Source organism: Neomonachus schauinslandi, chromosome 8 (genome assembly GCF_002201575.2).
Source record: "Neomonachus schauinslandi chromosome 8, ASM220157v2, whole genome shotgun sequence".
Taxonomy (NCBI): Eukaryota; Metazoa; Chordata; class Mammalia; order Carnivora; family Phocidae; genus Neomonachus; species Neomonachus schauinslandi.
This window is the reverse complement of record NC_058410.1, coordinates 100,884,464-100,956,552: the sequence shown is the minus strand read 5'-3', so window position 1 is coordinate 100,956,552 and position 72,089 is coordinate 100,884,464. Positions and strand designations below refer to the sequence as shown.

The 72,089-nt window shown below is 36.6% G+C and overlaps 2 protein-coding genes across 2 annotated transcripts; both read right to left on the bottom strand.

Annotated features, from left to right (window-relative positions):
* Nucleotides 1-28,673: 28,673 nt before the first annotated feature.
* CRISP1 (cysteine rich secretory protein 1) lies at nucleotides 28,674-50,586 on the bottom strand. Its single transcript, XM_021692110.1, has 7 exons — nucleotides 50,521-50,586; nucleotides 45,252-45,389; nucleotides 40,940-41,030; nucleotides 39,654-39,802; nucleotides 36,560-36,657; nucleotides 34,231-34,319; nucleotides 28,674-28,801 (listed from the first exon to the last, which is right to left on the bottom strand). The coding sequence occupies exons 1-7, from the start codon at nucleotides 50,584-50,586 to the stop codon at nucleotides 28,674-28,676; spliced, it is 759 nt and encodes a 252-aa protein (XP_021547785.1).
* Nucleotides 50,587-60,884: 10,298 nt separating this feature from the next.
* Nucleotides 60,885-61,924, bottom strand: LOC110582104 (cyclin-I-like). Its single transcript, XM_044917466.1, is given in 2 exon segments — nucleotides 60,885-60,934; nucleotides 60,937-61,924. Coding segments are annotated over 2 exon segments (1,038 nt in total).
* Nucleotides 61,925-72,089: the final 10,165 nt, after the last annotated feature.

The window sequence follows — 72,089 nt, the reverse complement described above, 5'->3', positions numbered from 1 at the left end:
ACCTTTCACCACTGAGCAAAATGTTAGCTATGGGTTTGTCATATATCACCTTTATTATGTTAAGGTATGTTTCTTCTCTCCTAATTTGTTGTAATAATATCATATTATTTTTATCTTTCATTCTATTGGTGTCGATGTATCACATTTATTCATTTGTGTATGTTGACTCATGCTTGCATCACAGGGATGAATCCCACTTGACCACATGTATGATACTTTTAACGTGTTGCTAAATTTGGTTTGCTAGTGTTATATTGAAAACTTTTGCATGGTATCCATCAGGGATATTGACCTGCAGTTCTCTTTTCTTGTAGTGTCCACATCTGGCTTTGGGATCAGGGTAATGCTGGCCTGGTAAAATGAGTTTGGGAGTGTTCCTCCCTCTTAGGTTGTCTTCTGTTTTGTTTGTTTGTTTTTGCATAATTTAAGAAGGATTAGCATTAATTCTTCTTTAAGTATTTGTTAAATTCATCAGCAAATCCATATGGCCCTGGGCTTTTCTTTGTTGGGGGGTTTTTGCTTACCAAGTCAATTTCTTTACTAGCAATTAACCTGTTTAGATTTTCTATTTCTTCCTGATTCAGTCTTGATAGGTTGTATGTTTCTACGAATTTATCCATTTCTTCTAGATTGTCCAGTTTTTTGGCATGTAATTATCCATAGTAGTCTCATGATTCTTTTTTATTTCTGTGGTATTTCTGTGGTATCCCCTTTCGCTTATAATTTTGTTGACTGGGTTTGTCAATTTTGTTTATATTTTCAAAGAAACAACTATTAGTTTTTTTAATCTTTTCTCTTATTTTCCTGCTCACTCTTTCACTTATTTCTGCTCTAATCTTTATTATTTTCTTCCTTCTGCAAACTTTGGGCTTAGTTTTTTGTTTTTTTTTTCTGGTTCCTTGATGTGTAAAGTTAGATTTTACATAAATAATAAACTGTGTGTGTGTGTGTGTGTAGAGACTGAGTTTTACTGCTTCCCCTGAGATTCTTTAAGACTGTGTTGTGACTACATCATAACTCAACTTCTCTGCGTGGCCAGTTTTGCTTTTTTCTTTACCTACACAGGGAGGTGTAAATCTGGAGATCTTCCCCCCAAAAACATCCTGCATGCTAATTTCTATGTCAGAGTCTTTTATTTTATCAGGCAAACTAACTGCAACACTCATTATCTTTATTTGCAGTTCAGACAACTTGGAAGAAGCTCTATAGGACATTACCTCTTATTAATGTCCGTATGATACTCCTTTTTTTGTGGTTCATCACAAGTGAGTATTCATCGTTGTTGCAGTAAACCATGAAATCTGGCTTTAACAGGTGGTTCTATTTTCTCATTTTCTGATCCTGTGGATTTGACCTTTTTTTTTTTTTTTCATTTGAAGAACTCTGCCTGGCATTTGTGTTTCTCTCTTCAAACTTATTCTTGTTCCTTTAATTTGCTGCTGCTAATTTGATTACTTTGTATCCATGTCCTATATACCTTGTTTATGGACCAGCTCAACTCCCATATTCCCTTTGATATGTTACTTAGTTTTACCAGTACACAATGTATCATCTCATCCATCTCATTCCTTTGCAGTTTAGCATTTAATCAATTCATTTATTTATTTATTTATTTTGGTATTTGTCTTTAATCCCCAACATTCAAATTTTTGAAATCAGAAGCTATACTGTCCATTCACTCTTTTACTTGTTAAGCACCTCCTAGTCATACTTATTTGCTCATCTAGAAACCAAGGGGCTTGGGGCCTGTTTTTTCTAAGGGGGGTAAATAGTTAAGAGCAGGTACTGGGAATTGGCCCATTTGCATTTGTATGTGGTTTCCAGTACTTATAACTTCAAATAAGCTACCTAATTTCTCTGAGGTTCAGATTTTTTTTTAAAGATTTTATTTATTTATTTGAGAGAGAGAGAATGAGAGACAGAGAGCACGAGAAGGAAGAAGGTCAGAAGAAGAAGAGGGTCAGAGGGAGAAGCAGACCCCCCGCTGAGCAGGGAACCCGATGCGGGACTCGATCCTGGGACTCCAGGATCATGACCTGTGCCGAAGGCAGTCGCTTAACCAACTGAGCCACCCAGGTGCCCTGAGGTTCAGATTTATAATCTTTAAAATAAAGATGTTATTATCTACATTATAGGGTTATTGAAGAAGTTAAATGAGTTAATGTAAGAAGGTTCTAGAGAGTGTCGATAGTAAGCACCATATGTGTGTCAGCTACAACACTCGCAATGCAAGAAGGCCTATGATAGCTACTGAGTTTAAATGTTTTGTTCCAGTAACACTTTACACAGAGACGTTCAAGAGATAAATTTCAAAATCATTTTTCTGCTCACCTGCTCCCTCCTCTTCATCATTTGCATGAGGAGGCTGTCCCTTAGAATCACTCTCCAGAAGCCTGCACTATTTCTAACCCTTGTTACTCTAGGCCAATGCAGAGTTAAAGGAACCAGGATAAAGTTGCCCAAAAACCTGAGTGATACTTCTGGGAGATAATACACAGCTAATCACCTCGTACACTTGAGACTGCCCTAAATTTGTTTTGTTTTATAGCTCCTAGTGTGCACACACACCAGGTTTATAGTGGAGAGACAATTCTCTTTTTATGGGATGCAAGGGAACTGGGAAATAGGTTTGTCAATATTGGTTTATCTGGCAGCACCATCTGACTTAGAATCTGGACATCTTGATTCCCAGATGAGTGCCTAGCCTCTGGGCTGTTGCCCAATGAAGACAGTTATGAATTGCCTCTATAACTTAAAGCTCACTATGCTGACAATACTGGCCGGCAGCTTCAGCTTCAGCTGGGAGCTTGCAGGAGTCTCCACCCCAGACTTTCCAATCAGGTTCTCAGAGAGTGGGGCCCAGGAATCTGTGTTTTACCAAATTCTTCAAGCAATTCTTAGTACATTCGAGATTGAGAAGCACTGTCCTAGGGTACATTATGAATGCAGTTAGACTGTCTGATTTGGAATTGTTGCTCTGTCATTTAATAACTATGTGATTTGGGGAAAGTTGTTTACCACTTCTGTGCCTCCACGTCTTCTGCTACATTATAGGTTTGTTTACGAAAACCAAACTTTTGGTATATTAAAAGTGCTTACAACTTGAAAAGAGTTAGTAAACACTATTACTATTATTTGCATCATTGTTGCTGTTTAATTAAGATTACCATCCTCAGCATGTTGCTGGCTGATGGAACTATTTCTTTCTTGACAATATTATGTAGGGTAGCAATTTCTGCTTGGACAACTGGTGAATCAGTGGACAATGTATCATATAGGTCTCTGGTTATTTTGCCTGTTACCAGAAAATTGCTAATTAGTCTTCCTTCAGATAGAATTTATCACATTAAATATAGAATTTGGATTCCTATAAGCAATTTGGATTCATAGTTTAAAATGAACAAATAGTAATATATAGTTTTTCTTTTAAGATTTCATTTATTTATTTGACAGAGAGAGACACAGCGAGAGAAGGAACACAAACAGGGGGAGTGAGAAAGGGAAAAGCAGGCTCTCCGCTGAGCAGGGAGCCCAATGCAGGGCTTGATCCCAAGACCCTGGGATCATGACCTGAGCTGAAGGCAGACACTTAACGACTGAGCCACCCAGGCGCTCTTTTTTTTTTTTTAAGATTTTATTTATAGTATTTTCTCAGTATATTAGTTTTCATTTCTCCAGTACTAGTTTTGAGAATTTCTGAATCTGTCTGGCATTATACTGGTCCAAAGCATAATGCACTGGACATTCTGTGAACAGGGTTTTTAAACTAATGATTGGTTCTTTATAACTATGTGAGGTGATCGTTGCTAACTAAATTTATTGTGGTGAATATATATTTATAAATATACATATATATAAAATATGGTTTTACTCATATGTGGAATTTAAGAAACAAAACAGATGAACATAGGAGAAAAAAAGAGCTGCAAACCAGGAAACATACTCTTTAACTATAGAGAACAAACTGAGGGTTGATGGAAGGAAGTGGGTGGGCGGTGGGCTAAATGGGTGATGGGTATTAAGGAGGGCACATGTGATGAGCACTGGGTGTTGTATGTAAGTGATGAATCATTAAATTCTACTCCTGAAAAACAAACAAACAAACAAACAAACAAAAAATAAATAAATTCTACTCCTGAAACTAATATTTCACTGTATGTTAATGAACTGCAATTTAAATAAAAACTTGAAAAAGAAAAAATATGTATATGAAATATGCACATACACATCAACTAATTATGTTGTACACCTTAAAGTCATACAATGTTATATGTCAATTAAATCTCAATAAAACTGAGGGGTAGGAAGCATAGACATAGAAAATGTAAAGGTTAAACACCTACTGGCAGATAAAATGATCATCTATAAAAAAAATCCTATAAAGAGTGTATACAAAAGCAACTAAAATTAATAAGCGATTTTAGAGAGGTTACAAAATATATACCAATATACAAAATTTATGGTATTTCTACATATTTGCACCAACCCATCAGAAATTGAAATTTTATAATCCAAGTATTATAGCATAAAAATATGAAATTCTTATTAATAAATTTAACAAAAGACATTCAAGACCTGTACTCTGATAACAATAAGATATTGTTATGAGATACTGAAGTAGACCTAAATAAAGATGAGCTATCATGGAAGGTAAAACTCAATATTGCACTAATACATGCATATTTTCAATGCAACACCACCAATAATCCCAATGTTAGGAGAGCACTTCCTTTTTAGAAATTGGTAACCTGATTTTAAAATTTCTATTGAAAAACAAAGGATGAATAAGACAAGATAATTTTGACATAAAAGAATAAAGTTGGAGGTCTTATACTACTTGACTTCAAGACTTATTATAAAGATGTGTAAACAAGAAAGTGTGCTATTGGAATAAAAATAGTTGTATAGATAAATGAATCAAAATACAGAGTCCAGTAATAGATGAACACATATTTGGCAATTGATTTTCAAAACAGATATTAAGGAAATTCAATGAAGGAAGGACTATCTTTTCAACAAATGAAGCTGAAACAATTGGTTAGTCATACACCATCCCTTACTTTGCAAAGCATGAAAATAAACTTGAAAAAAAAAAGAAATTCATCATAGATCTAACTATAATACGTAAAGTTCACCAACTATAGGTAAAACTTAACAAAAACAAATTAGACTCTATAATACATGTATAGATATGTATAAATACATATAGATATGTGCATGTGTATATACATATATATTTATAAAACTATTGCTCAATGCAGTTGTGATATAATAATAATACTAATCTTGGATTTAAAATACTAGAGGTGGGCGCCTGGGTGGCTCAGTTGGTTAAGCGACTGCCTTCGGCTCAGGTCATGATCCTGGAGTCCGGGGATCGAGTCCCGCATCAGGCTCCCTGCTCAGCAGGGAGTCTGCTTCTCCTTCTGACCCTCCCCCCTCTCATGCTCTCTCTCTATCTCATTCTCTCTCTCAAATAAATAAATAAAATCTTTGGGGCGCCTGGGTGGCTCAGATGGTTAAGCATCTGCCTTCGGCTCAGGTCATGATCCTGGAGTCCCGGGATCGAGTCCCGCATCGGGCTCCCTGCTCCGCAGGGAGTCTGCTTCTCCTTCTGACCCTCCTCCCTCTCCTGCTCTCTGTCTCTTATTCTCTCTCTCTCAAATAAATAAATAAAAATCTTTAAAAAATAAATAAATAAATAAATAAATAAAATCTTAAAAAAATAAAAAATAAAATACTAGAGGTTTGGCTTGAGTTTTCTTATTATCTATGACACTGATAAGTCATAAGTTTTCTAGAAATCAACTTCCTCATATTTAGAATAAAGTATGAAATGTTCAAAATTAACTGATTTCAAAACTCTATGTCTGTTACAGTACCAAAGAACAAAAAGTACCTAAATGACTATCATTTACCAAGTAATATTTAAAAAAAAAAAACAATTGAAATGATTTCTACTTTATTACTATTATTATTAATTTGTACATTCTATGCTTTCAGAAAGAAATGCTAACAAGTCAAAAACAAAACAAAACCAAGCACCAAAAGAGGAAGAGTATTCATTTTCAAGATAGAAAAGATGTAAATATGCCTTTTATAATCTTTTTTGTTTCTGGGGAACCAAAGACTTTGAAGCTGAAGAAACTTGGGTAAGGAGAAGGAATTCTCAGGGGCATTCAATTCCTAGCCCTTACAAAGCACCCCTTCTGTGATGCCTCCAGAGCCCATCCCCTACCCAGAGCATCTTTTCACTCCCAGATCCCCCCAAGGTCAGTTAGCTCTTTTGTTCCATTTTCTCAACTTCTGTCAATACGGAAATTTCCAACTAACATACCATGATGTGGCCCACACAGGCATGGCCATATGCCCTTCTACGGTCTCTTTGACATTACAATCCCTGAATTCTTACCTGCACATGTGTCTGTTCTTCAGTGAAAAGGCTTTGGTGCTGGAGCCCCTGCCTGGCTCTGCCACACAGAATAGATATATAGGAGGAAACCACATTCCTGTCAATATCATTACACAAACTACTGTTTGATCAAAGACTGCAGCCAAGCAAAACAAACTGAAAGAGAAATTTGACAAGAAGTTGGGAAATATTTGCATTCAATCTAGATGGGCATTTTGACTTCTTCTGTTCACAAAATGTTTCTGCTCCCCACTTCCATTGAATGACAGGGAAAATTTAAAGGGCCACTCTTAAAAATATTTAGCCCCTGAAAATACTGCCATCAAGAGTCAGTCTGAGAAACTATCTTTCAACAATTCTCATTCTTCATGAGATGAAGAATCTGCTTTACCCTTTTGTAGTTGTTTCCCTCTTTTATATTCCCAAGTTGAAAATTTGTGGATGTGTTAATTTGGGATTTTTTGGATGACAGATTCAGTCTTAAAAGGGTTGAAGGTGTAGAGCCCATTTTAAGACAACAGGCTTGAACAATGGAATGTGGAGCAAAGCAAAAGGGCTCATAGCGTCCCCTGGCTGAATAGACAGGCTCAGCAGGCGACCCGCCTCAAAATATCCATAGGCTCTAACTGAGCGAAGGGCTACTTAACAACCAGTTACCAAGAAAGGGAAAGTTCCGTACACTGCCTCACCTTCCCCCTTAAAAACAGCCCCAGACCACTGACTCAAGACAGACAGCCTGTCCTCTGCTGTCCTGCCCACCCTCCCCTGCAGTGTATTCAATAAACTTCTATCTCCTTTGTTCTGCCTCAGGTGATTTTTTTTTTTTTTTTTTTTGCCGCCAGCGCCACTGGCTTCCACCCAATTGTATCCCCACATTTGGAGGCCCCCCATCTGATCAGGAGAGACCCACAGAAGGCACTATTAACTCTAGAGACTGTTAGCTACTGCTATTTTTCAGAAAGTTAATTTTCTCTTCTGTCACAAATATTTGAAAAGCCATTATTTAGGTTAAGAATATGCATAGAGCACTAGATAACATGACGGTGAATTGCTTATGTAGTTCCAGATTGATACTCCATGCAAGAACTTGAGAACAGACACTAGTAAATGTATCATCATTTTTATAACATAATTTTTCTTTCCCTACATCCTCAGAAAAAAGTAAATTTCTGGTTAAGACAATACTGTTTTCCTTTGGACCTATGAGATCAATATTTTAAAAACTAGGAAAATTGAAAGGTGTCAGGAAATGTAATCACAGATGGAATTATGTTTCATACATTTCATATAGTCACAAGGTGAAGTAAGACAACTGTGAGTATGTAAAATGTCTACAAATGTATGAAAATCAATCCTATATGAGTTTAATGAAATTGTTGTGCTGTCTTGTCAAATCTCTTCATACTCATTTCTTGCTTCTGCTGATATTTTATGAAAAATTTATTTGAACCACTCTCTTTTGATGGAGTATGTTATAATTATGCAGTGGTAAGCATGTTCATTTTTACTCTAATTGGTATTCTGCATACAAGCTTATTTTTTAGTGGGCTTCTCTTCATTTTGCTTCTCAAATATTATGTTTTTTACACATTGAAGGTTTGTGACAACTCTGTGTCGAGCAAGTCTTATCAGTGCCATTTTGCCAACAGCGTTGGCTCACTTTGTGTCTCTGTGTCACATTTTGATAATCATGCAATATTTCAAACTTTTTAATTATTATTATATTTGGCATGGTAATCTGTGATCAGTGATTATGACTTGCTGAAAGCTCAGATGATGGATAGCATTTTTAGCAATAAAATATTTTTAAATTAAGACCTGTACTTTTTTTTAGACATAATGCTATTGCACAGTTAATAGGCTAGCATGTAAACATAACTTTTATGTGCACTGGGAAACCAAATAAATCATTTGATTCACTTTGTTGCTATATTTACTTCATTGCAGTGGTCTGAAACCAAACCCACAGTATCCCGGAGGTGTACCTGGGTAGATAATCATGCTTGCTTTTTTGTTATTCACTTTCTATGTTGTACTCTTGGCGAGACTCATGGCCTTAGCTACATCGCTATTGTAACCCCAATTTTAATCCCAAACAGTAGCTCTGTAGTGAGTTTTGACAGGCTGGTGTTTTGTCCTTATCCTTGCTTCCAGTACAGTACTGGGTACCCAGTAATTTTTCAAATCCTTCTTCAATTAAACTAAAAGAAATCTCAAAACTCTAAAAATTTGTATTTTGTAGAAAATTTGAAGGCTCTTATTCACCTGTTGATAGACAGTTGAGTGATTTGTAGTTTTGGGCCAATAGAATAAAAATGCTATGAACATTCCTGTAAAAATCTTTGCATGGACTATGATTTCATTTCTCTTCATTAAATACATTAAGAGTGGAGTCAAGTCCTATGGCTGGTTAATTTTTAACTTCTAAGAAGCTGCCAAATTATTTTTGAAAGGGGTTGTACCATTTTTAACATTTCCATCAGCAGAGCATGGGAGTTCTAGTTACTCCACGTTCTCATGGGCATGTGGTCTTCTTAATTTGTCATTCTAATGGGTGTGTAGTTGTATCTTGTTTTGATTTTAATGTGGATGTCTCTAATGGTGAGTGTTGTAAAACATCTTTTCCTGTTTTTTTTTTTTTCACGTATATATCTTCTTTGGTGAATTGCCTGTTCAAAACTTTGCAAATTATAATATTTTTTTGTCTTCTTGTTGATGTGTTAGAATTTTTATATAAATCTGGATACAGTTCCAGTATTACACATCAATTTTGAATTAATTTATAACATTTTTGAATTGTGTTTCTGTTATTTAATACTGCCTTTCCAAAATCAAACACTTCTAATTTTGATAAAGAGTAAATTATCAATTTTTTAAAAATAAATCTTGTTCTTGGCATTGATTCTAAGAAATCTTTGCCTACCAAAGGTTACAAGTATTATTGTTGTTTCCTTCCAGACATTTTAGAGTTTCACATGTTACATTTATACCAAGCAATCATTTTGAGTTAATTTAATAATTTTCCATATATGGATCAAAGTTCAATTTTGTTATACAAGCGCATATCCTAAACTCCTCTGTTGAGGATCTGTGTTTTCCCCACTAAGGGCAATGAGGTTGAAAATAAATTGATTATTTATATCTACATCTATTTCTGGACTCTCTTCGGATTCATTGATTATCTCTTTATCTTGATGCAAATACCATACTGTCTTGATTACTTAGAAGTATAATTATAATAATTTCATCCTTTTCTTATGTAGGCATTTAATCTTATAAATGCCCACATAGGCTCTTCTTTAACTTTATCCTGCAGATATTTGAATGTTATATACATATTTTTATTTCATTAAAAATGCTTCCTAATTTTCTATTAGAATTCTCCTAGGCTCCATGAGTTTTTAGATGTGCATCCACCGCTTAGATTACAAAAATTTGAGAATGTTCCAGATATGTTTGTGTAATTGATTTTAATTTGTTTTATATTAGATATCAGTGTACTTTGTAAACTTTGAATTAGCTTTAAAACAAATTTCTTTTTTTTTTAAAGATTTTATTTATTTATTTGAGAGAGTGAGAGAGAGAGAGAGAGTACATGAGAGGGAGGAGGGTCAGAGGGGGAAGCAGACTCCCCGCTGAGCAGGGAGCCTGACGCGGGACTCGATCCCGGGACTCCAGGATCATGACCTGAGCTGAAGGCAGTCGCTTAACCAACTGAGCCACCCAGGCGCCCCTAAAACAAATTTCTTATAGGGACCAGAATTTGTTTCATCTTGATAAGTGTCTCTGTGTACAGTAGGATTATTTTGAGTTAAATATAAACAAAGCCCACCCAGTGCAGGAACATCTCTTTGCCTCCCCTCAACTGCCTAAATCAGAGACTCCTCTCTTTACTTAAGAAACTGCATAATAGGTCGACCTTTGATTTTCAAAACATCTTTCACTTTCTTGCCAATGAAACTTCTCCCCTTTGTATCCTTAGGCTCTACTCCTCTCCTTAGCTCCTATAAACTTCACATCCCTTCACTGTCTTTGGAATTCCATGTTTGTGTGGATTCCCTGTATGTACCCCTATTAAATTTGATTTTCTCCTGTTAGTCTGTCTCATGTCAATTTGATTCTAAGTCCAGCTAAAAGGGCCACAGGGGAGAAGAAGATCTTCCTCCCTGACAATACTGAAAAAAAGTGTGTACTATACCAGAGAGGGTTTTTTTTTTTTTTTTAAAGAGGCATATATGGATAGATTTGTTGCAGGTATTTGATCTTACACAATTATGGAAGATGACTAAGGTTTCAGCTGTAAGGTTGAATTTTAGCTGTAAGGTTCATTCTGTAAGGCTTATTCTTCAAAACTCCTGCTGGAGATTAAGGCCACTGGAGAGGCAGTTGGGAAGAACTATGGATTAAAGAGTGAGAGAGATCCAGGACAAACTGGAGCCAGCATCAGGATCTGAAAACCCACCAGGATGGACACAAAATCATGTCTGTTCTTGTTATCTCTCATATGGTGTTACAGATGCCTGGCAGAACTGAGACCCTTCATCTTGGAGTTAATTATGCCTACCCACCCCAGATACGGTAGAAGTTGAAGGAAGATCCAGTGGAAGATGGAGCATTTTGCCATCCACTTGCTGCTGCTGCTGCTTCTTCTTCTTCTTTTAAAGATTTTATTTATTTATTTGACACAGAGAGAGAGGGCACGCACAAGCAGGGGGAATGGGAGAAGCAGGCTCCCTGGGATCATGACCTGAGCCAAAGGCAGATGCTTAACCAACTAAGCCACCCAGGGACTCCACACTCCCTGCTTCTGACTAACAAGTTTACTCAGAGGATCAGCAACAACATCCCAGAGCTACAAAATCTCTCCCTCTTCACTTCTGCCTTCCAAATCTGGCACAGGAATCATCTTCATGTCCCCAAATAGCCAGAAATTCATAAGAATGACCACTATTGGAAGTGTATTTCAGTCTATTCAAGTTGGCATATGACAAAGCAGCATCATGTTTTCTGCTGATGTTGGTAAGAGATCTAACAAATGTCCAATGTGTTTGGACAACTGACAGTGTTATATACTTTGTACTGACACTATTTTCTCTATATATTATGTCAAGTTTTGAGTGAGGGGTGTTGAGTTCTCTATATTTGTGGGATATTGTTTTCTGTTTCCCCTTGCTGTATATACCAAATTTTTTCCAATAAAGTATATAAAATAACCACTTCATCATTGTTTGATATTTTAGTAGTAAACTTTTTTCTGTAAATGTATTCAATATTTAAATGGTGAAGGACGGAATTACCAGGAAAAATGTGAAAAAATAAAAACACCACGTATCAAGGCAACAGTTGTACAGCTTAAAAAATCATAGAATTTATAATAGTGTTTGTATAATCAGGCATGTAATTTTCTATAGATACACTTAATATCAGTTATAAACAGAGATATTTTGCATAGTTAAATATCCACACATGCAGTTTTAAAAAAACAGATGGATGAAAGGAAACACAGCCTGACCATTCCTGTTAACCACAAAGCAGGAAGTGGATTCAAGGTTTACTAAGGTTGAGTCCATTTTTATCCAGACTCTAGGCATTTTGCTTTGGAAAGGTTTGGAGTATCATATTTCTGCTGAAATTCTGGAGTGGTGAAATGTTGATAATGCTATGTCTTATTACTGTTACCCAGTGGGAAGGTTTAATAACCTGGTGCTTATAAAAACATCAATCTTCTGGCTTCTGCACATAATGCTACTTTCTAAAGTTCTGTAAGAGCTCTTTTTTTTTTTTCTGCTATGTATTTATAAGGTGGGTAAATGAGGGAGTGGGAAAGACATGCATGTCCTATATACAACAGTAAATTTTAAAGTAACACTTCACATGTGACCTATGATAAAGTATACAATATAAAAAATTCTTTTGTGCTTATCATTCACCTGTTCTTCCAGTCTGTCTTCAGGGGGAGGGGCCTACCATGAGAGACTCTGGACTCCAGGAAACAAACTGAGGGTTACAGAAGCCAGAGGGGTGGGGGGATGGGTAACAGGGTGATGGGTATTAAGGAGGGCACATGTGGTGCTGAGCCCTGGGTGTTATATGCAACTAATGAATCGTTGAACACTACATCAAAAACTGATGATGTGCAGCAAACACCTGTTTTTATATGATCTTCATGTTGCTATGAGCTGGACTCATTTTACAACACTGAAAGCTGTTCTTATAGCCAGCTTAGTATGGTTGCATATCACACAATTTCCAAAGCAAAAGAAATCCCTGCAGTGATATGGCAGGCAGCTGAGAACGTTACCTAGAGTGGAAACCTACCATCTATCTGTCATCAATCTTGTCATCATTGCATTACTCAAGTGTTCTACAACTTTCAGCTTTTTCTTTTAGATTCTTTTCTCTTGGTGATCGAGATCTGTAAGATTTAAATACCCAGATTTAAATAAAGGAAAAAAAAAAAACCACACTGAAACAGTGGTCACATTCACTGTCACATTCACCATCACGAATGGGTGCAAAGACAAATACAGGCTGGATGGCTGGCATCATCATTGCCATGTGACTCAATTCCTGTGATTTCTGAGCACAGACTTGGCTCAAACGACATATATACACCTACTAATAGTCTGCCACTCCTTTGTGTTGTTCTCTGTGACTCCACACTGCTTTGACAACATTCTGGAAGTTTGTGCATTTTCACTGGACTCTACAGTAAAAGAGTAAGAACCAAGCACACAGTCATATTAAAATTTCCAAAAGATTCTAGGGGCTCCCCCCCCAAAAAAATCCAGTGCTAGCAATACAGGTTTCCCCCAATTTCTGAAAGCAGAAAGTTTCTATGAAATTTTTCATAAGCCAAAATGGTGTAAAGGGAGGAAGCATTACTATTAATTTTGTGGAAAATTTTTGACCAGCCCCAGACCTAAAAAATAACCTCTCTTAGGATTTTCTGCTACCTTAGGATGCATCTGCTAATAGATGCACAAAATAAACAGAGATAAAGCCCAGATGCTCAGAGAACGGAGCTATGGGAGCTTGATGCTAAGATGCTGGGTTTCTTCCTGGGAAGGAGCTTGGAAGTGTTACTCTCACTGCTTGGGGTGGGCTCTGCGTCATAAAGGGTTAATACAAAATGAATACCGAATGCTATTTTTGCTTTTTTTCTGTAAAAGCAAAAATCTCCTGGATTTCTTTCAGTTAGTGAAAACAGGTACTAATGTAGGTCTTTTACACAAGTGAAATGGTGTAAAACTCAAAAAGAGTGGACATCTGTATCTTCAACTGTATCTTCAACTGTATATTCATCTAACAGAGTTTCATTATTTTCCTTGGTGGCAAATAAAAATAATATCAAATAATGATATTATTCTTAAATATTCTGGTTGGAAGAAGAAGGCCAGCATTTCAATTTAGTGTATCAGCGACTGACTCACAAAATCAAAATTTGGTAATTTATAACAGTTTTACCTCAAACATGTTAATATTTAGTCTCTTTGTATCTCAGTTTCTGCATCTATAAATGTGACCCATTTTTCACACCCCCAATTTTTTCCAAATATTTAATGAGATACCCTGTGTGATACAGTTCTGATATGCTAAATCTTGTACTACCTGCACAATTAATAAATAACAGTTTAGATTAAAATTAAGTGCAGTATCAGGCATCTCATTGGAAAATTGTGTGTAATAAAAAACTAATAGCTGATACAACATACCAGGATCTGTTACAGATTCGATATATATTTGCTTTTACTTTATCCTCACAGCTTCTCTACAAGGGAAGTACTAATATTATTATCCTCATTTGCAAAGGAGGAAACTGGGGCACATATGTTATCAGGTGAGTGTCAGCAGCAACTATTCTATAGGTAAGATGAAAGGTAGAACATCTCTATCAGAAGGTGTGAGACAAATAATCTCCCTAACACTCTTGTTCCCTCATTGTGTATGTCCCTTTGAAGGACTGCAACAGACTGCCAACAAAGTGTGGAGGTTGTTTTACTATAAGCTTTTTTGTAAGTCATCCATCTACTCTTTAGAATAAGTTTAGGATATTCATCTAACAGAGTTTCATTATTTTCCTTGGTGGCAAATAAAAATGTAGCTATCATATGTATATGCTGCCATCTTGTGCTCATTTCCAGGATTACCCTTCATGGTATTGAATATTCTAAATCATGAGATGAATTAATAACTCAATAGCCCTGCACAGAGTAATTACATGGTTTTGCAGCTTTTAATTATTTCATACAAAAAGACACATTTCTGTCGAGGCTATATGTAACTGAAAAGTAGAGATGACAGAACACACCCCATCCAGGGATAAGATCTCCTGGCAATAATTATACAAATGCACTCATTAGTAAAGAAATTTTGTCTGTTATGACCAGGTTATCAAGTGCTTAGATCTGAATTTCTGGCTAACTCAAGAATGATTGCATCCATGCATGCTGTGATGTATTACGCAAGTCCTTTTCTGCACTGAAAAATTTATTCCCCCAGTAACTGGGAGTCCTGACGACAGACAGCTCTCCTGTCTATTTTCTCTAAAAATTGCCCATATATATGATAGTAAACCTTTCTTTGGGAAAACCCACATTCACGATTGTTGCAAATCTGAACCTCAGATTTATAATCTGTAAAATGGAGACAATAATATTATCTACCCTACAGGATTATTGAAGAATAAGAGAGAGCGCCAGGGAGAGGGGCAGAGTGAGAGAGAGAGAGAGAGAGAGAGAAAATCTTAAGCCACACCCAGCATGGAGAGCCCAACACTGGGCTTGATCTCAAGACCCTGAGATCATGACCTGAGCTAAAAATCAAGAGTCAGATACTAGAGCGACTGAGCCACCCAGGTGCCCCTTAATAACATATTGGCTTTTAAGATAACCAAGAAACAAACTTTGAAATATTTTTCTATTTACTTGCTTTCTCCCCTTTGTCATTTGTGGGAGGAAGCTGTCTCTTACAGTCACCATCTAGAGCCTGCACTATTTTTAACCCTTCTTAGTTTAGGACAGTCTAGGGTTAAGGAACCAGCTTTAGGATACCCAAAACCTGAGTGATATTTCTAGGAGATAAATAAATGCAGTCTTATCAACCTCATGCACCTGAGGCTTCCTGAAGTGTTCTATTTTATAGCACCTATTCTGCTCACACAGCAGGTTTACAGTGAAAAGACCATTTCTCTCTCATTGTATGGGATACAAAGAAACTGGGATAGAGATTTGCCAATATTTATCTGCCCAATGAAGACAGCTATGAAACACCTCTATAACTTAAAGTTGGCTATATTGATGATACCAACTGGCAGCATCAGGATCAGCTGGGACCTTGGTGTGGTCTCCATCCCAGATCTCTTGAACCAGAACCTCAGAGGGTGGGGCCCAGGACCCTATGCTTTACAAAGTTCTTCAGCTGATTCTAAAACACACTCAAGCTTGAGAAACACTGTCCTAGGGTTCATCAAGAATATAGCTAGTCTGTCTGAGTTGGAATTAATGCTCTGTCTTTTACTTACTGTGTAATTTTGGGGAAGTCATTTACCTCCTCTGGGCCTCTGTTTCTTCTTTGGAAGCAAGATGCATAATCAAGGGCTCCTGTTCCAATTACTGTAAGATTTGGGGTATCGGCCAAGAATTCTACCAGCCACCTCTTTTAGGAATAGGGATGAATGATGGAATCCTTGAAATCTACCCGATGACCTAACACATGGTGGATTTCTTTCATTCAGAGAATTAAAGTACTTTCTACTTTATTCTTTTTTATTTGGCATTTGAAAATATGAATACCACCCATTTCTCTATTAAAACTACTGACTGCAGGGCACCTGGGTGGCTCAGTTGGTTAAGTGTCTGCCTTTGGCTCAGGTCATGATCCCAGGGTCCTGGGATCGAGCCCTGTATCAGGTTCCCTGCTCAGTGGGAGCCTGCTTCTCCACCTGCTTCTCTTCCTGCTTCTCCATCTGCCTCAGCCCCGCCCCCACTCATGCTCTCTCTCTGTCTCTCAAATAAATAAATAAATAAAGTCTTAAAAAAAACCCAAAAAACTATTGACTGCAGCTTCTCTTAAAAATATGTTTTGAGAGGGGAGGAGCAAGATGGCGGAGGAGTAGGAGACCTAAATTTTGTCTGGTCCCAGGAATTCAGCTAGATAGGGATCAAACCATCTTGAACACCTACAAACTCAACAGGAGATGGAAGAAAAGAATAGCAGCAACTCTCTGAACAGAAAAGTGACCACTTTCTAGAAGAGTCATATTCTATCCCTTCATAGTAGTTAACCTTATTTTTGGTATATATATAAGTTGTTCTCTCTTTAAAATTTTGGGATACAGTTTCTTCTAACAGACCAAAATATACCCTAAATCTCTAGTGTATGGCTTTGTTCTAGTCTCCTGCCTGATCACATTCTGCCCTCCCCCCCTTTTTTAAATTTCTCTTCTTTCTTTTTTCAACCAACTTCTTATCTTATCAATTCCTTTTATAAAATCTTTTATAATTTTCATCTTTACAGTCATATTCCATCCCTTCATTGTATTTATCCTTATTTTTTGTGCATATATAAGCTTTTCTTTCTTTAAAACTTTGGGAGGCAGTTTCTTCTAACAGACCAAAATATACCCAAAATCTAGTGTGTGGCACTGATATATTCACCAGCCTGATCATATTTGATCATATTCTTTTTTTTTTTTTTATCTTTTTCTTTTTCCTTTCTTTCCATTTCTTTTCCCCTGGTCTCAGGTCTCTTCTGATTGGTTTAGTGTATATTTTTCTGGGGTCGTTGTTACTCTGTTAGCATCTTGTTCTCTCATTCATCTATTCTCCTCTGGACAAAATGACAAGATGGAAAAAATGACCTCAAAAAAAAGAACAAGAGGCAGTACCAGCTGCCAGGGACCCAATCAATATGGACATTAGTAAGATGTCAGAACTAGAGTTCAGAATGACGATTATAAAGATCCTAGCTGGGCTTGAAAAAAGCATGGAAGATACTAGAGAAACCCTTCCTGGAGAAATAAAAGAACTAAAATTTAACCAAGTTGAAATCAAAAAGGTTATTAATGAGGTGCAATAAATAATGGAGGCTCTAACTTCTAGGATAAATGAGGCAGAAGAGAGAATTAGTGATATAGAAGACCAAATGATGGAGAATAAAGAAGCTGAGAAAAAGAGAGATAAATACCTACTGGATCACAAGGGGAGAATTCAAGAGATAAATGATAACATAAGACAAAACAATGTTAGAATAATTGGGATCCCAGAAGAAGAAGAAAGAGAGAGGGGCAGAAGGTTATTGGAGCAAATTATAGCAGAGAACTTCCCTAATTTGGGGAAGGAAAGAGGCATCAAAATCCAGGAGGCACAGAGAAACTCCCTCAAAATCAATAAAAATAGGTCAACACTCCAACATCTAATAGTAAAACTTATGAGTCTCAGAGACAAAGAGAAAATCCTGAAAGCAACTCAGGACAAAAGATCTGTAACCTACAATGGTAGAAACATTAGATTGGCAACAGACCTATCCACAGAGACCTGGCAGGCCAGAAAGGACTGGCATGATATATTCAGAGCACTAAATGGGAAAAATATGCAGCCAAGAATACTATATCCAGCTAGGCTGTCATTGAAAATAGAAGGAGAGTTAAAAGCTTCCCAGACAAACAAAAGCGAAAGGAATCTGCAAACATGAAACCAGCCCTACAAGAAATATTGAAAGGGGTCCTCTAAGCAAAAAGAGAGCTTAAAAGTAACATAGACCAGAAAGGAATAGAGACAATATACAGTAACAGTCACCTTACAGGCAATACAATGGTACTAAATTCATATCTTTCAATAGTTATCCTGAATGGAAATGGGTTAAATGCCGAATCAAAAGACACAGGTTACCAGATTGGATAAAAAAACAAGACCCATCAATATGCTGTCTGTAAGAGCCTCATTTTAGACCCAAAGACACCTCCAGATTGAAAGTGAGGGGGTGGAAAACCATTTAGCATGCTAATGGACACCAAAAGAAAGCTGGGGTGGCAATCTTTATACCAGACAAATTAGATTTTAAACCAAAGACTAGAATAGGAGATGAGGAAGGACACTATATCCAATTTAAAGGGTCTATCCAACAAGAAGATCTAACAATTGTAAATATCTATGCCCCTAACATGGGAGTAGCCAATTATACAAGCCAATTAATAACAAAATCAAAGAAACACATAAAAAACAATACAATAATAGTAGGAGACTTTAACACCACCCTCATTGAAATGGACAGATCATCTAAGCAAAAGATCAACAAAGAAATAAAAACTTTAAATGACACACTGGACCAAATGGACTTCACAGATATATTCAGAACATTCCATCCCAAAGCAACAGAATAGACATTCTTCTCTAGTGCGCATGGAACATTCTCCAGAATAGATCACATCCTAGGTCACAAATCAGGTCTCAACCGGTACCAAAAGATTGGGATCATTCCCTGCCTATTTTCAGACCACAATGCTTTGAAACTAGAACTGAATCACAAGAGGAAAGTCAGAAAGAACTCAACTACATGGAGGCTAAAGAGCATCCCACTAAGGAATGAATGGGTCAACCAGGAAATTAAAGAAGAATTTAAAAAATTCTTGGAAACCAATGAAAATGAAAACACAACTGTTCAAAATCTTTGGGATGCAGCAAAGGCAGTCCTAAGAGGAAAGTATATAGCAATACAAGCCTTTCTCAAGAAACAAGAAAGGTCTCGATACACAACCTAACCCTACACCTAAAGGAGCTGGAGAAAGAACAGCAAATAAAGCCTAAACCCAGCAGGAGAAGAGAAATAATAAAGATCAGAGCAGAAATAAATTTAAATAGAAACCAAAAGAACAGTAGAAAAGATCAACAAAACTAGGAGCTGGTTCTTTGAAAGAATTAACAAGACTGATAAACCCCTGGCCAGACTTATCAAAAAGAGAAGAGAAATGACCCAAATAAATAAAATCATGAATGAAAGAGGAGATCACAACCAACACCAAAGAAATACAATTATAAGAACATATTATGAGCAACTATATGCCAGCAAATTGGATAATCTGGAAGAAATGGATGCATTCCTAGAGATGTATAAACTGCCAAAACTGAATCAGGAACAAATAGAAAACCTGAACAGACCTATAACCACTAAGGAAATTCAAGCAGTAATCAAAAATCTCCCAACACACAAGAGCTCAGGGCCAGATGGTTTCCCAGGGGAATTCTACCAAACATTTAAAGAAGAATTAATACCTATTCTTCTGAAACTGTTCCAAAACATAGAAATGGAAGGAAAACTTCCAAACTCGTTCTATGAGGCTACCATTACCTTGATCCCAAAACCAGACAAAGACTCCATCAAAAAGGAGAATTACAGACCAATATCCCTGATGAACATGGATGCAAAAAATTCTCACCAAACTACTAGCCAATAAGATCCAACAGTACATTAAAAGGATTATTCACCATGACCAAGTGGGATTTATTCCTGGGCTGCAAGATTGGTTCAACAACCACAAATCAATCAATGTGATACAATACATTAATAAAAGAAAGAACAAGAACCATATGATCCTCTCAAGAGATGCAGAAAAAGCATTTGACAAAGTACAGCATCTTTCTTGATCAAAACTCTTCAGCGTGTAGGGAAAGAGGGAACATACCTCAATATCATAAAAGCCATCTATGAAAACCCCACAGCGAATATCATTCTCAATGGGGAAAAACTGAGAGCTTTTCCCCTAAGGTCAGGAACACGGCAGGGATGTCCACTATCACCACTGCTATTCAACATAGTACGAGAAGTCCTAGCCACAGCAATCAGACAACAAAAAGAAATAAAAAGCATCTGAATGGGCAAAGAAGAAGGCAAACTCTCACTCTTTGCAGATGATATGATACTTAATGTGGAAAACCCAAAAGACTCCACCCCAAAACTGCTAGAACTCATACAGGAATTCAGTAAAGTGGCAGGATATAAAATCAATGCACAGAAATCAGTGGCATTCCTATACACCAACAGCAAGACAGAAGAAAGAGAAATTAAGGAGTCGATCCCATTTACAATTGCACCGAAAACCATAAGATACCTAGGAATAAATCTAACCAAAGAGGCAAAGAATCTGGACTCAGAAAACTATAAAATACTCATGAAAGAAATTGAGGAAGACACAAAGAAATGGAAAAAACGTTCCATGCTCATGGATTGGAAGAACAAATATTGTGAAGATGTCAATGCTACCTAGAGCAATCTACACATTCAATGCAATCCCTATCAAAATACCATCAACTTTTTTCAAAGAATGGAACAAATAATCCTGAAATTGGTATGGAACCAGAAAAGACCCTGCATAGCCAGAGGAATGTTGAAAAAGAAAAGCAAAGCTGGCGGCATCACAATTCCGGACTTCCAGTTCTATGACAAAGCTGTCATCATCAAGACAGTATGGTACTGGCACAAAAACAGACACATAGATCAATGGAACAGAATAGAGAGCCCAGAAATGGACCCTCAACTCTATGGTCAACTCATCAATTCAATATGTGCCCTCTTTAATACCCATCACCAGGCTAACCCATTCCCCCACACCCCAGAACCCTCAGTTTGTTTCTCAGAGTCCATAGTCTCTCATGGTTCTTCTCCCCCTTCAATTTCCCCCTGTTCATTTTTCCATTCCTACTATCTTATTCTTTTTTTTTTTAACATATTATGTATTATTTGTTTCAGAGGTACAGGTTTGTGATTCAACAGTCTTACACAATTCACAGCACTCACCATTGCACATACCTTCCCCAATGTCTATACCCAGCCATCCCATCCCTCCCACCCCCACCACTCCAGCCTGGAACCAGCTTGCATTCCCACCAACAATGTAGGAGGGTTTTGTTGACTGTTTCCTTTGCTGTGCAAATGCTTTTTATCTTGATGAAGTCCCAATAGTTCATTTTTGCCCTTGCTTCCCTTGCCTTTGGTGATGTTTCTAGGAAGAAGTTGCTGTGGCTGAGGTCAAAGAGGTTGCTGCCTGTGTTCTCCTCTAGGATTTTGATGGACTCCTGTCTCACATTGAGGTCTTTCAACCATTTGGAGTCTATTTTTGTGTGTGGTGTAAGGAAATGGTCAAGTTTCATTCTTCTGCATGTGGCTGTCCAATTTTCCCAACAACATTTGTTGAAGAGACTGTCTTTTTTCCACTGGACATTCTTTCCTGCTTTGTCAAGATGAGTTGACCATAGAGTTGAGGGTCCATTTCTGGGCTCTCTATTCTGTTCCATTGATCTATGTGTCTGTTTTTGTGCCAGTACCATACTGTCTTGATGATGACAGCTTTGTCATAGAGCTGGAAGTCCGGAATTGTGATGCCGCCAGCTTTGCTTTTCTCTCTCAACATTCCTCTGGCTATTTGGGGTCTTTTCTGGTTCCATACCAATTTCAGGATTATTTGTTCCATTCTTTGAAAAAAGTGGATGGTACTTTGATGGGGATTGCATTGAATGTGTAGATTGCTCTAGGTAGCATTGCCAAGTAATATTTTTTTAAAAATCAATTGAAATGATTTCTACTTTATTACTATTATAGTAATTTGTACATTCTATGCTTTCAGAAAGAAATACTAACAAGTCAAAAGCAAAACAAAACCAAGCACCGAAAGAGGAAGAGTATTCGTTTTCAAGATAGAAAAGATATAAATATGCTGTTTTATAATCTTTTTTTGTTTCTGGGGTACCAAAGACTTTGAAGCTGAAGAAACTTGGGTAAGGAGAAGGAATTCTCAGGGGCATTCAATTCCTAGCCCTTGCAAAGCACCCCTTCTGTGATGCCTTCAGAGCCCATCCCCTACCCAGAGCATCTTTTCACTCCCAGATCCCCCCAAGGTCAGTTAGCTCTTTTTGTTTTATTTTCTCAGAATCTCTCAATACGGAAATTTCCAACTAGCATATCATGATGTAGCCCACACAGGCATGGCCATATGCCTTTCTAGAGTCTTTGACATTACAATCCCTGAGTTCTTACCTGCACATGTGTCAGTTCTTGAGTGAAAAGTCTTTGGTGTAGGAGCCCCTGCCTGACTCTGCCACACAGAATAGGTACATAGGAGGAAACCACATTCCTGTCAATATCATTACACAAACTACTGTTTGATCAAAGACTGCAGCCAAATGAAACAAATTGAAAGAAAAATTTGATGAGGAGTTGGGAAATATTTGCATTCAATCTAGATGGGCATGGCTCTTTTGACTTCTGTTCACAAAATGTTTCAGCTCCCCACTTCCATTGGAAGACAAGGAAAATTTAAAGGGAAACTACAGAGAGTTCCCAATTTATGATGGTTCAACTTACAGGTTTTTTTGACTCTTGGATGGTGCAAAACTAAAATGCATGAAGTAGAAACTGTACTTTTGATTTTGAATTTTGACCTTTCTGGAGCTAATGATATTGTCTATGATAATCTCTCCCGATGCTGGGCAGCCACAGTGGCTCCCAGTCAGCCATGTGATCACAAGGTTAAATAAATGATACATTTACTACCATTTTGTGCCCAAACATTCTGTTTCTTATTTTCAGTGCAGTATTCAATAAATAAGTCACCATATTTATTATAAAATAGACTTTGTGTTAGATGATTTTACCCAACTGTAGACTCCTAGTATTCTATTGATTTCTTCATCTATTTATCTTTACCTCTAACATAGCACTCCCACATAAAGATTAAGACAACTTAGTATTTTCACATTTTTATATTTCAAATATTGACTGTTGTTGTTTTGTTAGTGACTCCAAAGGATATCAGGTAGAGGGACAAAATAAAATGACTAAACCATCCAAACCACAAATACATATTTTCTTAGGGTCTTTCAATACTGAGTTCCTACTAAACTCTATTAATAGTTATTAACTTAGGTAAGCATGAAATAGGACAAGTCCATGATGTGAGAACTTGAATGGGAATGTTAATTTTATTAAATTGATGTAAACAAGAATCATTTAAAAATAAACAGGACAAATCATCTCCAGGTCCACCTAAACCCACGAGAGAATTGTTGGGTTGCTGAGATTACATTTGCACTTAGTATTCACTTAAAAGTCCAAATTGTAGCTGCAGAAAACATGAATAATGTTCTATTTGTTCTAAAAATATTTGTTTCAACGAAATATTTCAAAAGTGAGCCTTTAATTAAAATGTTAACAAAACAGTGATTAGAAGCTATAACGTTCAAATAAACAGTAAGTTATTTTTCTAATGATACTTCAAACACTAAGATTTTTCAAAATGTAGCTTTAAACATTTTTTTTTTATCATAAGACAAGGTAATAAATTGGTTAATCAAAACTTGAAATAAAGGTGCCTGCCTGGCTCAGTTGGAAGAGCCCGTAACTCTTGATCTCAGGGTTGTGGGTTCAAGCCCCACACTGGGTGTGGAGATTTTTTTAAAAAATAAGTAAACTTAAAAAAAAACTTGAAATCAAATTCAACATGCCTGTATAAATGTCTTGTAATATCCACACCCAGGAGTCTTATTTTCTTGCATAAATTTTTATTAATGAAGGGTTTACAACTTCCCATAGGAAACAGAAAAATGTCACTGAGGCAATTTCTCACTGAGTTTTCATAAAACACATCTTTCCATCACTATCATAGATATGCTTTATCCTCTAGAGGTCTGCATAGTGTAAAAAATGTTTTCTCATTAACTAGCTGTTTATTATTCTTTATTATAATAAATTTTATAATGTATAATAAGAAATTTATTCATTTATTATAAAAAATTATTTATGATAAACACATATTTGGTGTTCATCCTTGTTTCTGATTCACAGTTCCCAAAACCCTTGGAATTTCTAAGTGTTGGGAGTGATTAAAGTGTCTTTTGTTATGTTAATGAGGTTTCCTTTGGAAAGCACCCTCCAGAGGTCTGGCTGCCTGTAGGACCAACCCTGTGATTAGAAGGTTGGAACTTACAGTCCCACCCCCAGACCTCCAGGGAAGGGACAGGGACTAAAGGTTGAGTAAGCCAATGGCCACAATCATGACTCTTTCATGAAGCCTCCATAAAAACCCAAAAGGGAAAGCTTTTCAGTCTTTCTCTTTTGAAGTGCTTCCAGGCTTAGAGAACCTGAACACTCGTGTGTCACTGAGCCAAGGGCCCATGTTCCATGAGGACAGAAGCTACTTTGTCCAGGACCTTGCCCTATGTATCTCTTCATCTGGCTGTTGAAACATTAAGTGTTTTCCTAAGTTCTATGAGGCTCTGGCAAATTAATCAAACCTAAGGAGAAGGCATTGGAACCTCTAATCTGTTGCTTGTAGATCAGAAGCACAGGTAACAGACAAGGGCTTGCCTCTGGCAACTGAAGTTGGGGGTGAGGGGCAGGCTTCCAGGACTGAACCCTTAACCTGGGGAATCTGATACTAATTCAAATTGATAGTGGCAAAATTGAGTTGAGACAACATAGTTTCTTAGAATTGCTTGGTGTTGTATGTGAGGGAACCCCCTATCTGACATCAACAGTTGGTTCAGACATGAACTTATCTAAAAATAATTGTATCCAATTGACTGATTTTCCCACTGTGATATAAAATGTGGATTCATCCATTATAATATGTTGAATATAACACTGCCATAGAGGAGAGCTAAAGATGTGGGAGGAGAGAGTTGTGGTCTGTATAAGGTCTAGTGAAAGGAAAGACAAAGAATCAGACTGTGTGTCTTTGCATCTCCAGCATTAAGTAAGACTGAGAATTTTTAGATTAAGAAGGGGACAAGGAAAATTAACTCTAACAACCTTAACAGAAATACCCTCTAAGAATATATAGGCTGCAAAAAGTGGCCAGAGAACACAAAGTTTCTTATAAATTAGAAACTTAAACAATACATGCTTGTTCTCTGTCCCTCCTCTAGCCCTGGAGATGACAAAAACAAGGCAGGAATTTTGAGAGCCTGTTTTTGCAGTTATAAAACAGATGTAATGTTGATGGATCCTAAGATGTTTGGATCCTTTTGTTTTCTTAGGGGTCACAAAGACATGGCCTCAGTATTAGAAGTTGGAAGACCAAGGAGAAGAGATGGGTTTCTGAATAGAACTCTTACATTGTTTCTCCCTACCTCACGCCCTGTAAGATCAAGCCCATGACTGATTGGCTTAATTGGGGTAGCAGTTGGAAGGGGTGTGAACTTTGATGGAATCAGTACTAACCAAACCTGGAATTTAGGTCAGAGCAGTCAGCAAAATAAGGTGTCAAATGAAAGGAAATTGCAAAATTAAAGGAGAAAGAAGAAACCTGTACCCTAGCCATGAGTGTCCTAAAGATAGATTTTAAATATGTGTTGCTCTTCCTTTGCCAATTACAGAGTGATGTTGAGTGTTGAAACAATGCCTGGGGCAGGGACAGTGAACCTAGAACAACAAATATACTTAGTTCTGGCAGCCTCTGGTCCTTTTTAATTAAAAGTGTTGCAGCCAGGAAGAGAAGTTATGGAATAGAGCAGCAGAGATGTTATATTGAGGATGGAAAATGTCTATTTGGAGGGATGGCGGCGGGGGTGGGGTGGGTGGGCAGATGACCATTGACTGTAACATAAAGCCTCTCAGAATAAATGTCTTTTTCTAACTCTACCACAACACACCACGAAAAAATTGAGGACAAAACCCTATCTGATCTTTGCAGACTTAACAAGCTAAACTAACAAATATATTCATGGGGAAAATTTCAGTATATCTGAGTTATCTTCAGTACTGTGGGAGAAAGATAACAATGGAGCATTTGCTCAGAAAACTGAATTATTAAAAAGTCAGTACACATTTAAAACAAACACAACAAATATCATTAGAGAAAAAAACAAAATGAAAAGTGACTAATCAAGTGTTTATAAATCGTAACCACTTGGAGATAATGGAAATAAAAAAAATAGTTGAGATGAAAACTTGAAAGATTGCATAGTAAATGAGATACAAATGTAGGTAAAGTATAAATTATTAAAAAGAAACATTGATGGAGATATTGCCTGTGTATTAGAACACCTTTTTTGATTGCTGAATTTTTATCTGGCTTCCTTGCTGAACCACCTAATAAATTTAAATATAAATTTTAATAGAAAAACAAAAGTAACATGGCTGATCATATTTTTTTGAAAATTTAAAAAAATCAGTGTCACAGTCTTTATCTTTTAATTCTCTGTTTATTCTTTGTTAAGTACTTCCAGCCATAATGACAGGCATATTTTTATTTTTTTATACATATTTGTTATAAGTTTTTTATATTCTCTACCAGTTTATCAGATCTCTTAATTAGGTTTAATAATTTTCCTTCGATTTCTTAATATATTGGGAAAACTGAGAGAATTACAGGCTAATCTAAGAGGAGAAGACATACCACATCCCCCTATTATTCAAAGGTTCAGGGTATACGATCCCTGAACTGCCCTGGGATCTCTGTACGTTCACTGGTGAAGGAACAGTGACACCTTTCTACGCTAGGGGAAAAAAGATCACGACAATGCTGTCCCAACTGCTTACAGCTTGAGCACATTTTGAAAATTCACAATGACCCCTAATCTACGCCAGTTGTCAGTCTGCGCATCTTGGATCATTCTATCATCCATGCCCCCGTATAAATCTGCATAGAGCCTAGTTTTTATTATAGAGCTCTTATCACTGAGAATCAGGGGTGTGTTATCTTTGCTCTTGGTATCAAATAAAAGTTATTCAGTCTGGCTTTTCTTCACGTTTCCCTGTAATCTGGATCCATTTTTGTGCCCATTTGTTTTCCACTGTGAACCCTACAACTTAATCAGATCTGTCGTCAGAGCTGCTCTTTACTTACTGTCTTTGCTTCACAGGTCTTGTGGACATGTATTAGTATATGTACACACACACACACACACACTTTTAATGGAGCAGTGTGTTCCAGCTCTTGAGTCTAATCATGACACTTCCCCTGACAGTGACTCTGAACTTAGCATGAGATTTCTTTCTATGCTTGTGTTGCTGTGTGCACAAACTCTCCTGATAAGCTTTGGTCATGGGAGTAATGTTATGAAGCATTCAAAAAGTTGCATTATATTTTGTGTCACCTTTCCTTGGAGATACTTAGCATATGAAATTTTTGGGGGGGTTACACAAACAATTTTCATTCTTGAAGTAAAAACTTGGTTTCCCTTTCTTTCTTTCTTTCTTCCTTTCTTCCATCTTTCTGTCCTTCCTTCCTTTCTATTTTTTTAAGATTTATTTATTTATTTTAGAGAGAGAGAGAACATGAGTGGAAGGGGCAGAGGGAGAGGGACAGTGAATCTCAAGCAGACTCCCTGCTGAGTGTGGAACCTGACCTGGGCTCAATCCCACAGACCCAAGGTCACAACCTGAGCTGAAAACAAGGAGACCAATGCTCACCTGACTGTGGCATCCATGCACCCCTCCACTGCTTCTTTCTTATACATGATATGACAACTGATGAGAACCTAGAGAATTTTCTTTTACATAAACTTTTAGAAAGAAAGAGCACAGTTATGAGGGGAAAAAAAAAACCTGAAACTGAAAACAAAACAACAGGTACTGGGATCTCTGTGTCATCATACACTTCACCAGATTTCTTTAATATTCAGATTCACTAAATATTTACGTCTTCATTTGAAATACAGGAGACAATATCCTCTATTTACGCATTACATTTTGTATGTAATCAGTGCTGAGTACATATTTTGTTAAAGTAAGGAAACACAATTTCCCTCCCACTTTACAAATGTTTATAGATATAATAATGAAACAATGAGACATTTAAACCTCCTCCAACTAAGCACTTTGCCTTGCAAGTAATAATACTTGACTCTTCGTTTGCTTTGCGGATTATTTTAATGACCAATTTAAAATAGAAGTAAAGTTATGGAATAAAGAATTACAGTGCATGTTAGTTGGACAGGGAAGACAACATCAGGAAGGTTGGAGACATGGGAAAGCAGGGGAAGGAGTTAACAGGGAAAAAGACCCTCCTCTAGCAGAGGTTATTGTCAAAGTGGCCAGTTATACCGTCAGTTGAATTTTGTCAACCTGCTTCAGGAAGGATCAGGACAGGAGTGGGTAGCATTGATGTAAATCTACGGATGCCCATATATGATTAGTAAAATTTAGGATCTCAGGTGTAATTAAAACCAAATGAAACTTAGCAGAAGCTACTGAAACAAAGTAAGGTAAAAGATGTAATCCAGCAGACATTTCCCCAACAGCACATTATAGTTGCAAATAACAAAGATTATTTTATCTCCTTGTCACAGAGGCAACTGGCTTTGCAGAACTGTTGAACTGACTGGGATCTGCATCCAAAACTTCGTTTTTGTGTCTTACAGTTACTGTATTCATCATAGTAGAGGCAGGGGTTAGCTGGAAGGAAAAAACATGTTTACACAGTATTATCTCGAAAATTCACCATTACTGAAGAAAGAGATAATCTTTCCTTAAAGACATCAATGGAATTATCCCCTCCCCCCCCAAGTGACTCTGAAATTTACCAATCTGTTTTCTGTATCTGTGAGTTTGGTTTTTTTAGATTCCACATATAATTGACATCATATGGTGTTTGTCTATGTCTGACTTATTTCACTTAGAATACTACCTTCAAGAACCATCCATATTGTCATAAATGATATGATTTCCATTTGTTTTATAGCTGAACAGTGTACATTATATATATATATATATATATTCTTTCTTTATCCATTCATCCGTCAATGGACCCTTAGGTTGTTTCCATGCCTAAGCTATTGTAAGTATCTTCTTGAGTTAATGTTTTTGTTTTCTTCAGATAGCTATCCAGAAGAAAAATTGCTGGATCATATAACTGTTATATTTTTAATTTTTTGAGTAGCCTCCATACGGCTTCCTATAGTGACTGCACCCATTTACATTCCCATGAACATTGCATGAGGGTTTCCTTTTCACCACACCCTTGCCCCCACTTATGATCTCTTGTCTTTTTGATTATAGACATTCTAACAGGTATGTAGTATATCCCTGCATTTCCCTGATGATCAGTGATATTAAGCACCTTTTCATGTACCTGTTGGCTATATGGATATCTTCTTTGGAAAAATATCAGTTTAGTTCCTCTGCCAGGTTTCTAATTGGATTTTTTTTTATTCAGCTTTATAAGTTCTTTATGTATTTTGGAGATTAACACCTTATCAGACTTATGATTTGCAAATATTTTCCCTCATTTAATGGGTTGTCTTTTTATTTTGTTGATGGTTTTCCCTTCTGTGCAGCTTTTTAGTTAGATGCAGTCTCACTTGTTTATTTTTGCATTTGCTATTTTTGATTTTAGTGTCAAATCCAAAAAATCATTGCCAAGACTGATATAAGGAGTTTGCCCCATGTTTTCTTCTAGGAGTTTTATGGTTTCAGATTTTACGTTCAAGTCTTCAATCCATTTGAGGTGATTTTTGTGTGTGGTGTAATATATGATTCCTGTTTCGTTCTTTTGCATGTGGCTGTCTAGTTTTCCCAGCACCATTTACTGAAGAGACTGTCTTTTCCCTTTGTATGTATTTGGCATTTGGCTTCTTTGTTATAAATTAATTGACCCTATATGTATTGGTTTATTTCTGGGCTCTCCATTCTTTTTTAAAAATTATATATATATATATATTATATATATAATATATATATAATGTTCATTTAGCCATTCTGTTCCATTGATCTATGTGCCTGTTTTTATGCTAATACCATACTGTTTTGATTACTATATATAGCTTTGTATATAGTTTGAAATCAGGAAGCATGATACCACTAGCTTTATTCTTCTTTTTCAAGGTGGCTTTGGCTATCTTTTGTTATTCCAGACAAATTTTAGGATTATTTGTTCTAGTTCTGTGAAAAATGCCATTGGAATTTTGATAGTAATTGCACTGAATCTGTAGATATCTTTGGGTAGTATGGAAATTCAAAAAAATATTAATTCTTCCAATCCATGAGCATGGAATATATTTCCATTTATTTGTATCTTCAATATTTTTCACCAATATCTTATAATTTTCATTATATAGATCTTTCACTTCCTTGGTGAAATTTATTCTTAGGTATTTTATTCTTTTTTGATGCAATTATAAATAGGATTTAAAAAGATTTATTTTTCTGATAGTTTGTTGGTAGTATATATAAAAATAACTGATTTTTGTATATTGATTTTGTATCCTGCAATTTTATTGAATTCAGTTATTAATTCCAATAGTTTTCTGGTGGAGTCTTTATTTTTTTAATTTTTTTAAAGATTTTATTTATTTATTTGACAGAGAGAGAGACAGTGAGAGAGGGAACACAAACAAGGGGAGTAGGAGAGGGAGAAGCAGGCTTCCCGCTGAGCAGGGAGCCCAACGTGGGGCTCAATCCCAGGATCCTGGGATCATGACCTGAGCTGAAGGCAGACATTTAACTGACTGAGCCATCCAGGTGCCCCGATCTGATGGAGTCTTTATGGTATTTTATATATATTATCATGTCATTTGCAAGTAGATACTGTTTTACTTCTTCCTTTCTGATTTTAATTACTTGTATTTCTTTCTCTTGTCTAATTACTCTAAGACTTCCAGTACTATGTTGAATTAAAGTGGTAAAGGTAGGCATTCTTTTTTTTTATTTTATTATTTTAAGTTAATCACCATACATTACATCATTAGTTTTTGATGTAGTGTTCCATGATCCATTGTTTGCGTATAACACCCAGTACTCCATTCATTACATGCCCTCTTTAATACCCATCACCAGGCTAACCCATCCCCTCACCCCCCTCCCCTCTAGAACCCTCAGTTTGTTTCTCAGAGTCCATAGTCTCCCATGGTTCATCTGCCCCTCCGATTTCCTCCCCTTCATTTGTAAGACTGTTGAATCACAGACCTGTACCTCTGAAACAAATAATACATTGTATGTTAAAAAAAAAAAAAGATAGCAGGAAGGGGAAAAAAGGTAGGCATTCTTGTCTTGTTCATGGTCTTAGAGGAAAAGCTTTTCACTTTTTTTTTTTTAAATATTTTATTTATTTATTTGAGAGCGAGAATGAGAGAGAGAGCATGAGAGGGGGAGGGTCAGAGGGAGAAGCAGACTCCCTGCCGAGCAGGGAGCCCAATGCGGGACTCGATCCCGGGACTCCAGGATCATGACCTGAGCCGAAGGCAGTTGCTTAACCAACTGAGCCACCCAGGCGCCCAAAGCTTTTCACTTTTAACCACTGAATATGATGCTTGTTGTGGGCTTCTCATATCTGGCCTTTATAATGTTGAGGTAACATTATACCTGTGAACCCAATTTGAGATTTTTTATCATGAAAGAATGTCAGATATTGTCAAATGCTTTTTCTGTATCTATTTGGATGACTATATGATTTTTATTCTTCAAATTGTCTGATTTGTGGACGTTGAGCCATTCTTGCATCCCTAGCATTAATCCCACTTCATTGTGGTGTATGATCCTTTCAATGTATTGTTGCAGTTGGTTTGCTAACTTTCACTGAGATTTTTGCATCTATGTTCATCAGATATAATGGCCTGCAGTTTGTTTTTTTTTATTGCGGTGTCATCTGATATTAGTATCAGGGTAATGCTGGCCTCATAAAATGAGTTTGGAAGTGTTCACTTATCTTCTATTTTTTTGGCAGAGTTTTAGAAGTATTAGTATTAATTCTTTAAATGTTTGGTAGAATTCACCAGTGAAGCTATCTGGTCCTGGGTTTTTCTTAGTTGGGAGAGTTTTGATTATTGATGCAATCTCCTTACTAGTACTTAGTCTGTTCAGATTTTCCATTTATTCATGATTCAGTCTTGGTGAGCTAGCTGTATGTTTATTTCTTCATAATTTAGTCTTTGTAAGTTGTATGTTTTTTTTTAAGTTTAGTTTTGTAAGTTGTATGTATAAATAGGATAAATTCCTTCAATAATTTCTTCAAATTAGTTGTCCAATTTGTTGCTATACAATTATTCATAGCAGACTCTTATGCCCTTTTTTGTTTGTGGGTATCAGGTGTAATGTCTTCTCTTTAATTTCAAATTGTAATTATTTGAATCTTCTATTTTCTTTTCTTTCTTCTTCTTCTTCTTCTTCTTCTTCTTCTTCTTCTTCTTCTTCTTTTTCTTCTTCTTCTTTCTTCTTTTCTTCTTCTTCTCCTCCTCCTCCTCCTCTTCCTCCTTGTTCTTCTTCTTTTTCTTCTTCTTCTTCTGGTAAGTGTGGCTAAAGTTAAAGATTTTTCTATGTTCGTCTTTTAATGAAAGCTCTTCCTTTCATTGATCTTTTTCATCTTCTTCTCAGTCTTTATTTTATTTATTTTCACTTTGAATTTTGTTATGTTCCCCCTTCTACTAACTTGGCGCTTAGTTTGCTCATTTTGTAGTTGAAGAATAAAGTTAAGTTGTTTTGAACTCTTTTTTGTTGTTGTTGCTATTATAGGTATTTATTGCTATGAATTTCCCTCTTAGAAGTACTTTTACTGCTATTATAGTATATAAATTATATTAATATATATAATTTCCCTTATTTTATAATATGAATTTTATTTTTATAAGATTTATTTGAATTACACTAAACTGCTTATATCTGTATATCCAGGTCTTATATTTTAAGCATTGTTTCCATTCCAGTGTGGCCCAATCTTTCTTTAATATTTCTCATCTTCTCGTGCATTTATAGGTGAGCAAAGAGTTTAAGATAAGCATCTTTTATGGCATAAATTTAATCTTCTTGAGTAATACTTTCTCTTTCCTACTCTCATTTTACTTCAATTACATTTTTTATGCATTATAAACATTGCTTTTATATCTTGGATTAAAAAAACCTACCCCATCCACCCAGCATAGGTAATTAGTAGATATTTTATTTTTCTCCAACTACAATTTCTTTTCAGAAATAGTATGCACAAAGTGAGGTTGAAAGTAAGAGAAAAAGAGGAAAAAAAAGAGAAAGAATAAATGAGACTTAGAAAAAAGAATATCTATCTATTTCTCTACTTAGAAAGAGAGGGATTTTGAAAAAGAGAATCTATTTTCCTTACTTTAAGAGTAAACAGAGTGACTTGGTTAGGTGTAGGAAAATAAGTCTTCTGATCTTCCAAGTCTGAAGTTAAAGGGTATTTTTCCTGGGTTAGTTATTTCTCTAAAAACTTGTTGAAAATTATCTTATCAACATTACACTCAGGGATTAGGAGCTATGTTTTCAGGAGGCTCTAGGAAAAGGAACTTTTGCTATCTAAGGGAATGAACATGTAATTGGAACCCATTTGGTTAATACTACATTGTAGGTAAGGTTTATTTAAGAAATAAAAGGAAATGCTGTAAGGGGACAGTGTGACCATCAACTAATATCTTTTGATGTGTCAGTAGGAACATGGGAGAATAAGGATCACTCCGTAAGAAATTACATGCCCTAATAAGTGGTCAGACAGGTAAGAGAGTTATGGAGCAGCAAGAAGCCAAGAACACTAATTTCAAGGTTGCAGTAAGAGAGCCCAGAAACTTTTTTATAGAGCAGAGAAAAATGTATAGTTATGTTAACATCTTATCTGGGTTTTCCCTATTAGGTCATTAAACTTTAGGGCAGGGGGGAGGGGCTTGAGTTTAGGCCTAGACATTCTAATATCCGTTCCAATAGATTTAATCAATTATCTTCTTGGTCACTCAGGGAGGGGAAATAAGAAATAATGTTGATTTTTTTCTGGGTGATGATTCAGAAAAAAGTTATAGAAAAGTGCAATATTGTCAAATCCTTAATTTGAAGGACACATGGCTCCTGGGTCAATGGTCTACATTAAGCAAAATGAATGTAAAACTTACTGCAAAGTTTATTTTCACAGTCATTTGGACAGTCCCCACATGGACTTCCTGCATTATAAGGTTTATCCCTTTTGGCAGGATCATTTCCCCTTAAGAAAAAGAACAAAGGAAAAGGTGATGTAATAAAATTAATGCTTGGACAATGCATATAAAATTTTACTCACCATTTATAATCAATTTGAAAACAATTTTTGAAAACCACTTCTAGATAATGATGATAATCTTTTTTTATGTTATGTTAGTCACCATACAGTACATCATTAGTTTTTGATGTAGTGTTCCATGATTCATTGTTTGCATATAACACCCAGTGCTCCATGCAATATGTGCCCTCCTTAATACCCATCACCGTGCTATCTTTAAGATAGGTTTAAGATTTCTAGACTTGCAATGATCACAATTTATCAGGCAACTGTGGGGTCCTAAGAACATTTTGAAAGAATTTACCCTATTCAGACAGTTAAGTTCTAACAAGACTGGAACCTATGAACAGTCAAGTCTTAACAAGCAGAAGAGCTTTAGAGGGATTTATAATTTGTCATTTTTCTTTATTTATACCCATAAGGACTTGGTAAGCAGTCATGTAAAAGGATATGTTAAGAACATTTTAAGTGAGTCAAATTGGAGGTGTTCTATTCATCTTGCACAGTATCATGAGAAACTTGATGCATGTTACTCTTGTGTAGAAACACATGGAGCATTATAAAAGATGAAAATTCCTCAGTATGGCTAAATCTAAAGTGGTAGATTTGGGGAGAGAGAATAGATGAGAATTTCTAGTTCTAAGCTAATCCGAAATTCAAAGAAGACGGTTTTACCTGCAGATATCTAAGAAAACAATGTGGATTATAACTGATTCTTACTTCATATGCTTGAAAAATAAAGTAAATGTTCTGGTTAAAATAGCATTCTAATTGATATTTTTCCCTTTGATATGTGAATTGCTAGAATTTCATTTTATTTTTTTTTCCATTTCTTTTTTAAAGTAAGCTTTATGCCCAACGTGGGGCTTGAGCTCATGAACCGGAGATCAAGAGTCACCTGGTCTACCAACTGAGCCAGCCAGGTGCCCCAAAATTTCACTTTAAAGAAGAAACTTATTATTTAATTCAGTAAGGGCTTTTGTCAGACTCTTGGCCTAATCTTTGCTGCAGAATATTCTCTATCACAGCTCTATGTGTTTTACTTTTGTGTAATTGTCAGTTCACCAGAAACCACCACCAGCCCCTGAAAGATTTAGTACAATGGATGTGTTATAGATGCAAAGAGATCTTACTGTCTTCAGTACTAATTATATAGATAAAATCATAACAAATATTAACTACTGAAATCAAGTAATGATAAGATCAGAAAATAAGTCATATATAGAGCTCTTATATAAATATATCTATTAAATCTACACTGATATTGGAGGCCTCATTTAAAGTATAAATATTGTAGCTTATTAACAGATAAATAATTTTCACTAATTCATATTGAACATTGTTTATTTTGCAACACAAAATAATGGGGGATAGCAGTTAAACACCATGCTTGGAGCTCATAGTATGATGGAAAATTTGCATACTCAACTATTTAAGTATGGCTAGCTGAAGGAGACAAATGCAGACCACTCATTAACTTTCCTTAGCAGAGTATATTTAAACAGGCATTTGTAGTGAACTATTAGAGGACTATATCAAGCTTTGAACAATCTTTAATTTCTCATGATTACCACTGGAGCCAAACAGTGTGCTCCTGTGGGCTCCTACAATCATCTTTGTCTGAAATTGATCTTGCTTAAAGAGCAATTGCAGTTGGTAGGGCAAAGGAGTCCACCTGCCCTTCACTGAAGCAATCAGATTATCTCTTCTAGGAGTTGTTACTCACACCTTGATAACATGTAAATTTAATTTCTAAAGAAAAGGCATATACCAATAGTTAGACTAACAAGAACGCTTCAATTTTTCCATTTGTTTATTCTTGATACTCCACTATATTTCTGCCCTTGCATTCTAAATATACTCTAGATTGTTGAAGTAAATATCGTTGTTTTTTTGCTTATGCTAATCAATAACACAGAGCAAGACTACTGGTAATAGCTTTGAATTTGGACATTCTATTAATGAAATATAAATATAAATTTATTTTAAAAATATGATGTAAATAAAATTGTGTGTGTGTGTGTAATGTTTTTAGGTATTGGCTAAATGACATTTTATCCCTAAAGTTCTGCTTAACTGAAATGAAATATTTATTTGAGCTTTCTTTTATATTGTTTGAGAAACTGGATTATGTAAGAGGGATATATTTCTAAAGGCTTTGTGAAACCAAACTGTATAATACATACTCATGACAATAGTGACAAACATAGAGATACTGAGTTGACAATCTTTTGTCGCATGATGATATTCCACAGCCAATGAGGTAAGAAGTGGCCCAAACAATCTGTAATGATAAAGAGATTATTTTATTAATAATTTGACTTTTGCTAAATGATTACAATACAAATATTGTTATCCATGGTTGAAAATAAACATGTTTGCTTTTAGGATGCTTTGAGCATGGCTTATTAGGAAGTCATAGAAACAGAAAGATTTCCATGTGTCTGGATAGCACACATACATATGCACACTTATTGGCCATCCTTAATCCTGGCTCACTCTATTATCAAATCTATATGGAAAATCAGGTAACATGATGAAGGCTTGTTGGTGATTATATCAAAATCAAACCATGGGAGGAACTTTACTTAATCATCAGAGCAGAAGCATGGCATAGAGTAGAGTTGGCCTTTGAGACCAAACATCTTGGTTTCAAATTCTATCTCTACCACTTCCTGGTTGTATGGTATTTACCAGTTTACGTTTTGAAATTTTATTTTTTTATTTGTAAAATGGGATAAAATAATACTACCTTCTACCTTATAGGTGTATCATGGGAATTGGATAATAATTTTTTTAAGTGTTTGGAAGAGGAAATATTAAGTTACTATCTGAGTGTGATGGAACTAATGGTCTTGGATGTAAATAGTGGGTCTAGGCTACCTTTATCTGAAAGAAATATAAGGTTGGAATTGATACCACAAATTTGTCAGATTTTTAGCTCCATGGGTGATCATTCTATTTTTATCCTCTAATTGTTTGATAAGGCAAATTATATGAATAAATAGTCTGATGTTATAACATTCTTGGATTCCTAGAACATATCCTTTTTGTCCAAGGGTTTCAATTTTAAAATCAGAATGCTATTTGCTAGTCTTTTACTTAGAATATCTGCATTGCTATCCATAAATGATTAAGTCTATGATTTTTAAATAGGCAGTCTTGAAAAAGCAGACAGAAGTTGGAAGTCTTATGCTTTCTAATATCAAAACTTACCACAAAGCTACAGCAATTAAAACAGTGGTACTGGCATAACATTAGACATATAAACCTGAGAAATAAAATAGAGTCCAGAAATAAATCTTCACATATATGGTCAAATGATTTTCAACAAGGATGCCAAGATGATTCAGTGGGGACAGGACTGCCTTACCACAAGTAAAGTTGGAAAAACTAGATATCTACATGCAAATAAATGAAATTGGGTCCTACCTTCCACCATATAAAAAATTAACTCAAAATGGATTAAATACCTAAGTGTAAGAGCTAAAACCATAAAAAAACTCTTAGAAGGAAACATAAGGAAAAAACTTCATGATATTGAATTTGGCAGTGATTTCTTGGATACGACACCAAAAGCACAGACAGAAAAGGAAAAAAAAATAGATAAATTGGACTTTATCAAAATTTAAAACCTTTGTGCATCATAGGATACTATCATCAGAGTGAATAGGCAGTCTATGTAATAGGAATTAATGATCTCACTTCTATGTGGAATCATATACCTGCTAAAGCATAGATATCCAGAATATATAAAGAACTCTTACAACTCAGCAACAAAACCCCAAATAATCTGATATAACCCAGCAACTCTAACTGGAGATGGAACCTCTACAGAAGTAATTTAGGTTAAATGAAGTTCTAAGGGTGGGATCATGATCTGATAGCGCTCATGTCCTTATAAGAAAAGGCACCAGAGTGCTGACACTCATGCTCTCACTCTCTTTCTCTCTTTCTCTGCAAGCCCGCACAGACAAAAGGAAAGGAAAGTCTGTGCAAGGACATAATGAAAAGAAGGCAGAAGGAGAGCTCTCACAGAAACCAACTATGCTGCAGAAGTTCATAGACTTCCAGCCTCCAAAATTGTGAGAAAATAAGTTTGTTGTTTAGTCCATCCAGCCTGTGGTACTTTGTTATAGAAGTCCAAGCAGACCAATACAGCACAGATGTGAAGAACTCAGAAATTTCATTGCTGCTGGGAATGTTAAATAATGCAGCTGTTGTGGAAGACAGTATGCCAGTTCCTCAAATAATTCAACATACGATTACCATGTGATCCAGAAATTCCATTTCTCAAAAGAATTGAAAGCAGGATATGAACAGATATTTGCACACCAATGTTCATAGCAGCATTATTATCAATATCCAAAAGTAGAAACAACCTAAATACACATCAGTGAATGAATGGATAAAAAACAGGTGATATACACATACAATGGAATATTATTCAGCCTTAAAAAGGAGTAAAATTATGGCACGTGCTACAACATGGATGAACATCAAATGAGGATATAATGCTAAGTGAAATAAGGCAGACACAAAAGGACAAAAATTGTATGATTCCAGTTATATGAGGTATCTAGAGTAATCAAATTCAGAGATAAAGAAACTAGAATGGTGCTTGCCAGAGGCTGGGGAGGGGGGGAAATGGGAAGTCATTGTTTAATGGGTACAGAGTTTGGGAAGGTGAAAAGTTGTGAAGATGTATGGTAGTGATTGCTTCATAACAATTTGAATGTAGTTAATGCTACTGAACATTAATACTACATAATTTTAAAATGATTAAAATGGAAAATTTTATAAAATATATTCATATGTGCATATCCAAATAGTTATTATGTGTTATATATATGAAAATAATTATATATGATAAATAAAAATAATATATGTATATATTTTACACATACATACATATATACATATAATTTTACCATAATAAAAATAAACTAGGAAGAAGAGGATTCTCTGTATTATAAGGTACTATTATTTTCATTCTTTACACATATTAGAAATGTAATTTATAAGTGACATTGATGTTTTATGATTTTGTTAATTCCCAAAAGTCCAAATGTATAAAAAAGGAGACTAAACAGTTAAGCAGCTTCTCTAAGCTATCTGTTGAGGGAATCACATTTCCTTATGTTTCAAATTATAATAGGAACTCAGTGGGTCAAGTGTAAGTTTGCGAAAAGTGGGTAGAATAATTTTCTCGGTCACCTATTTTCCACACATGCTTATAGTCATTTAAACAATGTGTATATTTGCAAGTACGCAGGTTACCTGAGTGTAATGCTCAAATGTTATGTCATCATCCGTTGATGTCCATTCCCCGTACTTGAAATATTTAGATTCATTGTACCAGATTTTAATTACATTTGACCATGAGATAGGATAAGTTGTCAAATGCATATTTTCTCCACAAAAAGTATCTGAAAGGGAGAAAAAAAGTCTGAGTCATACTTGAAGAAACTTCAAAATATATTACAAGGATATTTTCCTCATTTTCATTTTACAAATATTCCACTGGTCATCCAAGCAATGTCTTATAAAAGAAAACAAACTCAGCTGTATCTCTGCTGGTAATCATCTTTTTCATTGATGAGTGAACTTGTGGTACTTAGGTTTGGTGAGAAGTTGACAGTAGGAGATGATGTACAAGCTTGGAAATCAGATCAACATTTCAGTCTCTGCCACTTCCGAGCTGTTGAGAAGGGTGAAACCAATCCAAGTAGCCAATGGGTTGTAACAGGACCCATGACTGGAAAACAGCCACAGAGGTATTCCTTATGCAAGGACCTTGAAATAAACGTTTGCTCATTTAGCCATCCACTTGTGATATGGGTTCTTGGTCAAAAATGAAATTTAGGAGTGATCTACCTTTCTCTGGGGCAGGAAAGACTCACACTGCTAATTCATGGGTCAAAACATTGGGCAAAAATGCCCAATAATCTGTAAATATGGAAGTTTCATTAGTATTTTAAAAATATTTTGTAATAAACAAGCATCTCATAAATGTTAATAATGTCTACTTGTATAGGAAGTACTAATAGATTTTCTGGAAACTAGCCGTGATCCACCTAATATATATGCCATGAGATGGACTTATTTATGAACACCTAAATTTGTTCTCATGTATAGCTCAGTAGAGTTGAATAGAACTCACCTCTCAACTGTATTAGTATTTCAAAGCCAAAGATATCCCTAGGGTGATATTGTGTGTAGCTGAAATAACTACATAGAGTGGAAAGCTTCTAGCTATCCAGCTCTCCATCCAGTTATCACTGTATTACTCAACTATTTTGTAATATTGAGAACTTTGATTCTTATTTTTTATATTTTTTTGTTATGTTAATGATTCTTATTTCTGATGATCAGCAATTGGAATTTGAAATTTGAATATCCAAATTTAAAAATTAATAATAAGAAAACAGTGTGGTAGGCCACCATCCACTGTCATTTATGGGGCCATATCATAGACTGAATGACTTAACTTATGCTTGCCAGGTTACTTAACAATTCCTAAGGACTTTTGAGTACAGAGGTGAGTCATTCAGATGTATACCTACTTGTAATTCGTCTCTTAATTGAGTTGCTCTCTCTTAATTCACACTGCTTTGACAACATTCTGGCATTTTGTGCAGCTTCTTCACTCCAATCCTACAGTGGAAGAGTAAAATATAAGCACATGGTCTTATTGGCATTTCCATGATAATATTCTAGTTTATTGTTTCTAAAAATCCAAGGCTAGCAATATCCTCAATTTTATAAGCTAACAATTTAAACAATAATATTAAATGTTCTGGTTGGAAAAGGAAGACAAAACTTTTGGCTATGTTAGCCCTTGAATTAACAAAATCAAAATTTGGTAATAATGTTCAGATGTAGCTTCTCTCTCAGAAGTGTGAAAGGTTCAAGTAAATGCTTTCAGTAAAACAGATCAGGGTTAGAAATCCATTCCATTATTTATTAGTAGTTTTATCTCTGACACATTATTTAATCTTTTTGAATATGTTCTTCATCTATGAAATGTGACCCATCATTCATGCCTAATAGTTTGTTCTAAAGTTTTAATGTAGTAATTCATGCAATACAATTGTGATATGACAAATCTTATACTATGTGCTCAATAAATAAACAATGGCTATGTACAGTGTCACACATCTCCATCTAAAATTATAAATAATACTAAAAAATAGTAGCTAATACCACATGCCGGGGTATGTTACCAGTTCTGTATGTATATTTTCTCATTTTGATTCAGAGCAACCCTACAAGGGAAGTACTATTATTATCCCCATTTGCAAATGGGGAAACTGAGGCACAGAAATGTTGCATAATTTCTCAGGATAACACAACCAATAAATAGCCAAGAAAGAATTAGAATCCAGGTTATTCTGTCTTCAGAATGTGTGCTCTTAACTCTTTTTTTTTTTTTTTAAAGATTTTATTTATTTGATAGAGAGAGACACAGTCAGAGAGGGAACACAAGCAGGGGGAGTGAGTGAGGGAGAAGCAGGCTTCCTGCCGAGCAGGGAGCCCGATGCGGGGCTCGATCCCAGGACTCCAGGATCATGACCTGAGCCGAAGGCAGACGCTTAACGACTGAGCCACCCAGGCGCCCCTGGAATGTGTGCTCTTAACTCTTAATGTGTGTCAATTGTGTGTCAGTTGAGTTGAAGCATTTTGTCAGGTGTATCTCCAAGTAAGTTGGAAAGGAGGCAGAAAGTCTATATCACTAATTATGGGATTTGACAAATGTTCTCCCTAACACTCTTTAATCCTTACACTGTGTACATCCACTTAAAAGACTCCCAATATCTGAATGCAACACATCACCAACAAAAATTGTAGACTTCATTTTTTACTACAGGTTTTGACATAAATCATTCACTTACTCTTTAGAATAAGTTTTGGATGACACCTGACTTAGATTTTCAACATTTTTCTTGGTGGCAAAGAAGTTTAACTGTTATATGTGTATGCTTCCATCTGTGTTAGTTTTACAGAATTGCCCTTCAGGTTGAAGGAATTTACTAAACCTTGAGATGAATTAAGTAAGTCATTAACCTAGGCTCAAAGCAAAAACATGGTTTTACTCAGCATAATACCCTCCAGTTCCATCCACGTCGTTGCAAATGGCAAGATTTAATTTCAAAAACTAATTGTGTATGGTGATTAACATAACATAATAAAAAAGTTGTCTACCTTAAAAAAAAACAAAACAAAACATGGTTTTGTAAGGTTTGATTGTTTCATGCAAGAAAAGTTGTATTTTAGTAGTGGATACATCTACCTGAGGTCGTAGAGATGATACAACACATCCCGTTAGGACATAGGATCTCCTGGCAGTGGGAATATCATCATTGTAAAAAAACCTTAGTAAAAAAAACCATGCCTATTATGACCGGGTTACCAAGTGATTAGGACTAGAATTTATCTGGGTAATTTACAGCTCATTGCTTGTTGTGTATGCTGTGATGTACTACCAGGTCACTTTCTGAACTGAAGCACTTATTTCCTCTTAAGCTGAAAGTCATGTCCACTGACAGCTCTACTGTATGTCCTTTCTAAAAATTGTCCTGCATCCAGGAGCATAATCCCTTCCCTGGGGTAATCCATACCCAACATCTGGTCAATGTGGGAACTGTAAATTCCAAGCCACTTCCCTCCTACTCAGGACAGCTCCAAAGGGTTGTCTTAGTTGTACAGCTTCCAGAATTATCTGAGCCCTCTGTTGTGACTACATCATAATCCAACTTTTCCATATGTCCACTGCTGCTTCTCTCTCTACCTCCACAGGTAGGTGTCAATCTGGGGATTGTTCTCCAATAAACATTCTGCGTGCTAATCTCCATCTGAGTATGCTTATCTTGTCACATAAACTACCTACAACATTCATTACATACAGTCTGTGGTTCAGACCTCTTTGAGGAAGCTGTCTGGGATATTACCTCTGATTCATATTGGTAAGATGCTCCTTTTTTTTTTGGTGATAGATCCATGATTAAAATCACAAGTGGGTATTCATGGTTATTACACCAAAGCTATGAATTCTGGCTTTAATACATGGTTCCATTTAATCGGTTTCTAACCTTATGCATGGAAACTTTTTCAGAAAATCTCTGCCTGACAGCTGTGATTGGCCCTTCAGCCCTGCTGTAACTCTATCAGTTCCTTTCTAGCCACATCCAATGCATTGTTTATGGAACAGCTCAACTCTCGTATTCCTTTGAAAATCTGATTCAGTCTTACTGGTCACCTAATTTATAGTCTTGTTGATCTCTCATACCTTTACACTTTAGCACTTGAATGTATTCATTCTTACATTACGTTCTAAAATTCCCTTTGTATTTGCCTTTAACCCACAGTAATAAAATCTCTGAATCAGAGGCTATATTTTCCATTTACTCTAAAATTTCTTTAGAACCTCCTAGCTAAATGTGTTTGCTCTTTTGGAAACCAAGTTAGTTTAGACCCTATTGGAGTCCAGTGAGTTTGGACCCTATTTGTACTAAGGGAGGTATATAGTGAAGAGCAGCTGCCTGGAGCTGTGCCATTTGCATTTGAATCTGCACTTATTCAGTGCTTATTACTTTGGATTTTAACTAATTTCTCTGAGGTGCAGATTCATTATCTGTAAAATGGAGAAGACAGTATTATCTGCATCACAGAACTGTTGATTTAAATGAGTTAATGTAATAAAGTTCTAAAAGAGTGCCTGTCAATAGTAAGTACAATCTACATTTCAGGCACAACACTCAATGCAAGAAGGCCTATGACAGCTACTGATTTTTATTGTGCTGTTTAAATAACATTTTCTATTTTAAGCTGACCAAGAGATAAATTTCAAAATAATGCTTTTATTCACTTTATTCACTTTAGAATCATTCTCCAGAGCCAGCGCTATTTCTAATTCTTGTACTCTAGACCAGTCCAAGGTTAAAGGGACCAGGATAAGTTTGCACAAAAACCTGAGTGATACTTCTGGGAGATAATACATACACAGCTAATCACCTGGTACATCTGAGACTGCCCTAAATTTGTTTTTTTATAGCACCTAGTGTGCACACACACCAGGTTTATAGTGGAAAGACAATTCTCTTTTTATGGGATGCAAGGGAACTGGGAAATAGGTTTGTCAATATTGGCTTATCTGGCAGCACCACCTGACTTAGAATCTGGACATCTTGATTCCCAGATGAGTGCCTAGCCTCTGGGCTGCTGCCCAATGAAGACAGTTATGAATTGCCTCTATAACTTAAAGCTCGCTATGCTGACAATACTGGCCGGCAGCTTCAGCTTCAGCTGGCAGCTTGCAGGGGTCTCCACCCCAAACTTTCCAAATCAGCATCTCAGAGAGTGGGGCCCAGGAATCTGTGTTTTACCGAGTTTTTCAAGCAGTTTGTTCAAGATTGAGAAGCACTGTCCTAGGGTACATTATGAATGAAATTAGACTGTCTGAGTTGGAATTGTTGCTCTGTCATTTAATAACTGATTTTGGGAAAGTTCCTTGCCTCCTCCGTGCCTCCATTTCTTCCTCTCTCTCTTTTTTTTTTTTAAGATTTATTTATTTATTTGAGAGAGAGAGAGAGCACACAGACACAGAGGGAGAGCGAGAAGAAGACTCCGCTGAGCAGGGAGCCTAATTCAGGGCTCTAACCCAGGAACCTGGGATCATGAACTAAGCTGAATGCAGATGCTTAACTGACTGAGCCACCCCAGGTACCCCTGTGCCTCCATTTTTCTGCTGCTAAGTCATAGGTTTGTTTGGGAAGACCAAACTTTTAGTATACTGAAAGTGAAGAGAACTTAATAAAAACTCAGTAAACACTATTACTATTATTAACATCGTCATTATTGCTGTTTAATTAATCTTACCATCTTCAGCATGTTTCTGGCTGATGGAACTACTCCTCTCCTGAGGGTGTTATGTACAGTAACGATTTCTTCTTGGACAGTTGCCAATTCAGTGAGGAGTGTATTATATGGAACATATGGAACTGGAGCTGGTTTTGCCTGTGATCAGAAAATTATTAATTAGTCTTAATTCTTTTATGTGTAATTCATCATGTATATTACTTGCAGGCCTATAGCAATATGAATTTGTAGTTTATATTGAATAGATAATGATCTACAGCATTTTAAAATTAACAATTGCTCAATAGATTAGTTTCCATTTCTCCAGTGCTAGTCTTGTGGGTTTCTGAATGTCATCTGACATTATACAAGTGTATAGCATAATGCCCTGGATATCCTGTGATTGGGTTTTTTCAAATTTATGGTACTTTGGGCCATGTTAAAGTACTTTTTATCAGGCACTATAAACCATAGTGGAAGATATCTTGATATCACACCTTTATTGACTGACTTCTCTTCCTTGGCTCCTATCCCACCCTACTTCCTGCAAGTGTTCTCTTTGCTTCTTAAATAAACCACTTGCACTTGAATGCTGTCTAAAGGATGTGTCTAATCTAAGATATTAATTATTGAATACAAAGCCTCCAGTGTCTTCAACTCAGATTCTACCTTTTCGTCTTATGCCTATGAAAAAACATAAGCATTTTTATACATATATGTAAGTATAACATATAATTAAAATCAGCTACAATCCAGAATTAATGACTATTCTTTTAATTTATCTTGCAACTAAGAAGAAACTAAACAGCTTTAATATTTTAGGTTAGCATTAATTGCTATAAAGAGCAGCTTCTTCTGTGTGTGTATTATCTATCACATGCACTTCATTCCTTTTGTTTAAAAAGTGGCAAAACATATGTAATATAATTTGAGTAGTATCTCTTTATTCCTCAAGTACCAAAGGACTATTAGCAATTTCTGAATGGATAGGATCCAACACCATACCTTGCTCAAATTTAGTAGTTATTTCATTTATTTTATATCAACATAAAATAGGAATGGGGCAAAGGCCTAGATACAGAATCCAGAAGACCCCTCCAGAGACTGTCCCCTGTGGACATCATTTCTTCAAAAGCCCACTCATGTGGTGCTATTTTCCTCCATACTTCAGGTAGCTCTTGTCTAGGCTAGAGGAGAGGTGGGGAGCCACCAGAATTCCTTTATCATAGCCAAATTAATTTTCCTTGCTCCCCTGAACTCTGCTCCAGTGAAACTCAAGACATACTGCTCTACCATCTCATTTCTGAACATTTATTTTCTGATAATGTTTTCCTATCAATTCCTCTCATTCATTTAATTTGGGCCTTCTGGTTTTTTTTTTTTTTTTTAAGATTTATTTATTTATTTATTTATTTATTTATTTATTTATTTAGGGGAGATAGAGAGAGCACGAGCTGGAGCAGGGAGAGGCAGAGGAAGAAGGATAAGCAGACTCTCTGCTGAACAGGGACCCCCATGAGGGGCTTGATCCCAGGACCCTGAGATCATGACCTGAGCCTGAAGCAGATGTTTAACTGATTGAGCCATCCAGGTGCCCTGAAACTGGGCCTCCAAACAAGCTCTCAAGGGCCTTCTGAAACAAATTCATCCTGTCCACCCCAACTTCTGCAGTCAACTCAAAGGACTTCAGCATTCACATGGATGGTTCCAAACATCTGATATCTCAGGCCCTTGAATTCTTCCTCTTTTAGATCTCTCCTCCAAGTCTCTTTAGTCTCCACGATGATGGTCACAGTCTATATCTCATAATCACTCCAAATGCCAAATCATCTGGTCAAACTTTTCCCTGCCTGATCAGGATTTCCTGCTCTTCCAAATTGCTAAGGTCAATCACTCTGACTATTTTCAACATAATCTAGTCTTTTAACTCATTCTTCATTTTCTCTATTTTCCCTCTCTTGTCTTTTCTTTCTTTTCTATTCATGTTCTCTTATTTCAACAACTTTCTTGCTAAAATATTGAATCCTTTCCCACCCATCGTCATTTAGGAACCCCCCACTTTGGGTGGGACCAAAAATTTCCCTGCCCGCACAGTCAGATGAACATTAGCAGAAAAATACTCCACAAAATGCCAGATATTGGTATCATCCAAAATTCTGATGTCTAATCTCAAATAGTGCTTTAATTTGGTCATCAATTCTACTAATTTACCTAGTTAATTCACCTTGTCTTTCTTCATAATGTTATTGCAGAACTTGTGCACTCTACCCCAATCACATTGACCTCTCTCAATAGAATCTGGTATGTCCTACTTTCCTCAGTAAAGAGGCAGCTATTTCAGCTTCTCTTGGTCAGTCTACCAATCTGCCTCTATTTGTTCTCATTCTTTCCTCCTTATCTCTTGTGGTACTACTGAACAGATCATACTTTCCTGGTTTTTTTAAACCATTTTATTGAGGTATAATTGACATGTAAAATCTATACATGTTTAATGTATACAATTCAATGAGTTTGGTAAGTATACACTTGTGAAACCATCTCCACCATCAAGACAAACAAACAAAAGAACACAAACATAGCAATCACCTCTCAAAGTTTCCTCCTGCCCCCTTTACTGTTACTATTGTTATTATTTTGTGTATCCTATAAAAGCATTTAATGTAAGATTTACCCTGGATTTAAAACTGGATGTCCACATGCAAAAGAATGAAATTAGACCCTTATATCACACCATACATTAAAATCAACTTGAAATGGATTTAAGACTTAAATATGAGACCTAAAATCATAAAACTCCTATAAGAAAACATAAGTAAAAAGTTCCTTGACATTGGTCTTGGCAAGCACAGATGATAAAAGAAAAAATAAGCAGGTAGGATTGTATCAAACTAAAAAACTTCTGCACAACAAAGGAAATAATCAAAAAGATGAAAAGGCAACTTAATGAATGGAAAAACATTTTAAGCTATATATCTGATAAGCAATTAATATCCAAAATATAGAAGGAACTTGTATAACCTATGAGCAAAAACAAAACAAAACAAATAAGCTGATTAAAAAATACACAAAGAACCTAAACAGTCATTTTTCCAAAAAAGACATATAAATGACCAACAGGTATATGAAAAGGTGCTTAACCTCATTAATCATCAGGGAAATGAAAATCAAAACCACAATGATATATCACTTCATACCTGTTAGGATGGCTATTATTAAAAACAATATTTCAAGTGTTGCAAGGATGTAGAGAAAAGGGAACCCTGATATACTGTTGGTGGGAATGTAAAATGGTAAATCCATAATGGAAAATAGTATGAGGTTCCTCAAAAAATTAAAAACAGGTCATTCTTTCAAAAGCTATTTCTCCCCAGTGTTATTTATTCCATTCTCTTCCACATTTCCCCAAATCTCACATTACTCATTATTTTTCCATTGTATCTTCAACCAATTCTTTTGTCCTTCCCACTGATATTTATTCATAATCATGTTGCTTGTAACTTAAAATAAACAAACAAAACTTTTCATTTATTTCAGTTCCCCATTCAATTATTGTACTTTATACTTTCCTTCCCTATCAAAATTCCTGAAAATGTTGCCAGTACTGGATGTCTATAATTTCCCACCCTTTAAGCAATATAGTCTTCATTCACCTTTCCCCCATTTATTCCACTAAAACAAGGGTTCTATAACAGGAATGATATACCCCCTCCTTAAGTCCCCCCTTCCTTCCCCAGGCATTAAACAATGTCTAGAAAAATTTCTGGTTGTCATGACTGAGTTGGAGGGCATGCTCTGCCATCTTGTTGATAGAGGCCAGTGATTTTTGTTAAACATCCTAAAAAAGCTCAGGACAGACCCTCTTGACAAAGAATTATTCCATAACAAAATGCAAGTAATTCTGAAGTTGAGATACTTTACTTTGAAACAACTCCTATTAAGGTCACTAACAAGCTTAATTTGTAAATTCAATATTTTTTTAGTGTCTTCATTCTACTTGATTTATTGGCTGCTAACTCCCCTGACTAAACTCTCAGTGTAGAAATAGTCTTTCCGTGTAAGGGACAACACATTCTCTTCATTTTTCTCTGAACTCTCAGACTTCTCTTTCTTCACCTGGACTGACTATGGCTATAGCCTGGCCTCCTACTGACCTCCCAGCCTTCAAAAACACCCTTTCGCCTCTATTTCTCCCTTCCCACTCCCCATCCAGTCTTTCACAATCCATTCTCCAGTCATCCACCAGAGTAAACATTTCAAAACACTGACACAATGGAGTCCCTTTCCTGTTAAAAGTCTTTCAACAATTTCTTAGAAATAAAAACTATATTTTTTACAAGGCCTGTGAAGGCCCTGCTGACCTCTCACCCTCTATTTAAGATATGCTCCCTTACTTTTCTCTTCTTTGGTCTCAATGATTTTCTTTTAATCATTGCAATGAGCCTGTTTTTATTCTGCCTTAGAATATTTGCTCAAGCCTGTCTCTTCATTAGTATACTCTGTCAGCTTGTTCTACCAAGTGATTCCAGTTTATCCTTCAGATCTCAGATCTATCCTTCAGATCTCAGATCTAGCATGTCCTCCTTACCAGAGAAGTCTCTAATTACCTCAGACAAGATCAAATCCTGTTATTACCTGATCGCAACTCCCTGTACTTTTCCTTCAAAGATCTTTTTGTGTAACATCTACTAGATTCTCATGGAAAATTCTATATGTCAGTAAAAAGTGATTTCTGTCCAATTAGATGCCTAGTAGCTCAGTAAACTGTAACATTGAAGGGGAGTTTAAAATAAGATTCAAGCCTAGTCATTAGTCCATTTGCTTTCGACCTGGAATCTAAAAAGAGAATATACCATATTGTTTATTTTTATTGAACAAATAGTAACAGTTTATTATTTCCTTTAACTAGGATTCATGTTTAAATTTTATGCAATGAATTTGTGTTTGGAGCTTAGTAATTCCTGCTCTACATTCTCAGCTTTTTGAATTATCCTGAGGAGCTATAATGAAATTGGCATAAGCCCATGGAGCCAAACTGGTTAGGTTTACTTCCAGGGTCTGCCACTTCCCAGTTATCTGACATTGGCCACATGACTTCACCTCCCTATGCTTTGGTTCTTTTCTCTGCAATGTGAAATTAAGAATAGCACTCGCCTACTAGAGCCTATGGTGAGACCAAGGTGAGTAACTGGCATAGAGTCCTCACAACAGTGTCTGTAACAAAATGAGTTCTACAGGGGTAGCTCTTATCCTTTTCTGGAAAGTAATTATGAAACATACAATCCTCACATACTCTTATAATCAAAATAGGCAGGAAACCAACAGCGGCAGCCAGATACAGGAAGTATTTCATTGTCATCCCTGAAAAGAAAACAAAAATTTAGATTATTATCAACTCCTGGGATTATTATAACCCTGTTTTATTATAACCCTGTTTTCAAACCTCTTTTGCATATATATTTACATTTTCTGCAAAAAGAGACCCGCAGGATCAAAACTAAGTTGAATATGTTAGTCAGTGGAACCGACAAAGGAAGACAGAACTGTAATTGGAAGAAAGATAGATTTCATGTCTTAATCACCAGAACCTTTGAATATGTTACATTACATGACAAAAGAGAATTAAGGTAGCAGATGGAATTCAAATTGCTAATCAGCTGGCTTCAAAGTAGGGAGATTGGGGCACCTGGGTGGCTCAGTTGGTTAAGGGTCCGACTCTTGATTTCGGCTTAGGTCATGATCTCAGGGTCCTGAGATAGAGCACTACTTTGGGCTCCATGCTCAGTGGGGAGTCTGCTTAAGATTCTCTCTCTCCCTCCCCTGACTCCCATGCACACGCACACACACACACTCTCTCTCTAAAATAAATACATCTTTAGGGGGCGGAGCAAGTTGGCGGAGGAGTAGGAGACCTGGATTTCGTCTCCTCTCAGGAATTCAGCTGGATAGGGATCAAACCATTCTGAACACCTACAAACTCAACAGGAGATCGAAGAAAAGAAGAGCAACAACTCTCTCATCAGAAAAGCGACCACTTTCTGGAAGGTAGGACGTGCGGAGAAGTGAATCCGAGGCGATATTCGGGAGGATAGACGGCGGGGGAGGGGCCTCCGGCGGCCGCTTCTGGCAAGTGATAGAGCCGCGGAGCACAAAATCGGAACTTTTAAAAGTCGGCTCCGCTGAGGGACGTCACTCTGGTGGCTAAGCGGGGGGTGGAACCCTCCGGGACAGTGTGGTCTCAGGACCCACGGGGTCACAGAAAGACCAGGGGTGCCTGAGTGTGGCAGAGCTCCCAGGTATCGGAGCAGGGAAGCTGGCTGCAGAGGCGGAGCCCAGGCGCGGGCTCTCAGCTCGGGGTTGCCATAAACCGTGATCCGCGGCATAGTCGGGCCACTGCTCCTCCAGCAGGGACCCAACAAGTGGCAGATCCGGGGAGACTCACCTTCCTCCCCCGGGAGGAGCCGCGCGAGAGTGCGCCGCAGGGATCTGCTGGGTTTGGAGACTCCACCGGGGGTCGGGTGCCAGAGATAGAAATGCACGGTCACAGGCCCGGTGAGCACGGAGTGCGGCTGGAGACCGGGGAGACGGGAGTGACTGACGGCTTTTCTCTGGGGGCTCACTGAGAAGCGGGGCTCCGAGTTCTCGGCTCCTCCGCGGCGGAGATTGGGAGGCCGCCATTTTCACTCTCCGCCTCCAAAGCTGTACAGAAAGCTCGCAGGGAACAAAAGCCCCGGAGAGCAAACCCCAGCAGATTACTTAGCTGGGAGGGGGCAAGGGCGGGGCAATTCTGCCTCTGGCAAAGACATTTGGAAACCACAGCAACAGGCCCCTCCCCAGAAGATCAGCGAGAACAGCCAGCCAAGACCAAGTTTACCCATCAATGAGAACGGCAGAACTCCAGCTCTAGGGGACTACTGCACGTAGAATTCATGGCTTTTTTACCATGATTCTGTAGTCTTTCAAAGTTAATTTTTTTTTAACTTTTTTCTTTTTTTTTCTTTTTGAATTTTTCTTTTTCCCTTTTTCAACCAACATCTTATCAATCCCTTTTTTTAAAAGAAAAAAATTATTTTTCATTTTTAGAGTCATATTCTATCCCTTCATAGTAGTTACCCGTATTTTTGGCTTATATATATAAGTTGTTCTCTCTTTAAAATTTTGAGATAGTTTCTTCTAACAGATCAAAATATACCTAAATCTCTAGTATATGGTGTTTTCTATTCCCCTGCCTGATCACATCCTCTCCCTTTTTTTTTTTCTTTTTTTAAATCCTCTTCTTTCTTTTTTCAAACAACTTCTTATCAATTCCTTTTATAAAATTTTTTATAATTTCCATCTTTACAGTCATATTCCATCCCTTCATCATATCAATCCTTATTTTTGTACATATATAAGTTTTTCTTCCTTTAAAATTTTGGGAGGCACTTTCTTCTAAAAGACCAAAATACACCCCAAATCTAGTGTGTGGCACTGATCTAGATACCAGCCTGATCATATTTGATCACATTCTGGTTTTTTTGTTGTTGTTGTTTTGTTTTGTTTGTTTTTGTTTTTATCTTTATCTTTTTCTTTTTCTTTTTTCTCTCTTTCCCTTTCTTTTCCCACTGCGTCAGGTTTTTTCTGATTTGTTTAGAGTATATTTTCTGGGGACGTTGTTACTCTGCTAGCATTTTGTTCTCTCATTAATCTATTCTCCTCTGCACAAAATGACAAGACGGAAAAAATCACCTCAACAAAAAGAACAAGAGGTAGTACCAACTGCCAGGGACCTACTCAATACGGACATTAGTACGATGTCAGATCTAGAGTTCAGAATCATCACTTTAAAGATACTAGCTGGGCTTGAAAAAAATATGGAAGTTATTAGAGAAACCCTTTCTGGAGAAGTAAAAGAACTAAAATCCAACCAAGTAGAAATCAAAAAGGCTATTAATGAGGTGCAATAAAAAATGGGGGCGCTAACTGCTAGAATAAATGAGGCAGAAGAGAGAATCAGTAATATAGAAGATGAAATGATGGAAAATAAAGAAGCTGAGAAAAAGAGAGATAAACAACTACTGGATCACGAGGGCAGAATTCGAGAGATAAGCGATACCATAAGACGAAACAACATTAGAATAATTGGGATCCCAGAAGAAGAAGAAAGAGAGAGAGGGGCAGAAGGTATAATGGAGCAAATTATAGCAGAGAACTTCCCTAATTTGGGGAAGGAAACAGGCATGAAAATCCAGGAAGCACAGAGAACCCCTCTCAAAATCAATAAAAATAGGTCAACACCCCGACATCTAATAGTAAAACTTACGAGTCTCATAGACAAAGAGAAAATCCTGAAAGCAGCTCGGGAGAAGAGATCTGTAACCTACAAGGGTAGAAACATTAGATTGGCAACAGACCTATCCACAGAGACCTGGCAGGCCAGAAAGGACTGGCAGGATATATTCAGAGCACTAAATGAGAAAAATATGCAGCCAAGAATATTATATCCAGCTAGGCTGTCATTGAAAATTGAAGGAGAGATAAAAAGCTTCCAGGACAAACAAAAACTAAAGGAATTTGCAAACACGAAACCAGCCCTACAGGAAATCTTGAAAGGGGTCCTCTAAGCAAAGAGAGAGCCTAAAAGCAACATAGACCAGAAAGGAACACAGACAATATACGGTAACAGTCACCTTACAGGCAATACAATGGCACTAAATTCCTATCTTTCAATAGTTACCCTGAATGTAAATGGGCTCAATGCCCCAATCAAAAGACACAGGCTATCAGACTGGATTAAAAAACAAGACCCATCGATATGCTGTCTGCAAGAGACTCATTTTCGACCCAAAGACAGCCCCAGATTGAAAGTGAGGGGGTGGAAAACCATTTACCATGCTAATGGACACCAAAAGAAAGCTGGGGTGGCAATCCTTATATCAGACAAATTAGATTTTAAACCAAAGACTGTAATAAGAGATGAGGAAGGACACTATATCCTACTTAAAGGGTCTATCCAACAAGAAGGTCTAACAATTGTAAATATCTATGCCCCTAACATGGGAGCAGCCAATTATATAAGCCAATTAATAACAAAAGCAAAGAAACACATCGACAACAATACAATAATAGTGGGGGACTTTAACACCCCCCTCACTGAAATGGACAGATCGTCTAAGCAAAAGATCAACAAGGAAATAAAGACTTTAAATGACACACTGGACCAAATGGACTTTACAGACATATTCAGAACATTCCACCCCAAAGCAACGGAATACACATTCTTCTCTAGTGCCCATGGAACATTCTCCAGAATAGATCACATCCTAGGTCATAAATCAGGTCTCAACCGGTACCAAAAGATTGGAATCATTCCCTGCTTATTTTCAGACCACAATGCTTTGAAACTAGAGCTCAATCACAAGACAAAAGTCAGAAAGAACTCAAATACATGGAGGCTAAAGAGCATCCTACTGAAGAACGAATGGGTCAACCAGGAAATTAAAGAAGAATTAAAAAAATTCATGGAAACCAATGAAAATGAAAACACAACTATTCAAAATCTTTGGGATGCAGCAAAGGCAGTCCTAAGAGGAAAGTATATAGCAATACAAGCCTTTCTCAAGAAGCAAGAGGTCTCAAGTACACAACCTAACCCTACACCTAAAGGAGCTGGAGAAAGAACAGCAAATAAAGCCTAAACCCAGCAGGAGAAGAGAAATAATAAAGATCAGAGCAGAAATCAATGAAATAGAAACCAAAAGAACCTTAGAACAGATCAACGAGACTAGGAGCTGGTTCTTTGAAAGAATTAACAAGATTGATAAACCCCTGGCCAGACTTATCAAAAAGAGAAGAGAAATGACCCAAATCAACAAAATCGTGAATGAAAGAGGAGAGATCACAACCAACACCAAAGAAATACAAACAATTATAAGAACATATTATGAGCAACTCTATGCCAGCAAATTAAATAACCTGGAAGAAATGGATGCATTCCTAGAGACGTACCAACTACCAAAACTGAACCAGGATGAAATAGAAAACCTGAACAGACCTATAACCACTAAGGAAATTGAAGCAGTCATCAAAAATCTCCCAACAAACAAAAGCCCAGGGCCAGATGGCTTCCCAGGGGAATTCTACCAAACATTTCAAGAAGAATTAATACCTATTCTTCTGAAACTGTTCCAAAAAATAGAAATGGAAGGAAAACTTCCCAACTCATTTTATGAGGCCAGCATTACCTTGATCCCAAAACCAGACAAAGACCCCATCAAAAAGGAGAATTACAGACCAATATCCCTGATGAACATGGATGCAAAAATTCTCACCAAAATACTAGCCAATAGCATCCAACAGTACATTAAAAGGATTATTCACCATGACCAAGTGGGATTTATCCCTGGGCTGCAAGGTTGGTTCAACATCCGCAAATCAATCAATGTGATACAATACATTAACAAAAGAAAGAACAAGAATCATATGATCCTCTCAATAGATGCAGAAAAAGCATTTGACAAAGTACAGCATCCTTTCTTGATCAAAACTCTTCAGAGTATAGGGATAGAGGGTACATACCTCAATATCATAAAAGCCATCTATGAAAAACCTACAGCGAATATCATTCTCAATGGGGAAAAACTGAGAGCTTTCCCCCTAAGGTCAGGAACGCGGCAGGGATGTCCACTATCACCACTGCTATTCAACATAGTATTAGAAGTCCTAGCCATAGCAATCAAACAACAAAAAGAAATCAAAGGCATCCAAATTGTCAAGGAAGAAGTCAAACTCTCACTCTTTGCAGATGATATGATACTTTATGTGGAAAACCCAAAAGACTCCACCCCAAAAGTGCTAGAACTCATACAGGAATTCAGTAAAGTGGCAGGATATAAAATCAATGCACAGAAATCAGTGGCATTCCTATACACCAACAACAAGACAGAAGAAAGAGAAATTAAGGAGTCGATCCCATTTACAATTGCACCCAAAACCATAAGATACCTAGGAATAAATCTAACCAAAGAGACAAAGGATCTGTACTCAGAAAACTATAAAATACTCATGAAAGAAATTGAGGAAGACACAAAGAAATGGAAAAACGTTCCATGCTCATGGATTGGAAGAACAAATATTGTGAAGATGTCAATGCTACCTAGAGCAATCTACACATTCAATGCAATCCCCATCAAAATACCATCCACTTTTTTCAAAGAAATGGAACAAATAATCCTAAAATTTGTATGGAACCAGAAAAGACCCCGCATAGCCAGAGGAATGTTGAAAAAGAAAAGCAAAGCCGGCGGCATTACAATTCCGGACTTCCAGCTCTATTACAAAGCTGTCATCATCAAGACAGCATGGTACTGGCACAAAAACAGACACATAGATCAATGGAACAGAATAGAGAGCCCAGAAATGGACCCTCAGCTCTATGGTCAACTCATCTTCGACAAAGCAGGAAAGAATGTCCAATGGAAAAAAGACAGTCTCTTCAACAAATGGTGTTGGGAAAATTGGATAGCCACATGCAGAAGAATGAAACTGAACCATTTCCTTACACCACACACAAAAATAGACTCCAAATGGTTGAAAGACCTCAATGTGAGACAGGAGTCCATCAAAATCCTAAAGGAGAACACAGGCAGCAACCTCTTTGACCTCAGCCGAAGCAACTTCTTCCTAGAAACATCGCCAAAGGCAAGGGAGGCAAGGGCAAAAATGAACTATTGGGACTTCATCAAGATAAAAAGCTTTTGCAAAGCAAAGGAAACAGTCAACAAAACCAAAAGACAACCGACAGAATGGGAGAAGATATTTGCAAATGACATATCAGATAAAGGGCTAGTATCCAAAATCTATAAAGAACTCATCAAACTCAACACCCAAAGAACAAAGAATCCAATCAAGAAATGGGCAGAAGACATGAACAGACATTTTTCCAAAGAAGACATCCAAATGGCCAACAGACACATGAAAAAGTGCTCAATATCGCTCGGCATCAGGGAAATCCAAATCAAAACCTCAATGAGATACCACCTCACACCAGTCAGAATGGCTAAAATTAACAAGTCAGGAAATGACAGATGTTGGCGGGGATGCGGAGAAAGGGGAACCCTCCTACACTGTTGGTGGGAATGCAAGCTGGTGCAGCCACTCTGGAAAACTGTATGGAGGTTCCTCAAAAAGTTGAAAATAGAGCTACCATATGATCCAGCAATTGCACTACTGGGTATTTACCCCAAAGATACAAAAGTAGGGATCCGAAGGGGTACGTGCACCCCGATGTTTATAGCAGCAATGTCCACAATAGCCAAACTGTGGAAAGAGCCAAGATGTCCATCAACAGATGAATGGATAAAGAAGATGTGGTATATATATACAATGGAATATTATGCATCCATCAAAAGGAATGAGATCTTGCCATTTGCAACGACGTGGATGGAACTGGAGGGTATTATGTTGAGTGAAATAAGTCAAACAGAGAAAGACATGTATCATATGATCTCACTGATATGAGGAATTCTTAATCTCAGGAAACAAACTGAGGGTTGCTGGAGGGGGGGGTGGGGTGGGAAGGATGGGGTGACTGGGTGATAGACACTGGGGAGGGTATGTGCTCTGGTAAGCGCTGTGAATTGTGCAAGACTGTTGAATCTCAGATCTGTACCTCTGAAACAAATAATGCAATATATGTTAAGAAAAAAAAAAGAAGAAGAAGAAGGTAGTGGGAGGGGGAGAATGAAGCGGGGGAAATCGGAGGGGTAGACGAACCATGAGAGACGATGGACTCTGAAAAACAAACAGGGTTCTAGAGGGGAGGGGGGTGGGAGGATGGGTTAGCCTGGTGGTGGGTATTGAGGAGGGCACATTCTGCATGGAGCACTGGGTGTTATGCACAAACAATGAATCATGGAACACTTCATCTAAAACTAATGATGTAATGTATGGGAATTAACATAAGAATAAAAAAAATTAAAAAAAAATAAAAAAATAAAAGGCGTGAGGCTTATAACCCATTTGAAAAAAAAAATAAAAAAAATAAATAAATAAATACATCTTTAAAAAAGTAAAAAAATAAAGGGAGATTACCCTGGATCATCCATGCAAGTTCATAAGGGTACTTAAATGTGGAAAAGGGAACCAATGTCAGTGAAGGATCATGAGAAAAACTGGACCTATCATTGCTGACTTTGAAGACAGAGAAGGGAACATGAGCCAAAGAATGTGGGCAATCTCTGGAAGTAGGAAAAAGCAAGGAAATGGATTCTCCTCTGGTGCCTCCTTGTTGAATCTTGATTTTAGCCCACTCAGTGAGACCCATTTGGACTTTTGACCTCCAGAACTATAAGACAATAAATTTGTGTTGTTTTAAGACACTAAGTTTATAGTAATTTGTTACAGTAGCAACAGAAAACTTATATAAAAACACAAGATTATATCTGAGTTCTCTATTGCCTATAGAGAAGACATGTGATCATAGCCCTAGTAATTTATATACATGACTTAGAGATATTCTGTATATATGATCACTCTGCTAAGAATGGTTTTCATTGTGAGTCAGGCAAATCAGAGCTAATATACCCTCTTCTTTATTTCTGTTTGATAAGGTTGCTGACTCTAGGGTATTCAATTTATTAAGTATAGGTTATTAAATTTGGTTAGCACCTTCTTTTAACAATCTGCCACGCTTATTTCTGAATTCATCCCTGCTGAGTGGAAAGCATTAAAAGCCAACAGTTTAGTTCTTATTTTAAAGAAAAATTTCAAAGAACTGGTTAAATGACTAGTGCTGAATAATACACGTAATGTGATTTGCCGTTGCTCTCAAGTTTCTCCTGCCCACTACCAAAGAGGGGAATTCTGTAAATCAATTCTTTCAGGAAACATGAACATGCAAACAATCTCTTCTTTATCACTCTTTTTTTTCAATTCTTTCTTTCCTTTCCTTTCTTTCTCCTTCCAAAATGTCACATACCCCCAAACTTTCAGATTTATAGTACTATAGCACCATAGATGATGAAATATGAATTCCATTCTTTTACTTAATCCTCAAAAAATCCAGTAAAACAGATATTTTCCGAGTTAACTGAAGAAAAAAATAAAAAAGAGCTTCTGCAATATAGTAGATTGATACATATATTTATCATACACACATTAATATTTATACCCATTCACACTGAAGTGTTGTTATTCAAGTTCTTCCCCATTATGAAGCTGTCTATAACTTCTGTTGTTGCACTTTCTGACCGGAAATATGGGGTGATGGTGTGTATGTTCATTGCCTTAATGGTTACAATGCTTTCCTGAGTATACAGTAACATGTACCTTAATTATACCTCAAACAATCTGTTATAAAAGGTTTAAGAAATAGAAAGAGTTACCTATTTCACATGAATCAAACAACTGGCACTAAAAATTTAGATTTTGTCTTTCAAGTATTTTTTTTCCTTATATCCAAATTTAGTACTTAAATTTACACCTAAACAAATAATTTATATAAAATATTTTATCCTATTTTTCCCAGAATTTTTTTTTTTTTTTTTTTTTTTGAGGACAACTTTTATTGCTACCAGAGGCTTTTATCATCAGTACATGGTTCTGACTGCAATACCTTCTTCAGACTGCACAGGGAGCTCAGGATCCATAAGTCATTAAGAGAAATACAGGTAGGGTAAATAACTTTCATCAAGAAAATACTAATAGCTTAACATAAATCTAGGGTACTGAATTCAGTTATTACACGTTACAGACCCCAATCATAGAGCTGCCCCAACATCTAGACGGTCTCTCCTACTGATTATAAATGAGTGAAAACTGATCAGTTACCAAAAACAAAACAAAAAAACCAAAACCTTAGTTGTTACATGTTTCTTTGGTGAGCACCTGGATATACCTAACACAAATTCTTTTATACAATAGTCAAAAGTACTTTCAACAAATCTCAGAGTGTCCTAATTACATGCCACTTTTAAGTTCCAATTTAAGATAAACAAAAATGAAAACAGTAATTTTGTTTCCAGCCTCCAAGAATTGAAATGAGACAAACACAAAATCAATGTGGTAATGCCAGTCCTTTTTCTATTACCACCTCTCATTCATATGGGGCAATTCTGAAGTACCCTTTTTGGATTAATCTGAATCCTGGATTAAACATGGCTGTCACACTGAAATAATTTATTCACTAAATTGCTAAAAAATGATTTTGAGGGTTTCCTAATCAGTGGAAGTCAGGCTATAGATCCACATGCATAAAGTTCATTAAGTATTCAATAAAGAAGCAAGCAAAAACGAGGAAAATTAAATCAGGATGCTGGAGACAGAGTGTGTGCCAGCTATGAATTTTGGAACTTTAAAAAAAACACTGAATATGAATCTTTGAGATGGGTCAATCTCCATTACATTTTAGCAGAGAAAAGGGTGGAACTGACAAACACTACAAAATTTTTTTTTACTTTAAAAAAAATTTGGGTCTTTTGACTTTCACACTTTTTTTGGTCTTTAAATGCTTAAATAATGTCGATTATAATTTGCCACACAAGTAAACGGGCTTTTTTTCTGGCTCCCTTCAAATTGGCCTGCTAAGGTATGCACCTGTATATAGCCTTTCCTGGTTTTCCCATGTTCCCATTCCCAGAGTAGTCTACCTTAGTTTGCACTTGAAGGTAACACTGGAAGCTACATGACAGAAACTGGCTGCAAAGGTGGACAAGGGGAAGCATGCCCTCTTGCCTTGATAAATCAGTGCCACATACAGAACCCACATTTTCCGAAGCATTATCTTCATTATAGAGCCATTTGAGTCCATCATAGAAGTCATCCACTTCCATCTCCTCCACTTCGCCATTAGCGGAGTTATGCTTGCACCCACGGGCAGCGGGCGGCTGATGGCAGAAGGCTGCCGCACCTCTGACTGGCACTTCCGGTTTGCTGTTGTCCTTGGAGAAATCTATATCTGGGCCTGCAACAGAGGAGGGACGTAATCTGAACACTCCTTTGTCACAGGTCACCAGGGTGTGCTTGAGGGGACGGTAGACATAAACGGAATTTAGAGGCAGGGAAGACTGCAGAGAAGAAAGGTGATGCACCACAAGCTCCTGACAGTGGATCAGCAGGGAGCGCTCCATCTGTGCTTTCTGAAGCAGTTCAGTTGTAAGAGGAAGCCACTCAGGAATAAGTTTCTCCATTTCCAAACTAACCATGGCCAGAGCAAGCATGGATCCTGTGAATTGTAGAAGTTGGTTGCAGGCCATGCAGTGAAGGAGTTGCTTGGTAAGGACTGCCAAATGTTGAGAGGGGCTCAGTTTGGGCAAACTGAAAAGTAACTGAGGCCTACTTGACACTGCAATGGCATGGAAAATGTGAAGAAAATCCAATGGTGTAGCTGTGTGAAGATCCCAACTCAACTTATCCAGAATAATCCTCTCCATCCTCAGAATTTCTGATGAATAACAACCGCAGAAACTGTCTCTTGCCAACACCATCAGTACTGGAATTCTCTCATCCTCCTCAACAGTCTTGGCAGCTAGGAAAAAACAGCTGATTGCAATACAACTCAAGTATTTTGGATGGGCCTTTACAGTAGCTAAAAACCTGCCCAAAAGACTGCTAGCCAGAGCAAATGTTTCTGGGTAAAGGCTGAATTGGTACTTGAGTTTGGCCAGCCACTGACTCACTTCATCTCTCTGGGATGGAGAAACATTCTGATTTGTAGGCATTTAATTTCAATTATTATAGTGTACTTCATCATTATTATTACTTATGCATATTTTAACACAAACACCAAGCCATGTTTAGGACTTTTTTCATGAATAACCATAGGATTTGTGCTTTAAAATTGAAATCAGTTGAAATCTTTAGACTTTTTCTTAAGATGACATAAATGTAATTTTATTTCTAAGTGTACCTGATATATAATAGTGTTTAATAAATATTTAATAAATGAATTAGTTTTTGTACAGTTGAAATAATTGGCTAATTCAGACACACACACACTCACATGTACATGCACATAATCTGTTAATTCATTATAGTGCAATATAATAAAACTCATACTGATCCTGGAGTTAAAACACTACTGTTTTATCCTAGGTTGTCCTATTATCTATGATGCTAGCAAATACACAAGTTCTCTGAAAATCAACTTCCTTTTGTTTAGAATGAAGTCCAATATGTTGGAGATACAAATGGCATATCAGGAATATATAACACAATCAGATCTTTAGTGTTCAATTTTTTTTTTTCAAAATGCTGTAATCTGCTTAATGGGCTTCATAATCCAAGTTTAAAAGCATATCATATTTTATAAATGGAATCTAATTAATTCTGGTAGAAGTCCTTTGAAAACATACAGTACTGCCCATATTATTGTAAATATATAAATACACCCTGGAAATTTTACATACAAATATAATATCTTTCTTCTGTCATAAACGGGTAAAAAATCATTATTTTATGACATAAGAGGCATAACGAATTTGATACAATCCTGTGTAGTGATGATTTAATGCTAGGATTTGTATTCTATGCAAGAATTGAAAACAATCACCAAGTAACTATTGCAACTCTTGAGAATGATTACAGGACAATTACTGTCAATGGGGATTATAGTTACCTTAGCATTTTTGGCTCCTCCAAAGAACTTTGATTTTTTTTTTTCAGTAGCATATAATTTATTAATAACTAGCTAAAGCTCCTTGGTGGCTCTGTGTTAAATATCTTCCATTTATTTATTGACTTATTTTACTTAGCAGAGTTAAGGGCAAACTAAGGACAAACTCAAAGTTAAGGACAACTAAGCTGGAGGGTAAGTGCTAAAATAGAACCCTCAGCTCTTTGAGTCCAAATTTTGGCTTGAGGTTTATGAACAGGTAAAATGTGCACACTCAACCAAAAACTGCTCAGAGAACAGAGGCTATAAGGAAAATAGGAGGATACCTTTGTTTATTTAAGAGTCAAGTATACACTTGGAGCAACTGAATCAAAACATGAAAGTAAAGGTTAACACTTGGGCAACAGTAGTATGTTAAGCATTTTTGAATGAGGATTGAATCCAGGTTATTATGAAGGTATCTCTGTTGGCCAAGAATTATTATGAAGTACAGACTTTGGGGTCTGGGCTAGTCCTCAGAGATAGAGTTTGAGGGTCATGTTGAAGGGATGAAAATAACAGGCAATAGGCAGAGATTTGGGCAAACAGGGAATCCTGCAGAACTAATCCTACACAAAGGTGCAGACATAGAGGTTAGCATTGGAGAGCATGACTCAGAGGTAGAGTAGAGGTTGTAGGGGTGGAAAAATAAGTGGGTCCAGGGTGAGAGGTTCTGGGGACCCAGACTGAGGCATCTTCACTAGAGAATTAGATCAGAATTGGTCCCAGGGCCTGGACCAGAGCTAAATCTCCAGAATGGTTTGAATGATTCTCCATTGCTTGGGGGACTGCAAACCTAGAAACCAAATAGGTCATTTTAACCAAGGAATTATAGATGCATATACTCAGGGAAGGGCAGCTTTTCTGAACAGAAGTATTATGGGAGCAGTAGAAATATCACCTCACTGACTTCAGTATCAGTACTTATTTATCACAATAATTTCACATGCAATAGGCAATTCTAAGCCAAAACTCTTAAAATATATTCAGATAATAATACCAGAAACTTGATGCACTGATTACTTAAATTTATTTTCCTTACATTTCTTTTTTTTTTTAAGATTTTATTTATTTATTTGACAGAGAGATAGACAGAAGAGCACAAGCAGAGGGAGTGGCAGAGGGAGAGGGAGAAGCAGGCTCTGCACTGAGCAGGGAACCCGATGCGGGACTCGATCCCAGGACCCTGAGATCATGACCTGAGCCGAAGGCAGACGCTTAACCATCTGAGCCACCCAGGGACCCTTTCCTTACATTTCTGTTTTTCGATTGTATTTCATCTTAATATATGAGCAGAACACGGATATTTACAAGTTAATATTTAGCAGGAGGAAAGATCAAAAATGAAGGAGAAGACTGAGGATTGATTATTGCCTTCTAGCATGCCCTTGGGAAGACATTCTCACATATTAACTGGTTAGACCAAGACCTTCCCAGAAAGCATTTACATGAAGTCCCTTCTTTGCCTGAACCAAAAAAGTCATAAGAATAAATTCTATAAGGAATGTATCATCAGTCTTTTTTACTTCTTTGCCTCCGTGAATTTGTCAATTTAAAAAAATTACTAAAGTAAAAATTATATTTACTAAAGTCCATACATTTTAAGTATACAAATTGATAAATTTATGAATATGTATATACGTGTGCAACCACAACCAGAACAACCAAGAGGATGCTTCATTCCTCCGTTCAGTCAGTAAGTCCCAAGAGTAAAAACCATTCTGATTTCCATAACTGGGGGTTAATTTTATCCCTTTGAAATTTCATATGGGTAGAATTTGTATTTATGGTGTTTAACCTCTTCCCCTTAATATTATGCCTATGAGATTCATTCATGTTGCATGGAAAGTTTATTTTTGTTAACAGCTATGCAGTATTCTACTGTATGTAGACAATATAATGTGTTTACCTATTCTATTATTGATGAACATTTCATTTATTTTCAGTTTAGATCTATTTATGAGTAAAACTTATACAAATATTTTGTCCATGGGTCTTTTGGTGCATATTATTATTCACTTTTTTTTTGATAGATACCCAATAGTGAAATTATTGGGTTGTATGGTATACATGTGTTTTCCTTTTAGTAGGTACTATCAAATATTTTTCCAAAGGAGTTCTAGAAATTTATACTTTTATACTTCCGTCTACTTTATATCCTCATCCATACTCAGTATTTTAACCTTTTTTTAAAAATTATCCATTATGGTTTTGTAATGGTATTTTATCAGAGTTTTTAATTTGTATTTGTCTAATTACTAATGATATTGAACACAGTTTTTGCTTTATTTATTTATTTATTTTTCAAAGATTTTTGTTTATTTATTTGAGAGAGAGAAAGTGAGAGGGATCACAGAGGGAGAGGGAGAAGCAGACTTGCCACTGAGCAGAAAGCCTGACGCAGGGCTTGATCCCAGAACCCTGAGATCAAGACCTGAGCCAAATGTAGATGCTTAACCAATTGAGCCACCCAGGCGCCCCCCACCCCTGCACCTTGCAATACTTTTTTTTTATTATTGAAATTAAACTACCCAACACATAGTACAGCATTAGTTTCAGATGTAGTGTTCAACAATTCATCAGTTGCATATAATACCCACTGCGCAACCCTTCCAGTGCCCTCCTTAATGCCCATCACCCAAATACCCCATCCACCCACTCACCACCCCTTCAGCAACCCTCAGTTTGTTTCCCATAGTTTAGAGTCTCTCATGGTTTGTCTCTCTCTCTGATTTCTTCCCATCCAGTTTTCCCTCCCTTCCCTATAGTCCTCTGCACTATTTCTTATATTCCACATATGAATGACCATATGATAATTGTCTTTCTCCGATTGATTTATTTCACTTAGCGTAATATCCTCCAGTTCCATCTATGTCCATGTAAACAGTAAGTATTCATCATTTCTGATGGCTGAGTAATATTCCATTGTGTATGTATATATTTCACTACAGCTGTATCTTTGGGGTAAATACCTAATAATGCAGTTGCTGAGTTGTAGGGTAGCTCTATTTTTAACATCTTGAGGAACCTCTATACTGTTTTCCAGAGTGGCTGTACCAGCTTGCATTCCCAACAATAGTGTAAGAGAGTTCCCCTTTCTCCACATCCTCGCCAACATTTGTTGTTTCCTATCATGTTAATTTCAGCCATTCTGACTGGTATGAGGTGGTATCTCATTGTAGTTTTGATTGGTATTTCCCTGATGACAAGTGATGAGCATTTTTTCATGTGTCTGTTGGCCACTTGTATATCTTCTTTGGAGAGATGTCTGTTCATGACTTCTGTCAATTTCTTGACTGAATTATTTGTTTTTGGGGTGTTGCATTTGATAAGTTCTTTATAGATCTTGGATACTAGCCCTTTATTGATATGTCATTTGTAAATATCTTTTCCCATTCCATAGGTTGCCTTTTAGTTTTGTTGACTGTTTCCTTTGCTGTGCAGAAGCTTTTTATCTTGATGAAGTCACAATAGTTCATTTTTGCTTTTGTTGCCTTTGGAGACATGTCTAGCAAGAAGTTACTGAGGCTGAGGTCAAAGAGGTTGCTGCCTGTGTTCTATTCTAGGATTTTGATGGATTCCTGTCTCACATTGAGGTCTTTCATCCATTTTGAATTTATCTGTGTGTATGGTGTAAGAGAATGGTCCAGTTTCTTTCTTCTGCATTTTGCTGTCCAATTTTCCCAGCACCATTTATTGAAGTGACTATCTTTTTTCCATTGGATATTCTTTCCTGCTTTGTTGAAGATTAGTTGACCATAGAGTTGAGGGTCCATTAATCTAGGTGTCTGTCTTTGTGCCAGTACCATACTGTCTTGATGATCACAGCTTTGTAATAGAGCTTGAAGTCTGGAATTGTGATGCCACCAGCTTTGCTTTTCTTTTTCAACATTATTCTGGCTATTCAATGTCTTTTCTTGTTCCACACAAATTTTAGGATTATTTGTTCCTGCTCTGTGAAAAAATGTTGATGGCATTTTGATAAGGACTGCATTGAATGTGTAGACTGCTCTGGGTAGCATAGACATTTTCACAATATTTAGTCTTCCAATCCATGAGCATGGAATGTTTTTCCATCTCTTTGTGTCTTCCTCAATTTCTTTCATAAGTGTTCTGTAGTTTTTAGAGTACAGATCTTTACCTCTTTTGTTAGATTTATTCCTAGGTGCCTTATGGGTTTTGGTGCACTTGTAAATGGGATCAATTCCTTAATTTCTCTTTCTTCAGTCTCATTGTTAGTGTATAGAAATGCAACTGATTTCTTTTTGTTTTTTAAGATTTTATTTATTTATTTGAGAGAGAGAGAGAGAGCATGAGAGGGGGAGGGTCAGAGGGAGAAGCAGACTCCCGCTGAGTGGGGAGCCCGATGTGGGATTCGAACCTGGGACTCCACGATCACGACCTGAGCCGAAGGCAGTCGCTTAACCAACTGAGCCACCCAGGTGCCCCAATGTAACTGATTTGTGTGCATTGGTTTTATATCCTCCCACTTTGCTGAATTGCTATAAGAGTTCTATCAATTTTGGGGTGGAGTATTTGGGTTTTCCACATAAAGTGTCCTGTCATCTGGGAAGTGTGAGAGTTGACTTCTTTGCCAGTTTGAATGCTTTTTATTTCTTTTTGTTGTCTGATTGCTGAGGCTAGGACTTCTAGTACTATGTTGAACAACAGTGGTGAGGGTGGGCATCCCTGTTGTGTTCCTGACCTTAGGGGAAAAGCTCTCAGTTTTTCCCCATTGAGAACAATATTCACTGTGAACACATTTTTATGTTTATCAGCAACTTTGATATCATTTTTATATTATCTTTTGTGAAGTCTCTGTCAAATCTTTTGCCTGCTGTTATAATTAGGATGACTGTCTTTTTTATTATTATTATGATTGATTTGTAAGAATTCTCTATATGTTCTTGATATGAAGTATTTGCCAAATGTTGCCAAAAGAAGATATCTTCTTTTAGTCTGTGGCTTATTTTTTGAACTCTTAATTGTATCTTTTGTTAAACAAAAGTTCTCAATTTAAATCTGTCCAGTTTATTTTTTCTTCTTTATGGTTCGTGTGTATGCATGTGTGTGTGCACGTGCACATGCATGTGAGAAAAAGAGAGATCCTATTTAAGAAATTTTCATCATCCCAAAGTCCTTAGTCATGAAGCTATTTTCTTCTAAAAGCTTGATTCAACACTGATGAAAATATTGAAGACAAACAGGAGGATTTATACTATCAGATATTAAGATTTACTACAATGCTGTAGTAATTAAGACAAAGTACTAGAGGCCCAAGTACAGATATGGACCAAAGTAATATAATGGAATACACATACAGATTCATGTATACACTTACCTGATTTATGACAACCCAGGAAATGCCTGGTGACTCCCCAAAGTAAAATCTGAAACTAGCCTGCCTTCAATTAAAAGAGAGAGAGAGGGCCACTGCCTGCTTGAGTATGACTGGCTGGTTATTTTGGTAGCAGTGTCATATAATTTCTGAAATAGAAGATACCTATCTTGGTACTTTAGAATCTATGTAACCACATGGTAATCGGACCTACATGAAAAATAGTTTTTCTTCACCCTACTACAAGAAGTTTATGAGAATGATCTAAATTATTAATATGACCTTACATTTGAATGTATGTCTACGTTTATTAATTCCCTTATTCAAAGCACAGAAATAACAAGCATTTACTTTTAGATTATAATGGATGGTGTTAAGGTAAGACCGTATATAATCTCTTATTTAACATTGTGACAATAGCATTAGGTACTCATTTATCATTAACTTCACTTTTCAAATAAGTAAACTGACACATAAAACATTATATAACTTACCCAAGTTCACACAGTGTAAAATTCAGTGTCCTGAATGAGAACCAGATATTTGGCTCTGTGGTGTGCTCTTGCCTTCAAACAATACTCTGCAGGGAAGATTTGCTCTATGAGGAAGTCAGTTCAAAGAAAATGCTTAAAAGAGATCCAGGAATTTACAGCAGGCAAAGGGCATGAGTGCATAATAATCAGACAAATCTAAAGACTGTGAAAAGATTGCAAGTCACATGATTGTGGATGCATTTCTAGTTTAGGATCTGGACAACATCATCAGTGGACCTCACCAGTCTTAAATTTCCACATGCTGAACAAGTTGCAAAGATCAGCTGCATGATTCAGTGGAGTTACAATCAGATAACAAGAACACTGAAAAAGAAAGTGGCCCCATGGCCCAGTAAGGGAGGCAATTTATCAGCCTTATTACATGCACGCATGCAATCATTCAATACATATTTATTGAGGTATTACTAGGAATCACGCCTTCTTGTAAATACTGAGGGCACATAGAATAACCGAATTTAAACTGCACAATCTGATGAAGTTTGCACTCTAGCCCCTGCATATGGTACATTCAGTGTGTTTATGGCAACTGCACTATAAATGCCAGGCACTTTGAGATTCTGCGGATGAAAAGATAACTTGTTTTCTTCAGGAACTTCTTGTTCAATAGGAAAACCACCAGCAATATGGGAGCATTCTATTAGAAGTTTGCCCAGAATTTATGTGGAAACAACTAACTGAAAAGTCTGGATATAATAAGTCATATTATACTACATACTAAATAGTAAAATATGAAATGCTTCAGATATTTGAGCTAGATGACAATGAATAAATAGGACTTTAACAGCAAAGAAGGATGGCACAGGCAGAAATCATCTACAATTGTAGAAAAACCACTCTGAAACTAGGTATAATCAGATGTTTTTGATTTATTATTCTGAAAACTTGGGAAATGTCTGTATTTATGAGTGTGTGGCCATTTATACTGAAGTCTCTATCTACATGACTGACTGGTATCTTTTTCTTTTTTCTCTTTTCTCCCCATTGTGGATTTTGCCTTTGTTCTCTAGAAGAAAGAAGACATTATTATTTAATAATAATGTTTTCCTCAGATCTTTCCTGAGAAAGGCCAGCTGAATATCTACAGAGAACAAAATAAGGTAAAAGTGGGTAGTCATGAGTTATTTTGTGTTATGTGTTGAAGTGGGAGTTATGAAATAAAAAATAAAAGAGATTGGAGGCTCTTGAGACAGAATTTTCTGGTCTCGCCAAAGAGTTCATAATGACTACTTGGAAAATAGTCTGCAGAAAAGGAGGACTAAACATCATTCAAAAATTGCTCACTGTGGCCATAAGAATATTTCTGTTGCTGTTAATGGGAGATGGTATTAAGCTGGAAGCATGCCAGAGCTCATCAAAAATCCTTTAACATTTTGCAGACAGAAAATTTCACATGACTTTGAAGTAAAGCTCACAAATGACTGAGCAACTTTTTTTTTCCTCCCACATTGTAAAAAGAAAGCTGGAAAACAATTCTGCTGCTTCATCAAACCAGCATGGTTTATATATTGGAAATGTATAATTTGTCATTTATGTCTTGCTACACTGTTATTTATAAAGAAGAGTGTTGATTCAATGGCAAGTGTTTATGGAAACTTAATTGCTTTGGTTTTATCTGCTGGTCCTGTCAATTCCTGGCATTGCTTTACCCAACACAATGCTGTCCGTATTTATATCACTGATGTCTTCATATAGAGTTGCTAACCAGCTTCAAATATGGTTTTAAAGGAATTTGGGAAGTGTTGGAAAGCAAAGAATAACTTAATTTGCATGTGATCCCCAAGCATGGATGCCAGTTGGCTGCTTCTGTTCACATCTCTCCTATTTTCATACATTGTTCTTTTTCTGTTTAAGCTTCTTAGCATAGTAAGAAATGATCTGCAATGACTTTTTTTTTCTAAAACAAAAAATCAAGACACATTGGTCTAACATATGATATAACAACATGATGGAATATTTTTAATTGGAACTATCCCAGAAAACCCTCCAGAGATAGATGAAGACTAAGGTGTTTGTAAGCACATGATGTTTCTTAAAATATATGCATTTTAAAAGAACTTCAAGAAATCAATTATTTACTTGAAAACATAAAACATATAACCACAGAGAAGGAAGAAACCAGGATCTATGTATTAAACATGATTTGAAAATGTTGTACCAGCCTGAGGGCAAGAGTTGACCTAATAATATCTCCTGTGTGATTTATGCTGCTTTACACACACACACACACACACACACAGGGCATTTCCAATTCAAAGGCTTCACTCTCCTTTTCCACTGGCCCCAGATTTCCTCTTTTTCTCTTCCACCATGGTTGAAATCTTACGAGGCTAATGGCTCCTTTGCCTCACTCGGGAAAATTGTACTTATGCTTCAAAGTCTTTTATGGTGCAAGGCTTCAACAACTCTAGACTTGCCTGGCAACTTGGGCCCACCCACTCAAAATTCTCTAGACTCTATGAAATCCAAATATGTGTCACACAGAATAACTCGTTAATTTTTTTAAATTTGATTCTAAGGAACTTTTTTGATGTCACAGCCCTTTGAACTGTTCCCCCTCTTGTTTTAAGTTCTGTAGGGGTGGAAAACTTCTCCCTCTGCTTCTTTGATTGGTCTAATAATTAAGTTGACATAAGACAGATTAATAGGAGAAAAACAAATTTCATATGTACTGGAGCCCCATAAAAATATGAGACTCATAGGCAATTAAGGTTTTCTATGCCATCTGGAGCTAAGGACATGGAGGCAGAAGTCTGGGGTTTCAAAGGGGAAGAAAATTCACAGGAAGATGACAAGAGCAAATATTTGGTAAACAGATGTTTGCCCTGACCATGCAAATAAGTCTTTTTGATATAAAAAGTTATCTATGGTAATAGCTTTCTTTCTACTATAGGTTCCCTATCTAAATTCTTTTAGGCGGTTAAGAGAGACAAAATGTTTTCCCGAATCTGCTGGGTCTTAATTGCCTTCAGCTCAAAACCACATGACAAAACAGCACATTTTGGGGTCTTATATTCTGCCCCCCTCACTTCCGTAATCTGGAATGAAAGTCAATGTACATTTTTCTATTCAGCTTCGTTTTAGTTCTTTACTCCTTGTAAGAAGTTATCCCAAAGTAAGTGGCTTAAAACAATAAATATGACCCCTCACAGTGTCTGGGGATCAGGAGTTTGGGAACAGACTCACTAAACAGTTTAAGCTTGGGTGTCCCATTGTTGTAGTCAGATGCAATTATCTGCAGACTGCAGGCCTTTATCTCTCTGGTGGCTTAACTGCTTCCAAGTTGACTCATTCATACGACTTTCAGAATGTTTCTGTTTGTTGGTGAGAACCTTTAGCAGTTC

Coding starts and splice junctions, on each gene's coding strand:
- CRISP1 (XM_021692110.1), bottom strand. CDS start 50,586: ATGACAATGAAATACTTCCTGTATCTGGCTGCCGCTGTTGGTTTCCTG. Junction 39,803..40,939: donor AATTAAGAGACGAATTACAA/GTAGGTATACAT, acceptor TCTCCCTTTCAG/ATACTTTTTGTGGAGAAAAT. Junction 34,320..36,559: donor GTTTGTCACTATTGTCATGA/GTATGTATTATA, acceptor CTTTTTCTTAAG/GGGAAATGATCCTGCCAAAA.